This window comes from Papaver somniferum, chromosome 1 (genome assembly GCF_003573695.1).
Source record: "Papaver somniferum cultivar HN1 chromosome 1, ASM357369v1, whole genome shotgun sequence".
Lineage (NCBI taxonomy): Eukaryota > Viridiplantae > Streptophyta > Magnoliopsida > Ranunculales > Papaveraceae > Papaver > Papaver somniferum.
The window spans coordinates 233500045-233572133 of record NC_039358.1 but is presented as its reverse complement, the minus strand read 5'-3'; the positions used below and the strand labels follow the sequence as shown (position 1 = coordinate 233572133).

Below are 72089 nucleotides of genomic sequence, written 5' to 3'. Positions count from 1 at the left end.
TCTTACGTAAGTTAGACTGGCAATGAAATTTAAGAATGAATTCTATAACCACAAGCTTTTGACTTCTGCTTATGCCTTGCTTATGGTATCCACAGTGGCGGAATTAAAATTTGATAAGCAGGAGGGTCTTCAGAAAAAAAATACAATGTATAAAGACTAAACTTACCAGAGCTTCACAATAATTTTAACCGGGCTTGACTGGAAAGGGCTCAAAAAGAAAAAAAGGATTGTTTGGACCTTGCTTAAGCTACGGGAGTCCTGGTTAAATTGAGTAAAGGTGCATAATCTCAACAAAAATACATCCGTGAATGAAAATCACCACCCAATTCCTTTTTTGTTTCCTTCTTTCTGACATAGAGATGACAACTAGCTGTGGTCAAGGTGGTCAAGCTGCACTTCCTAATGGCTGTTATAAGTTACCTCAGAAGCCGGTAAATTACTTACTACGGTATTTCTCCAAGATCCATAGAGAAAAAAACCATGGTAAAAAGAACAAAGGTGCGACTTGGATTTTTTTGACGTGCATCAAAACTGACAAAAGTATCTTCTCCTTGTGAGTATAATTTTAGCATGTACCTGGTGTTGAGATTATTAGTCCCACATAGTTGAGTTATTTAAAATCCTGCGATTTATAATCTTTTAGCGCCTCTCCACTCATTGCCAATTGGTTTTGAGTTGGATGACCGTATTCTAACACCTAACAATGTTTCTTTATATTATAAGACCGGCAGATCTTCCAATGCTGATTGACTAGGGGGTCCGTTTGAGTTGCTAATTGCTGCTGAACTGGAATGTATCAGCAGCGCAGGGGTATAACCAAAATATAAATTCATTCTTAGAAAGATAGCTTTGAATACCAACTCATTACTCACTAATTCGTATAAAAATAAAAACAAATTAAACATTAAATTTCATCAAAAAAAAAAACCGGCTAGTCGATCCCAGCCTCCCTACGTGCTCCCCGCAAATTAATTTATACCAAAACAATTAATCATTCAAAGGCCCCAACATTTCGCCTACGACTAATAATCTCTAATCTTCTAGTAATCTCTTCATCTTCTTCAGGAGTCAGTTGGGCTTCTTCATCTGTTAAGTCGAACGCCTGACGTATATCCTCTATTGTCTTACCAGTCATCCATGTAGCCGATTTCTGCGTTATCAATTCTATCAATCCCTGTATGTTGAGAAATTCAGCAACCTGCATCATGTCTGAAAACATCTGGGCATTTGTTCCAAAATCGAAATTCACAAACTGTTCATCCCAAATATTTTTATCCGCATCACTAGTCCCAACCTCAGCGTGTTTGTTGCTGTATTCGATTACCTTTGCCAAGATATTGCCTGTGATGGTAGTCTCCTGGGTAAGGAGGGTCTGTTCGTCATAGCTCTCCAGAGTAATCATCTTCACTTCACTAATCGCAACCTCAGGGTGTTTGTTGTAGTATTCGATTACCTCCGCCAAGATATTGCCTGTCATGGTAATCTCCTCGATAAAGAAGATATGTTCGTCAGAGCTCTTCAGAGTAATCATCTTCGCTGGTGCAGCTTCCATAGTGATGGTCGCAAAACTAAAATCTGTTATGGAAGCTAAGAAAGTGTGTTTGTATATCTATCTCCCTGCAGTGCTGTGGAATGTGATTGCAAAAGAAGACCTTCCAAGGTGTATTTATACTAGTCTGGGATCTGGACTTCCATTGCTGGGAATTTCCTTTTTTTTGGCCGGTCTCGGATTTTAGTATGAGTTGAACTCGGTTCCAAGCAATGGGAATTTCCTTTTTCTGGTAAGAGAACCAAGTAATGGGAGTTTCCTTTTTTTTGGACGGACACGGATTTTAGAACCGTGCACCAAAAGCCGAAATAAAGACTACAGATAGGTGGGGACGTTACGGGATCAGGAAAGAGTTCTCCATTCTGTCATAGCCATAGCTACATCCCTAGTCGCTGCAGAATCCTGAAACCTAACATTGCCAACAGAGAATTTGAGATTTTGATACCTAGAGAATAGAATTTCTTATTGTCGCTTTTTCATAAAGTATTATCTATCGTTCTGTTTTTCAATGTGAACCGTTATATGGTTTGATGAGTACTGATTGTGTCAATATCGGATTTAACCCGTTTTTTCACGTTGATGTTTGCCACCCTCAGTACCAAGGATTTTTCCAAATCTAACACTGCTCGATAAGGATGAACATCTTTCAGAAAAAAAATGCGTGCAATGATCTCTACGTTGAACTTGGAAGTTTCTTAGAAAGGTACTCTCACGCAACAACCAAACTGTGTTTAATTTATGCATAATAATCATCTTATGTTTCTTAATTAGGTTAGTCACATACACATACCGCACTCTCCTTCTGAATGTTGTAAAAGAGTGCGTTCATCCCCGAGCCTTTCACCAAAAATCAACATTTGCGGATCCGAAGGAATTCCCTAGATCCGAAGGAAGTTTTTTAGTAGTAATTCAAAAGAAGCCGATCATCAGGAGATTGTTTGCATGGTCCTTACATTGGGAGGAACTGGTTCATGAAGAAAGATGGTCACTAGTATTTCTCTGGTCACGCGACCAGGATCTACTCCTTTTCCTAATCCAATGTTACCAAAAGCTTCAATAGTTACTGACCGAGAAGCCACACTCTGCGCGGGTGATCTTTTTTGGAGGATAACTTTGAGTAAGAATGATAAAATTGAGATGTTGCTCTCCTTCGACATCCACAATGAGAAGATGCGACACATTCAATTCCCAACTGAATTTAGTCTGACACCCCCGATGTTGAGGCTTAATGAGCACCGGGATTTGGTGGTTGATCATCATCTTCTGGAGTTTAAAGGATGTCCTTGTGTTGCACGTTCTGAAATGATAGTCTGTCATCGTTATAATAATCGGAGTCGTCGTGGTTCTTGTAGTTGTTCTGTTAAGGTTCATCTATATATATTGAAGGACAAGGGCAATCAAGTATGGAGTGAAGGGGAGATATTCGACATTCAAATTGAGGAGGTAGGCTTAAGACGGTTCTGTCGGTACTTAGACACAACTACTACTAAACGTCCTCCTTTTATACGGATGCTAAGTTTCTCTAATCAGCTGTTACTGTATTGGTTTGATGGGGAATGTGTCGTATCCTTGCTATTTTTTAAGTATAAGTCATACAAATTTTTACTCGTCCATTTAAACCATGTTTCAAAAATATTTGGACAAATGACTCATTCTCGGTTTTTTGAAGGGGGCATGAGTGACAAATAAATGTTGACATTGTCAATATATTAATGATTTTCAATTGCATTGGAACTGGCCCTGTTAATGTCATGAACCAGCAGGAAACTGTTTGAAAATTGTTGAACAATGGTACTAATAAGTTGCATTCATTCGTAAACAAAATCAAGTCATTTTCTGGAAATTGAAAATCATTGGACTGCATTACTCATGACGCAACACGGATGTTGCAGAGAGATAGAAGGCGTCGGAGAATTTGTTTCTGCTTTTGGGACTGCTGAATACTATATATTTCATGACCCAGTTTAGTTAAGGGGTTATCTAACTCCGGACGAACCCGAATCCAATCAGTTTCACCTCGTCTCCGGTACTTGTGTGATTATAAGCAGTGAATGACAGCGGCGGAGTCAGAAACCAGGCTAAGGGGAAGCAAAGTCTTGCTAAGGGTAGCTACGGACGCATGGCAAGGTCAACCCGTCTTGTTGATCTCATAACGAGTGGCAGGGTAATTTAATCTGGGCATCAAAATCCAACTTCTAAAGACTTGTCTTACAATATATAATCTTCTGTTTCCCAAACGAAGACAACTTCCATATAGTCTAGACTTCTACTTGGTTCTGGAATTCTTGTTATTCAAGTTTCCTTAATTAGTCTAGACTTCATACGGCCTATATATACTTGTGCACAAAGGTGTTAATTCTCACGTTCTAATTTTTCCTTGTCTCGCTTTTCTTTCTCTGTTCATAAGATTTTTTCTCAATTACTAGTTTTTTTTCTTTGCAAGCTTGAATTCATAGATATGTCGACTTCAAAGATGGTAACTTTGAAGAGTTCCGATGGAGAAACGTTTGATGTTGAACAATCTGTTGCTCTTCAATCTCAAACCATTAAGCATATGATTGAAGATGATTGTGCTGATAACGGAATACCTTTACCCAATGTCACAAGCAAAATTTTGGCTAAAGTTATTGAATACTGCAGGAAACATGATGGTGATGCTGATGAGAAAGGAAAAGATGAGGTTAAAAACTGGGATGCTGAGTTTGTTAAGGTCGATCAATCTACATTGTTCGATTTAATTTTGGCTGCGAATTATCTGAATATCAAAGAGTTGCTGGATTTGACGTGCCAGACAGTTGCTGATATGATCAAGGGCAAGACAGCGGAGGAGATCCGCAAGACATTTAACATCAAGAATGACTTCACCCCTGAAGAAGAGGAGGAGGTCAGAAGGGAGAACCAGTGGGCTTTTGAATGATTTCAAAGCTAAACAAACTAGATGATCATCTAGCTAAGGTCTTCTTTTCTTTTTATGTTGGTTCAAGTATAAGGTTTATGATAGTAGTATGTTTTTGAGTAGTCAAGACGATTGTAGTTTGGGTTAACTGATTGATAGTGATTATGATTTGGTTTCTTAATTATTCTGTGTTTTAAATTAAATTGCATGTGTTTTGTTCTTCTTTCTTTAAAGATTAGGTATTTTGGATTATCTTGAATTGGGATCAACATCAAATATACTTTCCCAGGTGATCAACCCTAACATGCAACCGACTAGTCCCTAGTAAAAGCTGATCCAGTTAATTAATTGGACGACTTGTCTTGGCTCTACGACGTAAAAAAGAACTGATTCGAGTCGACTGCCTTGATTACCACTAGGAAATCACCATAGTGCAGGGAGTTGGCCTATCAATGGGCTATTTGAGGCTATTGCCCGTCCCTTAGTTTGGCTAGAGATTTTTGAAACAAAAAGAAGCATGAAAAACTGGTAGTTTTGGGGTTGGGTTGAACTTGTAATACCACCACCTAACAAATTTGACCTTTTTCGTCAGTGGTAAATATGTTTTGTTATATCAGGCAGCTTCCAGTAAGCTAAAAAGATGACGTTTCAGATCGTATTTCTAAGACATCGGAGCACTATAGAGTTAATCGAGATTTGCATCAGAGGCCTCCACCATCAATGATAAGTACGTTTGGGTGTGCTACAAGAAGTTGAATATCAATGAGTAAAAACTGAACGAGAAACAACAATAAGAAGAGATTGAGTTTGACGAGTGGGTAGCATCTAGATTATAAAGGTACGACTAGGAGAGAGTTGACCTGCATCTAACTGCCAAAAGTATCCTTCTCCTCGTTGGTATAATTTCAGCATCTCCCTGGCAATGTCTCTTTGTATACACCAGCCAGGTCTTCCGATGCTGATTGACTAGGTGGTCGTTTGAGTTGCTGGTTATATTTTCTCTGTGTGCATTATGTTCATCATGAACTGGAATGTATCAGCGTGAACAATGTACCAGCGTGCTTAATGAACTAACTTGAATGCGTCTGTAATTTGTATTTTCACATACAGCCAGGGTTCCTAAGTTAGGCTTCTTAATAATCAAAGAGAACAGATAACCGAAGAGAGGAATTTAAACATAACCAAAATATAAATCCATTCTTAGAAACATAACATTATCAATACCTCCTACTTATTAGTCACAAAATCATAAAGAAATAAAAACAAATTAAACACTAGATATCATCAAAGAAACCGGCTAGTCGATAGCCGCTTCCTACCAAAACAATTAATCAATCAAAAGGCCCCAACAATTCGCCTACGACTAATAATCTCTAATCTTCTACTAATCTCTTCATCTTTTTCAGGGGTCAGTTGGAATTCTTCGTCTGTTAAGTTAAATGCCCGACGAATATCCTCTAGTGTGTTACCAGTCATCCAGTCAGCCATTTTCTGCTTTATCAAATCTATCAATCCCTGTATGTTGAGAAGTTCCGCAGCCTGCATCATGTCTGAAAAAATCTGGGTATTTGCTCCAAAGTCGAAATTCAGAAACCGTTCATCCCAAAAAAAATTTATCTTCATCACTAGTCGCAACCTCAGCGTGTTTGTTGCAATATTCCATTACCTTTGCCAAGATCTGTTCGCCAGAGCTCTTCAGAGTAATTATCTTCGCTAGTGCAGCTTCCATGGTGATGATCGCAATGCTAGAATCTGTTATTGAAGCTAAGAAAAAGAACGTGCGTTTGTGTATCTCCCTGCAGTGCAGTGTGGTGGAACGTGATTGCAAAAGAAGACCGAAGGTGTATTTATACTAGTCTGGGATCTGGACTTCCATTGCAGGGTTTTTCCTTTTTTTTTTTGGCCGGTCTCGGATTTTAGTATGAGTTGAACTCGGATCCAAGTAATGGAAATTGTTAACCAACAACAACAAGTGCTCCTATTCTTAAACTACAAGATTTCTATGTGGAATTGTCACACAATAGTGTCGACACTTTCTTTTCATTAGATATATATATGGATACAAATACAGAGAATATCTCAACTTATCACGAATATACAGGGAAGATTCAACTAAATACAACAAACTATGACTGCATGGGAAGCGGTCCTTCCTAGAGACTTGTTCTGGTGGTTACCGACGGCTTTCTCTGGCTGTTGTTGGGCCATTGCTGTGGTAGAGCATGTGGACACGTCCAATACCCCCTCTCAAGTTGGAGCTGGAGGAAGATGGTGCCGAACGCCCAACTTGCTGACAAGATGGCGAAAGTGATCCACACCAAGTGGTTTGGTGAAAAGGTCAGCCAATTGGGCTGCAGAGGGAATGTGAGTCGGTTTGATGAGACCGGAGATCACTTTTTCACGAACAAAATAACAATCGATTTCGATATGTTTAGTTCGTTCGTGAAATACCGGATTTTCAGAAATGTGAATAGCAGCCTGAGTGTCACAATAGACTGGAATTGGTTTTGGAATACGAACACGAAGATCAGTGAATAAATAGTGTAGCCATTGTAACTCAGAAGTTACCCTGGAGAGAGCTCGATATTCTGCCTCAGCAGCCTCAGCAGAAGAAAGAGAAATAGTGGGTTGTTTCTTGGATTTCCAAGAAATGGGACTAGCACCCAGCGTTGTGAAATATCCTGCCGTAGAACGACGAGTAATTGGGAAACCTGCCCGATCTGAATCAGTATAACCACCTAGGGAAAGAGAGCTGGTTGCAGAGAGAAAAATTCCATGGCTAACAGTACCTTTGAGATAACGAACCACACGATAAGCAGCATCTAAATGACCAGAACAAGGATGTTGCAGAAATTGACTTAAATAATTCACAGAATAAGTGATATCCGGGCGAGTCACCTGAAGATATAGTAAACGACCAATTAATCGTCGATAGACACTTGGATCAGGTATAGGATGTCCTGAATCCGGTAATAATTTAAGGTGTTGCTCCATAGGAGAAGCAGCAAGTTTAGCGCCCAAAAAACCTGCATCTTGGACAATGTCAAGAATATATTTACGTTGTCCAAGAAAAATACCTTTTGGAGAACGAGAAACTTCAATTCCCAGAAAATATTGCAAACGCCCAAGATTTTTGAGCGAGAATTTGGCTTCTAGTTTATGTTTGAGTTGGTGAATAGCCAAGTCATTATTACCTGTAATGATGATATCGTCGACATAAACCAAAACATAAATAGAGACTGCACCTTTATGAAAAAGAAAAAGAGAGTAATCAGCACGAGACTGTTGAAAACCTTCCTCAAGTAAGGTAGTAGAAAATTTAGCAAACCATTGACGAGATGCCTGCTTAAGACCATACAAAGATTTATTGAGTTTATAAACACGAGTATCTCCCTTTTTCTGAAAACCAGGAGGAAGTTTCATGTAGATTTCTTCATGGAGATCCCCTTGTAAAAACGCATTATTAACATCAAGTTGATAAAGAGGCCAATTAAAAATGGCAGCAATAGACAATAAAACACGAACAGTGACTAATTTAGCAACAGGAGCAAAAGGATCATGATAGTCAATACCTTCTTGTTGTGTGTATCCTTTGGCAACCAGCCGGGCTTTATGACGTTCAATGTCACCATTCGGTTTATATTTAAGCTTGAACACCCATTTACAGCCAATAGCAGATTTTCCAGGGGGAAGAGTAGTCATAGTAAAAGTATCATTATCTTGGAGAGCAGTATGTTCTTTAATTATGGCATCACGCCACGCTGGAGATTTAATGGCCTCCGTAAATGATCGTGGTTCATCATTAGCAATAACCGAAGAGAGAAAAACACGATGTTGCGGAGTGAATTTATCAAAAGAAATATAATTGGTAAGAGGATAGAGAGAGTTGGAAGAACCTTTGTTAACAGAGCAAATGTAATCTTTCAAGTGAGAAGGACGATGGTGTTCTCTGAGGGATCTGCGTAAAACATTCTCGGTGGAAGAAATGGGATTAGGAGAAACAACTGTGTCAGGTGGAACGTCCGGAGAACTGAACGTAGAATGAGAGTCATTCACAGGAGAAGAAGAATCATTCGAAGTGTGTGTGGACGAATTAGAATCATCTTCTTGCAAAAAAGGTGAAAGACTAGGAGAAGATGTATCTGTCACATGATGTGATGGAACAACAGGTATGAATTCCTCATAGAAAACAACATCAGAATCTATAGAAGGTGAAATTACATTGTCAGTAGTCAATTGAGAATCTTTGAAGGGAAACAAATGCTCATGAAAAACAACATCTCTGGACACAAAAGTTGTCTTTGTGAGAAGATCAAAATAATGTAACCTTTGTGATTATAGGGATATCCCAAAAAGACGCCAGGTTTAGCTCGTGAATCAAATTTAGAATTTATTTTTGTGTTTCGAGCATAACACAAACAACCAAAAACATGTAAATGACGGTAATTAGGAACAGTACCAAGAAGAACTTCATGTGGAGTTTTATGTTCCAAAACAGGAGTAGGCATTTTATTAATGACATAACATGCCGTGAGTAAACATTCTCCCCAGTAAGTGATAGGAAAATGTGATTGAAAACGAAGAGCACGAGCCACGCTAAGAAGATGACGATGTTTACGTTCAACAACACCATTTTGTTGAGGAGTGGAAACACAACTCCGTTGATGATGAATACCATGGTCATGAAACCATGTTTGCATTTCTCTGGATAAAAAATTCTGAGCCATTATCAGACTGCAATCTTTGCAAGGATGAAAGAAATGGAGCGGGAGTGCCAGTGGATATGTGATGAATTTTGTTAGAATATTGAGTGATAACAAAATTAATGAAGTATTTGAGAAATTTAAAAGTTTCACTTTTGGTGTGCATGAGATAAATCCATGTACAACGGGAAAAATCATCAACTATAGTGAGAAAATATTTAGCACCTGTGAGGGAAGGTGTCAAAAAAGGACCCCAAATATCACAATGAACAAGTTCAAAACAGCGTTTCGAAGACAATGAAACTTTATTAAAGGATAAACGGCTTTGTTTAGCCAATGGACATACATCACAGAAGTGAGTAGAACTAGATTTAATGTAATCAAAATTACGACAAAGAAATTTGAAACGTTCTAAGCTAGGATGGCCTAGCCTGCAATGCCAAACATCGTCAGATGCTTTATTACACAAAACTCGATTGAAGGACTGATGGGGATTGACTTGGAGATGATACAGGACGGAGATGAAATCAGCCTGACCAATCACTGTTCTCGTTACTCGGTCCTGAAAGAAGCAGACATTGTCGAAGAAATAAGCGACAGAATTAGTTTGGCGAGTCAACTAACTCACAGAAATAAGATTGAACTTGAAATTAGGAATATGATGCACATTCGACAGCGTAAGTGTGGGCGAGAAAAAAACTTCGCCAATATGCTTAACAACGGAGAATGATCCATCCGGTAATTGCATTTGAATCAATGACTTAACAGGCATATATGATTTAAAATAGTGCAATGAATTACAGATGTGGTGTGTGGCACCACTGTCTACAAACCAGGGATCAACTAGAGACGTGGATAAAGTGATACCTGCAAAGTTAGTACGAGTATCAATCTGTGCAGACTATGGTGCAGGAGTAATCAAGGCTAGAAGACGGGAATATTGGTCAGCAGACAGCGTTGGCAGAGCATGCTGAATGGCAGACGTATCAGCTGGTGCAACTGCAGTCGCTGCTGTGATGTGCATATTGCTGGTAGATTGAGGCAGAGAGTTACTGACGCTGGGAGGAAAACCATGGAGTCGATAGCACTTGTCTCTGACATGGCCAAGCTTGTTGCAATAGTCACAGAACGGACGCTGACGCTTTTTTTGGTTGGCTGAAGAACGAGAACTGGATGGAAAATTACGATTCGAATTGAGTGCAGCAGCATCAACTGTTGGAAGAGAAACAACAGTGATGTGTTGTTGTTCTTCCTCCTGCTGAACCAGATTGAAAATACGAAGTGTAGTAGGGAAAGGGTCCATGGTTAAGATCTGACTACGAAGGTTTGAAAACCTGTCATGCAAACCCTGTAGAAACTCCATGGCACGCTCCCTTTCAAGCCGTTCAATCATGTGCTTGCCAGCACCACAAATACAGGCCTCTGTAGAAGCTACCAGGGAATCATACTGATCCCAGAGTGTTTTGATCTTCGTATAATAGAGAGACACATGCATAGACTCCTGTCTGATAGAAGCAATAGAGGATTTTAAACGAAAAATAATTGGAGCATTGGAAACACAGAATCTCACCTGCAAATCCTTCCAGATAGCATGGGAATTGGGGGCATATAAACAGCTAGCCCTGATGTCTGGTTGGCACGAGTTGAGAAGCCAACTGCCTACAAGATCGTCACACCTTTTCCAGCATTGAAACTGCAACTCATCCTTTGGAGGAGGAAGAGATCCATCAACGAAACCGAGCTTGCCCTTAGCATTCAGAGATTTTGTGATTCCCCTAACCCAGGAACCATAATTATCCCCTTTCAAAAGAGGAGAAGATAACACTGTTGCAGGATTATCACTGGGATGAATTATGTAAGGGTCTAGGGTTCTAGGATTCCATGAAGAAGGGGTTTGGGTTTCATTGTTTTCTGTAGGATTGGAGTTGTGAACTGGTGAGATTGGAGACGATTGATCTGAGGCAGACATAGTGAAATAAGAAGGAAAAAAAAAATATGACAGAGATGAAGCGGAAGATTGGAGAGTAGGGTTCCTAAGATCTACAAGGATACCATCTTAAACTACAAGATTTCTATGTGGAATTGTCACACAATAGTGTCGACACTTTCTTTTCATTAGATATATATATGGATACAAATACAGAGAATATCTCAACTTATCACGAATATACAGGGAAGTTTCAACTAAATACAACAAACTATGACTGCATGGAAAGCGGTCCTTCCTGGAGACTTGTTCTGGTGGTTACTGACGGCTTGCTATGGCTGTTGTTGTGCCATTGCTGTGGTAGAGCATGTGTACACGTCCAATACCTATAGACTAGCTAAGTGAGTCAGTCAGGCAAAGACCATAACTGCACGACAGTACAGGTGTGTAACTCGTTCTTTTGATGAACTATTATCTTGTTTAAGTTTTGAATTTGTAACAAGTCTGTAACAAGAAGAGATATACTCTTCCATATATATGAATAACATTCGGCTACAGATCGTCTGTTAAGAAATTCATCTATTCCAACCAATCCCCTATAGCCGCGTGTCTCCTATTATAACTACCACATTTCATAAAAATAGACGTGATATACTTGACTAAATTAACGGATTTTCTAAGAGAAAAATTAGGAAATATTTGGTGTACCTTATCTCTCTTCTGTCCATTGAATACTCCTAACTTCCATGTCTAGCAACTTATATCGCCAGTCCTAGTCCAGTTCGTAATCTAAATTTTTGCAGAGCTTAAGACCGAGGAGTTCAACAGTGCCTGCGAGCATTGCTTGTAAATGGAGGAACAGTGGAATTTCGTAACAGACGATCCAAAGCCTTCTAAATGGAGATCAGGCTCATATATGAGTCTGAGTTAGTCTCGGATTCTAAAGTAGGAAACTACACGAAATCATTCCATTATCCGACACCAATCATCACCGACTAGATAGCTCGCAACGTTACAGCAGAGGATATCAAAAACTATGATGCAGACGGCGCGCTAGTGTTGGCAGTGGTCTGGATCTGGTGATATGCATGCAAGGGATTGCATTCTGGATTGTTCTTGAACGATTTGGTTTTAGCTTGGTTTCGGAAAATTTAGTCCTTTTCAGGTGCCGATCCCATGTCCCCTCCTTGCATGTGCCCTCGTATCCTACCAATTAGATTTAGACATGTGGCCTCTTTTTTTCTTCTTCCATAATTCATTTTTTTTTCATAATTCAGTTTTTTCCCACCATTACACCACCACCATTCCGCCACCACCACTAGTCGTCGCCGCCACAACCACTAGTCCACCGCCGCCACCACCATTAATCTGCCGCTGTCACCGCCGCCACCACTGTTTCAGATATTTTTGTATCTACAACAGTAGTTGATCCAAAAAAAATAGAATTAATAGTAAAAGTTGATCCAATTTAGGGATCAACAACAATAGTTGATCCAAAAAAAAAAAAGATTAACAGTAGAAGTTTATCCATTTTAGCTAGGGGATTAACAACAGTCGTTGATCCCCTAAATTTGATCAACAATGAAAGTTGATCCATGTAAATGGAGTGAACTTGGCGTGAGTCGAACACGCATCATCTGACGTGGAGTCAGTCATGCTTCCATTGCACCACAAGTTTAACATTTGAAGAAAATTACAGGATTTAAGCTACAAACATGATTTAAACTACAAGCATAATTATACTAATCCCAGAAAATGTTGTCAACAATAGGATTTGATCGACAATAATAGTTGATCCCATAAAAAAGATCAACAACAGGAGTTGATACTCGTGAAACTGAACATAACGAATACGTAACAACAGCCACCAACTGCAACATCGAAAAAGTAAAAAAAATGATTGTATATTGACATATATACTAAGGCAACAACAGACACCAACGTATTTTTTCCTCAAAGTAATGGAAAACCCCAAATTTGAATCTTAAAAAAAAAATCGAAATACATACCTCCTCTTGATATTTGGTTTTACTCCATTTTTTCACTCTTTAGTTTGTTCCACAGTCTTTGGTTTCTCGACTAATTTTTTTTTCTTTTTGATAAAAGAAAATATATCAAACCACTAAGCAAACCTTACATCATTCAGATTACAAACATTTTTAAGATAATTAACCTTACTACCTATGTTCCAACATTTAGAGTCTACATAATCAATACCAAACTTGTTTATACATTTTGCTAACCTATCCGCAATGAAATTACACTCCCTCCTGATGTAGTAATAAGAAAAAGAAGCAAAAGAATTGGTAATGATTAAAGCTCTAAGAAGAAAAGCTTTACATTTCCAATTAACAACAAAATTCTTCCTCTTCACTCCATTTATCACATTGAGAAGATGGTATTGTCTATTCCATTTTGTTTTGCCCATCTTGCAGCTTCTCTCACGCTCTTGCTTCTGCTTCTCCTGGACTAAGACATCTCCCCGATCCCCCTGCAAAGTTATGAACATCACCATTGTAATCGGTTTGAACCATGGCAAAAGCATAATTCTTAGTTTTCTTATCAAAGGAGGCATCAAACCAGATATAATTGGAATCAATAGAACACTGGGAATTATGAAATTTACAACCAGGGTGGTTACACTCACAAACAGTTCTAGGTTTACTGTTATTAGGTCTCTGCTCTCCATGTCTAGGGATATCATTCAAATAAAAATTAATGTCTTTCCTCATATTGTTTATCAGCTCAATATGATTAGGTTTAATTCTATCAAAACTAACTCTACATCTATATTTCCAAATCAGCCAAAGGATATAAGTATAAAAGTTTTTATTATCTTTATCCTTTAACCACATGATACACCAATTTTTGAGGCCCATGTTCTTTCCTTTATAAAAAACTTGATCACATAACATACCTCTCCAAACTGCTTCCGAAAAGGTACATTCAATGAATAGACGGTCAGTAGTTTCACTAACAGTTTTATCACACAAAACACAATGAGTATCGATAGTAATTTGTCTCCCTAACCTATCCTTAATAGGCAAATACTCACTAAGAGATTTCCATAAAAACATTTGGACCCTAGGGATAACATTTAGTTTCCAGATATCTATCCAATCTATCTTAACCTCTAGATGATTCTTATTGCACAGATAGTTGTAAGCATACTTAACTGTGACTTCTTCATCTTGTGTTCCTAACCATTTGACTGTGTCCAAATCATCTATGCTACCTGGTTCAATCAATTTTATTTCCTTAACTGTTTCTTCATCAACAGATTACTTAACAAGTTATTCTTCCATTTTCCTTGAGGACAGATCAAGTGAGACACCTTTTCATACAAGATATTAATATTACTATTTTTTTGATTAGCTATTTTCCCATTTGGAAGCCATTTATCAACCCAAATATTAATTTGTTTTCCATTTCCTATATCCCAGGTATGATTACTCTTTATGATTTCTAGACCTTTGCATATACTGGTCCAGACCCAAGACTTAACTGTTTTTTTCCTATATCTTAAAGGTTCAGTTTTATTGAAATATTTATATTTAAGAATCCTACACCACAGTTTATCAGGGTTTTTAATGAGTCTCCAAGCTAGTCTGGTTAGGAGAGCTTGATTGAACTTATGAGGATTCCTAATACCTAACCCTCCACTAGTTTTACTAGTACACATTGAGTCTCAATCTTTAATATAAACTCCTTTATTATTCCTAGTTTTTTTCCACCAAAAACCTCTTTGGAGAGCATCAATTCTATCTAAAATTTTCTTAGGAAGAGAGAAAAACATCATCTGGTATAAGGGCATAACACTAGTTACAAATTTTATAAGAACTGTCCTTCCTGATTGAGTGAGGAATTTAGCCTTCCAACCTTGAAGTCTGTTGTAAACCTTATCTAACATATGATGGTAGTTAAATGACTTAGCTTTATTGAAAAATAAGGGAGTACCTAGGTAGGTGTCATTTTTTGTAATTCTATTCACTTTAAGAATCCTAAACAAAAGATTAAAATGCTTGTTCTGTACAGTTTTGCTAAAGTAAATTCCTGATTCTTGGTAATTTTTTAGCTGACCTGATGAGTCACTAAAAATTTTCAACATATCTAACAGATTATGACCCTGAGTAGTATTAGCAGAAGAGAAAATGAATGAGTCATCCGAAAAAAATAAATGAGAAATAGATGGGCTATTATTTGTAACCTTGATTCCATTAATTTTACCTATATTCTCAGCATGCAATAATAATTTGGAAAGAGCTTCCATACATATTATCAAAATGGCAGGGGACAAAGGGTCACCCTGTCTAATTCCCCTAGAAGGAGAGAAGGACTTACCTGGGGTACATTGACTAACGCAGAATATGTAACAATAGAGATGCAAGCATAAATTAAATCACAAAATTCAGTTGAGAATCCTAGTAAAGTCAAGATATTGATAATGAAATTTCATTCTAATCTATCAAAGGCTTTTGATAGGTCTAACTTAATGGCCATATAGCCGCTTTTTCGTTTACTAGTTTTCATGGTATGCAGAATTTCATGAGCCACTATTATGTTATCAGTAATCTTCCTTTTAGGTATAAAATCTGATTGATTATGTGAGATTATACTGTCCAACAATGGTTTAATCCTTCTAGCTAAAATTTTGGCCACTATTTTATATAAAGCGTTGTTAAGACTGATAGGTCTGAATTCATTTGGAGTTTTTGTCAAATTATTCTTAGGTATCAGAGAGATGAAAGTATGGTTAATATGTTTTTTGAAATCTTTTTCTATAAACACCTGTTGAACCCAGTCTATAATTTCATGTTTTAAGTCATTCCAGTGATGTTGATAGAAACTAGGGGGAATCCATCAGGCCATAGAGCTCCCCAAGCATTCATACTAAAAAGAGCTTCCCTAATTTCCTCTTCATCCGGGATTTTACACAGAATAATATTTTCAGTTGTGTTAATCTTAGGCTTAATTATTTTACTGAATATGGGGTCTATTTGTTTATCATTTGTCTTGTACGTAGAGATTCTTAAAATGTTTGGTTGTTAGCTCATTTAGGGTTTTCTGGCCTTCTATCCATAACCCACTGTCATCTATTAGTCCAAAAATACTATTTATCCTTTTCCTTTCAGAAACATATTGATGAAAGAATTTGGTATTATGGTCATGTTCTTTTATCCATTTTTCTTTTACATGCTGACTCCAATACATCTTTTCAATGGTATACCAAGAATTCAGTTCATTATGAAGAGATTCTAGCCTATTCTTAGTGTCATAATTATATGGTTTCTTGTTTCCATGCTACTTAGCACATTAGTAATGTTCCTAAAAATGTTTCCAAATTCTTTCTTATTCCATATTCTAAAGTCACTTTCTAAGTTTTTAGGAATTTCATTGATATTTGACTTTCTTTCTTTACTAATTTCTAAGGAATTCTCCACTAAACTGTTATACGTTTTATGCTCTTGCCAGCACCTCATATATTTGTATGGTCTATTATTTTTCTCTAATTTAGGAAAAATCTCAAGCATGATTGGAGAATGATCAGATAAAACTCTCGTAAGATGTTTAGTACAGGACTGAGGAAAAAATTCAAGCCATGTATGATTAACGAAAGTCCTATCAATTCTTTCTTGAATATTCTCATTTCCAATTCTCTTATATGTCCAAGTAAAAGGTAATCCCGTAAACTTCAAATCTACTAATCCTAATTTTTGAATACAGCTATACACATAAGCCATACTACTTGTATTAGTGTTATTACCTCCTTCTTTCTCATATTTATGCAGGATGAAATTCATATCACCTATCAAAGCCCAAGGACTATTGAGATCACTAAAACTATATATGAAATCCCATTGTTTAGTTCTGATTTTTCTATCTAGTGGTCATATATAAAAGTGGTGTTAACACTAATATTATCCTTAATGACATGAAAGTTAAAAACATTTTCCATAAAAGAGATGAGTTTAGCCGAAACTCCCTGATTCCAAGCTACTGCAAAACCCCCAGATCTACCTATTGATGGAATGATAAACCAATCTTTCATCTTCATTTTACTAAAGACTTTCTCTACGACATTCATTTGGACTTTTGTTTCAGATAGAAAAGTCAAATCTGGTTTATAAGTTCTGCTCATATGGTTCAAATGGTCTTGTTTTAAGCTTGCTCTAATACCCTGAAGATTCCAGGATAAAACCTTAAAGTCATACCCATATTGTTTATCTTCCATGACCATATAACAAAAAACATTCTTTTATAATAAGAAAAAAAACCATTTGAAGTGCATTCCAAAAACATACAAATAATAAAAGCATGCTCACACAAAAAGTAATTCCAAATTTTGAATCCTAAATTCAGCATGCAACAACTACTTTTATTGAATCTAAACATTAAATAGAGTAGTAACAATTTATAGAAAAAGTAAGAAGGCCTAACATATTTATTCAATCAGTTTTTAGAAATAATTTCAGAGAACAAATTGTGATTTAGGAGTACCTCATCAACCAAATTTTTAATTTTAGTCATCCATCGTGGATGATCTAAAAAAATCACGGTGCCCCAAAAAAGAATCATCATTTGGGGCATACATGAAAATTTTGGGGCATATTGAATATGGTCCGCGAGTTATAACCCCAAAGGAGTCACTATCCATCCACAAAAAACCCGCCAAATCAAAAGTAACACAAAAACCCCAAAAAACAAAATTTTGATGAAACCAAATTGATGAAACCTCGTAGAATTTGACGAAACCAATTTTTGGTTTCATCATAAAATTTGATGAAACCAATTTTGAAATTTGGGGTTTTTGTATCAAGTTTTTAAAATTTTGGGGTTTTTGTATAATTTAGTTTAAGATGGAGTTTTAATGAATCCCAACATTTGAGTGGGTTTTTGTACCACAAGTTTGGTCACCTTGGGTTTTTATGACTAGTTTTGTATTGAATAAGACAAAAACAAGGTTGGAAATAGTGTTTTTAGGGTGTCCCTTATCTAACCATTTTTCACACTGGCAAAAATGCCCTTATTATTTATATTGTTTTAACAATTTTTAAATTAAAATAGAAAAATATTTTCTTTAAAAAAATTAAAAATTTTCAAAAAAAAAATTTATAAAAAAAAATTAAAAATTATAAAAAAAATAAATTAAAAAAATTAATATTAAAAAATAATTAATTAACCAAAGGTATTTAAGTAACTTAACCACTCATTAGACACCCCTTATCACCCCACACTAGTTAGGGTCATCCATATGTATGCCCCCAAATGAGGGTTCCCAAAAAAGCATGTTATGGTCTCCAAAAATCGTTCTCATGCTTTTAGAGAAGAAAACAGCTAATCGGCTTATAGCCCAAACTTGCAGCGAGCCCAACAGAATACTGACTTGTACTCAAGGCACATAAACTACGCTTCCTCTCCTCTCGGCTATGTCTATAATACCTTGTTTTTAAGGGAGATTCGATTGGAAAGAGGCGATCAAGAGAATTTTGATGCTTAAACAAAAACAGGTATTTTTTAATGCAGTCAGATTTTCATTTACAGAGTGGCCACCTACCCACCGGCAAACCACAGCTGACTTATCAACTCATCAGGGTCAAGATACCCAAAACCCTCACCATCCAAACTATCCAAATATTAAAGCATACCAAAACTTACTAACTCAAACAAAATTAGCTCTTACTTAATGAAACAAACAGTAAGTAGAAATTTCTCAATGAAACAACAAAACAATAGATACAATCAAAATTAACCAGCCACTAATGCCTCTAAGACTCCTCCATGCTGCAATCTTTTTGTTTTTTGCTAAAACATTCAATCCCCATTGATTTTATCCCCTACCATTTTCTTCTATCCAGTCTGTCACTTTCTGTCTTGTCAAGTCCATCAATCCCTTTATGTTAAGAAAATACGCAGCCATGCTCATGTCAAATAATAATTGGGTATTTGTACGAACATCGAACTTCCTAAACTGCGCATCCCAAGTCTTTTTATCTTCATCACCAGTCTCAGCCTCAGCGTGTTTGTTGAGGTAGTGCAATCACCTTTGCCAAAGTATTGCCTCTGATATACTTAGTCAAATAAATAATAGTACTCTCATCAATTTCTTTGTCAGTTATCATGTGCTCAAGGGTTTTAGACATAATGCTCTCCTCAATAACGAAGCTTTGTTCATCAGAACTATTCAAAGTAATCATCTTGGCTGGTGCGGTAGACATAGTGATGATGATAGAATACTAGAATTTGTTAAAATCTAATGAAGCTATATGAAAGTGTATTTCTCTCTGTATTGTGTGGATGAATGGAAAAGATGCAAGGTGTATTTTTATACTAGTATGGATTTCTATATAGCTGGAACTTCTTTTCTGTGGGACTTAAATCTATATAGAAATCAGGCACATATATGAGTTGGACTCTGATGTTTCCTTTTCTTTTGTAGCACTGCACAGATGTTGAAACTAGCATAGAGACACATCCAAAGGTCATAACAGTGCCTGTAAAGTTGACAAAGAATATCGACTAAGAAAATAAGTTGATTTATTTATTTATGGGATGCAAAAAGTCCAATTTCATTTATCCTGAAGCATGACTATCTCGATTTCTATTTTTTCAATTTTAACTTATCCACACACCTGCACCATCGCTGGTTGAAAACGACTGATGCTTTGACCGTCGGAAAAAGAAAAAAGAACAAATGGTCAGTAGGCTACCCAAAATTCTCTGCTTACCGTTCATAATGACATCATTTATTTGGCCACTGACTGATGATCAGAGAACTGCTCAAATTTTTCTTATGAGTTTCCATCGGAGAAGTTGATCAATTGGGGGGAGGTGAAATTTGCTTCTGATGTTGCTGCAGGTTGTTTCTTTGTGAGCATCAGATTCATAATCAGGAACTAGTTATTAGTTAACAATCAATCCTATCTAGCAAGATGTTAAGAAGTTTGTCTTTCCGGCCAACCAGGGTACATAAATTTTGCCTATTGAGGCTTCTTATCATTCTTTACCAGATGATTGGGAAGAAGGAACTGAAAATATATAATAAACAATATGAAGAATTTAAACATAACTAGAAAATAAATTCATTCTTAGAAACATCCCAACAATACCTGCTAACTAGTCACTTATTCATAAAGAAATTGTTGGAAGTTAAACCAAGATATGGTGTTTTTGGTTGGGTGGATCAACATCATATGTATCTTATGGAGATGCGCAAGGACGCTGCTGGTGTTTGATGATAACAAATAAGCAAGGAGTTTATAGTGATTTGTTGGACATACTACCGGTCAGGGACGCCGCATAGCTGGGTGAGTTGGGGCAATGACATTGGTCGGGCCAAGATGAGGTTCTAGACGCGTAGAGCTCATGTCAAATTACAATGGTCCAAGGCATGATCTTAGCAATCCAGTTTAGAATTGATCTCAGCCGTTCTTTATCCATTATAGACACCACCTCTCCTTAGAACATTGATGAGTGCAGGGGATATATGTATCTTATGGAGATGCGCAAGGACAACATGCCTCACTATGACATTTGGGAGAAATTTTTTGATGGGGGCGTTTTTTGAATGGGGCATGGGGGACAAATGATACGTTGACACATGTCTCACATATTAATGAATTATGTTTCCAAAAATATTAAAGAAGTGTATTTTGGAGAGAAAATTTATTTTCTTAATTGATGTTGGTATTTTTGGAAACAGGATTCATTAATATGGGAGACATGTGTCAACGTATCATTTGTCCCCCATGCCCCCTTCAAAAAACGCCCCCATCAAAAAATTTCTCGACATTTGGGAGATGCGAATGGACTACAGGGGATGGAATTACAAGTATTACGTTGATCTTACTCCATTAGCAGCTGTATACCCGGGAAAATTACTAGGACGCGGAGCTCTTTTATACCTGTATCGGTTTTAGTTGTATGTGCTGCTTGTTGAGGAAAGCGAAGATTCATCGAGGTTGATATTATGCATAGACAAGGACAAGGTTATATCCTTTAACCTTAAAAATAAGAGTTTCAAGAAAATGTGTGATGTCAATTCGAGAGTCTTGGTAGAGGAATTTCAATATATAGAAACACCTGTTCATGTTTGATGTTAATAGTAGAAAGAAATTGTTGGAAGTTAAATCAAGATTTGGTGATTTGGTTCGTGGATCAACATATGATGTTGATTCAGTCCGAATGGATAAACAATTACAGTTGATCCAGTCAAGTTGGATCAACAGGAATAGTTGACACACTGTGCGATATTTGGAAGTTCGAGTTAACTAGAAGACCAAGTTGTGTCGGTTCCTTGTTTTAGAATTTTACTATATTTAGAGTTTCTTTGTGTTTCTAGAAGTGTGTTTTAATTAGAGTTTGTTTTTATTAGGAAACTACTTTGAGTGATTCTCAAGTTTGTGAGACTATAAGTAGGCTAGTAATCGATGAGAAAATGTACACCAAACTGATCATCAATGTAATCGTTTATTTGCTTTCGCGTGTGCTCTCCTCTCTCTTGCTTGATCCTACATATGGTATCAGAGCATGGTGAGAGGAAGGGAGACGAGAAGGAAAAAGAGTTAGAAGTTGTCCAAAGAATTTCCATTTTTTTTTGCTGCATTGGTGTTTTTTAGGGTTTCAAAAGTAAAAAAAAAAAAAGATAATTAGTCTTGAAGCTGCGTTTCTTGATATGCTGTGGTGAACACGAGTTAGACATAGTTAAAAGAAGAAGCAAAAATTGTTGAAGGGTTGCAAGTGTTGATGTGTTGGCTGAGTCTTCACCAAGGTTTGAGAGTTTAGAAAGAAAAAGACAAGTCCGCTTTTGTGAGCAAGCACGAGAAAGAAAGCTATGTCGCTGCTGTGATTGGAGTTTTTTCATCTCAAGTTTTTCGGACATGAAGATGAATTGCTGTTGCTACAAGGTGAGGACGCTGGAGATATGGGTATACCGGAAGCATGTTATTTCGTTGCTGCTAGGAAATTGTTTGGAGACAGAATATGGAGCTTGTGAAGGTTGTTGTTGACATTGTCATCAATATCAGGGAAGAAGTTCGGCAGTCAGAGAAAATATAAAGTTTGAAAAAGAGGTTATTGTTGCTCCGTTAGAAAGATGAAGATTGAAGAATGCAGCAGGTTGGCGTTTCTCAAAAACTTTGAAAAGACGAAGAAGAACTGATATTGCCCTAGTTATTGTTCGAAAGTTTTAATGGAGTTTACATCTGTTTTGTGAGGAAAGTGCTGAGCTGATGCCATGATTTCTGCTGAGTGCTCTGGTTTAAATCAATGGCTTGAGTTAAGTGTTTTGTTGCTAGAAAGGTTACTGACGGTGTTGCAGTCAACAAGGAGAGGAATTTCAGATTGAGATGACGAGTTTTGAGGTGATTACTACTGTTGATTTCAATTGGGGAAATCAAAGATGGTTTGCTGCTGAGAAGGTAAGATGAATACACACATGTTTAGGTGTTGTTCTCGGAAGCCTGAGACAAAATTTGGAAACCAACAGGGACTGTGAATAAGGATGGTTGTTGTCACAATTTATGGCAGTGACGATGAAGGTTGGTGATGATAACTATGGTTGATCACGATGGTTCGAAGATTCTAAGGAATTGATTTTATTAATCTCTCACACACATTACAGGTTGTTCTGCATTAAGTATTTATATAAGTTACAAGGAATGAAAGACCTAACAGATAGAACGAGTTTACAGGGCTTGTTACAATAACCAAAGATGCATAGGACTCGGATTTACAACAGGTTCAATAACCATATTCCTGAAGACTTGGACTATACAGGGACTGACGGTGCAGACTATATACACAGCTTTGGTGCAGATAATATCCACATCTTTGGTGCAGACTATATACACATCTAATACCCCCTTCAAGTTGGAGGCTGAGGACCATCTGCACGAAGACCCAAATTGCTAGAAAGGCGAAGAAAACGATCCACTCCCAGCGGCTTTGTGAAAAGATCGGCTAATTGTAATGCTGACGGTAGATAAGTAGGTTTGATTAGACTAGAAAAGAGTTTGTCACGTACGAAGTAGCAATCTATTTCAATATGTTTAGTTCGTTCGTGAAAAAAAGGATTAGCAGAAATATGAATGGCAGCTTGATTATCGCAATAAATGGGAATAGGTTTTGGAATAGTGATACGAAGATCAGTGAAAAGATAATGCAACCATTGCAGTTCAGAAGTAAGTCGTGCAAGAGCACGATATTCTGCTTCAGCAGAAGAAAGAGATATTGTTGGTTGCTTCTTGGACTTCCAAGAAATAGGGCTGTCCCCTAACATCGTAAAATAGCTTGTCGTTGATCGACGAGTTGTAGGGTAGCCTGCCCAATCAGAATCGGTGTAACCCGAGAGAGACAAAGAGCTTGAGGCAGATAAAAAAATACCATGACTAACGGTACCTTTAAGATAACGAACAATACGATGTGCAGCAGCCAAATGACCAGAGCATGGTTGTTGCATGAATTGACTTAAATAATTAACATAAAATATGATATTAAGACGTGTTACCTGAAGATACAAAAGACGACCTATGAGACGTCGATAAATACTGGGATCAGATAGAGGATCACTAGAGGATGGCAGTAGTTTAAGATGTTTCTCCATTGGAGAAGGAGAAGGCTTAGCTCCCAAAAGACCACAGTCAGTCACAATGTCAAGAATATATTTGCGTTGACAAAGTAAAATACCTTTGGGAGAACGTGATACCTCAAGGCCCAAGAAATATTGCAAGCGACCAAGGTTTTTGAGAGAAAACTGAGATTCAAGTTTGTGCTTGAGGTCCTGAATAGCAGGATCATTATTACCAGTGATAACAATGTCATCGACATAAACCAAAACATAAATGGAGATTGCACCAGAATGGAAAGTAAAAATAGAGTAATCAGCATGAGATTGGTTGAAACCTGCATCAAGAAGAGCGGAGGAAATTTAGAAAACCATTGACGAGAAGCTTGTTTAAGGCCATATAAAGATTTATTGAGCTTGTAAACACGAGTATCCCCTTGATTGTGAAAACCTGGAGGGATCTTCATATAAATATCTTCTTCGAGATCACCCTGTAAAAAAGCATTGTTAACGTCAAGTTGATGGAGTGACCAATTATGAATGGCATCAATTGATAAAAGAACACGAAAAGTAACCAGCTTGGCTACTGGAGCAAAAGTGTCATGAAAATCGATACCTTATTGTTGCGTATAACCCTTAACAACGAGAAGGGCCTTACGACGTTCAATCGTACCATCTGGTCGATATTTGGTTTTAAAAACCCATTTGCATCCAATGACAGTTTTGCCAGGAGGAAGAGCAGTAATAGTGAAAGTGTCATTGTCCTCCATATCCATATGTTCCTTAAATATGGCGGTGCGCCAATCTGGAATTTTAATGGCTTCGGAAAAGGTTCGTGGTTCATCATTAGTGAGAATAGATAAAATGAAAGCCCGATGTTGTGGAGTGAATTGAGTAAACGAAATACAACTTGTAAGAGGATATGGAGTAGTTGACTTACATTGCTTCACAGAGCAGATATAATCTTTGAGATGTGAAGGACGACGAGATTCACGTGTAGAACGACGTAAAATAGTGTCAGGCTCAACAACAGTAGGTGAAGAAACTGTAGTTGGATCTATTGCAGTTTCCATGCGTGGCAGAGAGGGTGTCTGAGAATGAGTATTGGGTGAGGAGACAGCAGTGGACTGCAGCGGAGAATCAGTAGAGGGATGAGACGATTGCAATTCCAAAGAATAAGTTGAATTGTCATAAACAAAATCATCCTGAAGAACATGTTGAAAAATGTCATCAGTAGGAATCGGTGCATCCTTAAAAGGGAAAATATGCTCATGCAAAATAACATCACGAGACACAAAGGTGGATTCTGCGGACAGATCAAGAATGATATAACCTTTATGGTTATATGGATAACCAAGGAATACTCCTGGCATAGCACGCGAATCAAATTTATGTGTTATCTTAGTATTGCGAGCATATCATAGGCAACCAAAAATACGTAAATGACGATAGTTAGGTTTCGTACCCAATAAGACCTCATGAGGAGAACGTTTAGATAGTATTGGAGTTGGCATTTTATTGATGAGATATGTTGCTGTTAGAATGCATTCACCCCAGTAAGTAAAGGGCAAATTGGCCTGAAAACGAAGAGCCCGAGCAACAGTCAATAGATGACGAGGTTTCCTTTCATCCACCCCATTTTGTTGGGGAGTATAAGTACAACTACGCTGATGGTGAATACCATTTGCATGTATCCATGCCTGAAATTCACGTGATAAAAATTCAGTACCATTGTCTGATTGAATACGTTGTAAGTCTGGTAAGATAGGTAGGGAAGAACCTGTAGAAATGGTATGAAGCTGGGTAGAATACTGAGTCATAACATGACAAGCAAAAAATTTGAGAAATTTGCATGTTTCACTCTTAGTATGCATGAGATACACCCAAGTACATCTGGAGAAATCATCTACAATGGTGAGAAAATATTTAGCACCAGTCATAGAAGGAGTAGAAAAGGGTCCCCATATATCACAATGAAGTAGTTCAAAACAACGATGAGAAGAAATACGATTTTTATTAAAAGGCAGACGAGTTTGTTTAGCCCTAGGGCATACATCACAGAAGCTAGAAAAATTGGACTTAATATAGTCATATGAATTACAAAGAAAACGAAAACGAGCTAAACTAGGGTGTCCAAGCCGGCAATGCCATGTATCGAAGGACGTCTTATGATTGAAAAAAACTCTAGAGGCTGGTGAGTGTGATGCAGAAGCCCGTAATTGATAAAGAGCAGAGGCAAGGTCACCCTGACCAATCACTTTGGTCGTGAGCCGGTCCTGAAAGGTAAAAGAGTTATGTGTAAGAATAACCACACAATCCTGGGAGCGAGTTAACTGTCTCACAGACAACATATTAAATTTGAAATTTGGAATATAATGAACATTATGCAATGTTAAAGTTGGTGAGAAGACAACTTCACTAATGTGCTTGACAGTAGATAGAGTACCATCAGGGAGTTGCATTTGAATTAAAGATGTGACAGGCGAGTAAGAAGTGAAGTAAGACAAGGAATTGCAAATGTGATGTGTGCCACCACTATCAAAAAACCAGGGTTCGAGAGAAGAAGTGTGAAATAACTTACCAACGAAGTTCACCCTAGATTCCATTTGAGTGTCCTCAGACGGAGGAGTGATGAGAGCCAACAGTCGAGAATACTGATCAGCTGAGAAGGTGGGAGCAGCAGGGTAATGGGTAAGCTGGGATTCCAAATGGGCAGTAGTGGTATTGGCAGCAACTGGCTGGGACAGAGAAGAGTTAGGGAAACCGCGTAAACGATAGCATTTATCTCGAACATGGCCATGACGATTACAATAATCACAGTGAGGTCGAGGCATTTTGTTATGGATGGTAGCAGGACGAGAACCAGATGAGGATGCAGCGTAAAGGTTGGTGTTCAAATCAGCAGACTCGATGTTGGGAAGAGGGCTGGAAGTGATGTGTTGTTGTTCCTCTTCTTGCTGCACCATGTTGAAGATGCGCAGAGCAGTTGGAAAAGGGTCCATCAACAGGATCTGACTTCTGAGATTAGAGAAACGGTCATGCAAGCCCTGAAGAAACTTCATGGCTCTGTCACGTTCTAGGCGTTCAAGCAGGTGTTTCCCAGCACCACAAATACACACCTCAGTAACAGCAACAAGGGAGTCATATTGATCCCACAGTGTTTTGATCTTTGTGTAGTACAAGGAAACAAACATCGACTCTTGCCGTATAGCAGCTATGGAAGATTTCAATCCAAATAAAATAGGTATGTTAGAGATACAAAACCTCACTTGCAGATCCTTCCATATTGCATGAGAAGAAGGAGCATATAGGCAGCTTGCCAGGATATCAGGTTGGCATGAGTTGAGAAGCCAACTGCCCACCAGATCGTCGCATCTCTTCCAGCACTGATAGGCAAGAGCATCAGTGGGAGGAGGAAGAGTACCATCTACGAATCCAAGTTTCCCTTTTGCGTTGAGGGCCTTGGTGATTCCACGGACCCAGGATCCATAATTGTCACCCTGTAACAATGGAGAAAACAAAACAGTGGCAGGGTTATCACTGGGATGGATAACATATGGATCTGAAATTCTGGAGTTTTCTGAGGCTGGAATGATTGGAGTTTCAGACGAAGTTTGATGTTGAGGACTGTCTGGTGGTGTTTGAGGAGTAGATTCAACCATGATGAAAGGATACAGAGAAAGATGTAGCGGAAGATGAGATAGGTCCTAGGATGGATCAAGATGATACCATCAAAGATTCTAAGGAATTGATTTTATTAATCTCTCACACACATTACAGGTTGTTCTGCATTAAGTATTTATACAAGTTACAAGGAATGAAAGACCTAACAGATAGAACGAGTTTACAGGGCTTGTTACAATAACCAAAGATGCATAGGACTCGGATTTATAACAGGTTCAATAACCATATTCCTGAAGACTTGGACTATACATGGACTGACGGTGCAGACTATATACACAGCTTTGGTGCAGATAATATCCACATCTTTGGTGCAGACTATATACACATCTGATAATGGTGATTACAGAGAAGAGAAATTGTTGTTGGAAGTTAATGGAGTTGGTTTTGTTGTTGATGGTGGTAATGGAGTTAGCCGCGGAAAAAGGAAGTTCTGAGAGTTGGAAGTAACGCTGGGCTGTGAACAAAGTTAGAGACCGAAAAAAAAAGAGCAGAGCTTGATCGGGTTTGTTCGCTTTAAAAAAAAAAAGGAAAATGTTATTCATGGTAATTGTTACAAAAGGTTGTTACAGTTAAGTGTTACAGCAAAATGATTGTTACAAAATTGTAGCAGAAGAGTGACAGAAGAATGTCACAGTTACCGACAGTTGGAGTAAGATAAGATGACAACAAAGACATGTGATAATTTCTGGCAGAGACGTTGCAGAAAACAGTTTTTCGTGTATATTGATGATTGTTGAGGTAGTCCAAGCAAGGGTTGCTGTGGCAGAACATTGGTTGATTTTTGGAAGGTGAGAAAGCTTTGGGTGAGTGGTTGATTAGAAGGGTTAAGTCATGGATTTGAAATAAATGCAAGAGAAGATCAAAGTTGGTATTGCAGTCAAGAAGGACTGGTATAGTTTGATGAAGTTGATCGAATTCAAAGACTTAGAATGACAAGGATTATTGGATGGTGATGTTTGAGCTTAAGGGAGGATGGCGTGTTAGAGTGTAAGCTCAAACATGTTGGAAACCGTGAAGAAAGGTTGAAGAGTTTGTGGCAGAAACTTGGAATACCTGACAAAGTGTGGCAGACTTTGTGTTAGTTATTACTTGTGGTAGAAGCGTAACAAGAGAAAGATTGTGAGAGAATTTTGTGAAAGAAGTGTGAAAGTCTCGACTCTAACAAGTGTGACTGTATCAAAGAAGTAAAGAAGACAAGAAAAGAAGAAATACAACAGTAAGGTTGTGAAGTAAGAGAAGTAATCACCAGGGGGTGATGTGTGAGAAGACAACAAAAGGAGGTTAAGCCTATGAGTTGTGGAAGAGACTTCACAAGGTTGTGAGCGTGAGACAAGATTGTAGGCGAGTAAAGTCTACAAGTTGAGTGAAGCAATCCCAGTGGGGATTTGTCTAGAGAAGTGAAGAAACTCCAGGGTGGAATTTGAAGTGTTGAGTGGAAATCATGCGAGTGAAGTGGGTAAACAAGTGTTGAGTTTGAGCTACAATGCTCGGTGAAGAAAATTTAAGGTGAGCTATAATGCTCGGTGATGAGTTATTCGTTTTGTGTTTGGTTAGCAAGTTGAATAGAGCACAAAGAGGTGTTTCTAGCTTGTTAAAAATGGTGTTCCGATGCGATGAAGAAGAAAGTGAAAGAAACTTGTGCTGGTTGCGATGGTATGAAGATTGTTGTTAAGCAAAATTAGAAGATTGCTTCATTTTTAGTTGGTTTGTTGTTTGTGCTTCGTTTTTTAGTTAGTTTGTTGTTTGTGCTTTGTTTTTTATTTGAGTTTGAGTTTGATTGACGGAATTCCGGTGTGATCATGAAGTTGGGATGAGATATTATCGAGTATCAAGGAGTAAGGATTTGTTGGTGGTTTCTTTGAAGAATAATGAGAAAAGACAATAACGTGTTAACGTTTATGTATGGAAGAAGAGGAATGGAGAATGATAAAAGACAAGAACGTGTTAATGTTTATCTATGGAAGAAGATGAGGAGTAGAAGAGGGTTACGGAATTCTCGTTGAATGATATCTTGGTTTAAGGGAGGATGTTGGAAGTTAAACCAAGATATGGTCATATGTTGATCCAGTCCGAATGGATCAACTGCTGCAGTTGACACAGTCAAGTTGGATCAACAGGAACAGTTGACACACTATGCGATATTTGGAAGTTCGAGTTAACTAGAAGAGAAAGTTGTGTCGGTTCCTTGATTTAGAGTTTACTATATTTAGAGTTTCTTTATGTTTCTAGAAGTGTGCTTTAATTAGAGTTTGTCTTTATTAGGAAACTACTTTGAGTGATTCTCAAGTTTGTGAGACTATAAGTAGGCTAGTAATCCATGAGAAAATGTACACCAAACTGATCATCAATGTAATCGTTTATTTGCTTTCGCGTGTGCTCTCCTCTCTCTTGCTTGATCCTACAGAAATAAACAACGAACACTGAATATAATCAAAAAGAAGTTAACCAGCTATGACCGGCTGCTCGACTCCTACATCAAGCTGCTGCAAAATATCTTTTTGCCAACACAAATCATTCATTAGCCCAATTATTTTCCCTGCGAACTTCTTCTTCTTCTTCAGGGGTGAAGTTGTCTTTAATGTTGAATGCCCGGCGTATCTCATTTGGTGTTTTACCTTTTACCATCTCCGCCACTATATTCGTTGTCAAGTCCAGCAAGCCTTTGATGTTAAGAAAATTCGCAGCCAGGATCATGTCGAATAATATTTGTGTACTACCGAAATTCACAAACTGTACATCCCAAATCTTTTTATCTTCATCACTAGTCTCAACTTCAGCGTGTTTGTTGCAGTATTCGATCACCTTTACCAAGATACTGCCCGTGATGGTGGTCAAAGGGATAACAATATTTTCATTATCGTTATCAGCTATCATGAGCTCAAGGGTTTTAGATTGCAAAGCAACGGTCTCCCCAATAACAAAGATCTGTTCATCAGAACTCCTCAGAGTAATCGTCTTTGCTGGTGTAGATGACATGGTGTGATGTTCGCAATACTAGAATTTGTCACTATTGAATATTAGAAAGTGTGTTTGTATCTCTGCGGTGGTGAGGAATTTTATTGCAAAAGAAAATCTAAGGTGTTCTAGTATAGAAATAGATTTCTATTGATGAATTTTCTTTGTTTATTTTTCCAATCTCTCTTTTAAGTTTAAGTCTAAGGCTCCTTCTCGTGGGTGTGGCAAACATGAATGTTTGTCATTTAAGCACCCATTATGGAGGTGGCAAACAGGCAAATCGGTCTGTCTAAGTTGCAAATTTTCCACTTAGTCAGGCCAAGTCGGATAGTTACCGAACGGTCGAGTCTCGACCGTCCGGTGGAGTTTAGATCTCCGGATTTTATCTCCACCTCTAGCGGTCTACACTAGATCGCCAGGTAGTTTTTTTACTTTTTATTTTACTTTTTTTTCTCCTACTTTTTAGTTATTATAACCGATTTTATTATAAAAGGATCCCACAAAATATTATATAATCCCTAAAACTTAATAATAACCCCACCAAACCCAAATAAACAGATTTTTTATTGATAAGGGTCCCACGAAATATAATAAAATATACTATTTTATTAGTATTTGCCAGTTTTATCATAATGAGAAATTATGTGGCATGCCAAAACAACTTTTATACCCTTCCCATAGGAACCGGCCTAAAAGTCCGGCTGAATTTTCCATTCTCTTGCAAGTCTAATGGACCCCATAACGGTAGAAAAAAAAAAGGAATAGTATTTGGACACCGTGGTTCTAGACTAACTTCCAAAAAATCACTCCAAGGTCTAAACCCAGAAAAGGCAGGGAGAAATTATGTATTCAGTTTCGGTGGATTTAATAGTGCGGCAAGAGACAAAGTGTAGACCAACATGGATACACTACGGCAACTATGTTGCGTACCCCATCAATTATCATCAGCTGGAGTTACCTGATAGGCGTGGTAGAGAGAGGGGATATAGTATGACAACAAGGTCAAGTCCATCCCCAGTAATACGTTTCTAAAAGTTTTAGGTCGACATCAGTGGACTAATTGCTTTTCGTCATTAGCACGACTATTAGCGCGCCATTACACCTAACTTTTAAAGTCTAAAGACTCTAAACCACCAATAGATGGCTGGACAATTTCCTAACCCCATTTTAATATTTTGTTAAAACCAAGTTGATATATAAAGAGTATCCACTAAAACAAGTTTAGTCTTACTTGTTTGTCAATGACGAAAAACAAGAAATGGTCCATGCTACCCAAACTTTCTATTCATACCGTTCATAATGAAATAATTTATTCGGTCACTGACGGATGATCGGAACTGTTCAAATTATTCTTAAGAGTTTTTGCTATGAGAGAAGTTGACCAACTGTGGGAAGGTGAAGGTTGCTTCTGATGAATGTTGCTGGTTGTTAAATTTTCTAGGCATTAAATCAAGTTCATCATGAACTAGGTATTGGTGTTTGAAATGAACTAGTTGACAATCTGCTAGGGAAGTTTGTTTCTAACAATTTGCATCTTCTCATTCAACCAGCAGGGTACATAAGTTTTGCCTGTTGAGGCTTCTTGCCATTATTCTTTACCATATGATTGTGAATAAGGAACAGAAGCCAAATATATAACCAAACAGAAGAATTTGATTCATCATTAACGTAAATACAAACCCATTCTTTGAATACCCACTTAATCTCTAATTCATAAAGAGATAAACACATAAACACAAAATATAATCAAAGGAAATTAACCAGAAATGATCACCTCTAGCTTATTCCGCGCTGCTGCTGCAAAATATTTTTTTTGCTAAAAGAAATCATTCAAAAGCTCATTGATTTTCCCTGAGAACCTCTTCTTCTTCTTCTGGTCTGAAGTTTGGGACGTTGAATGTCCGACGTATCTCCTCTGGTGTTTTCCCATATATTACCTCCGCCACTTTCTCTGATCCCAAGTCCAACAAGCCCTGTATGTTAAGAAAATTTGCAGCCAGGATCATGTCAAATACTAATTGGGGATTTGTAAGAACATCGAAATTCACAAACTGGGCATCCCAAATCTTTTTCTCTTCATCGCTAGTTTCAGCCTCAGCGTGTTTGTTGCAGTAGTCGATTACCTTTGCCAAGATACTCCCAGTGATGGTTGTCAAAGGGATAACAATATTTTCGTTGTCCTTATCAACAATCATCTGCTCAAGAGTTTTAGATTGCAACGCAACGGTTTCCTCAATAACAAAGATCTGATCGTCAGAACTCTTCAAATATATCACCTTCGCTGATGCCTTCGACATGGTGAATTTCAATACTCAAATTTGTTAATAATATTGAAAGAAGCTAAGAAACTGTCTGAGGTTATATTATTCTAAAGACCATCGATCTAGCATATATGCATTTTATACGTATTTCTTGATCACTAGAATTTCATTTTCTTTTGTTGGTTGACTTGAATTATATATGCAAAGGCACATAACATAAGAATAGTAAACCCCAGGCCGCCAGGTAGGTCTGGCAACGGATAGATATCCGGCGGATATTGGAAGTTCCGATAAGGTTAAGTTTAAGGATTATCGGATATCCAATAACATCCGGCGGATATCAAAAAATCCAATTCGATAAGGTTAAGGTTAAGGTTAAGGTTAAGCTATAGGATATCGGATTTTTATCCGTTAAAATCCGATAACTAGGAAAAAACTAAAAGCTTGAAAAAAACAGATTTTTTGTCTTTTTAAGTTCAAAATGTTCAGTGAGAAGTATAAACCCACACAAGAACAATATTTAGAATTAAAGAGTCTACTCCCAGTGTAGTCAATGCAAAAGAAAGTACATAACAGACTACAACAAAGCCAAGAAAGAAAAAAACAATGTCTAACAGCCACGGAGGCTAACAATGTCAACACGCTAGTGAGTAGTGTAAGTTAGTGTGATCTTGCTTGGCTGCCTAGCATGTTGTATCATTGCATCAACTTCACTTCAGTCCATGATTTCCATTTCTGCATTCACACATATTCGTCAACACACCACTACTTTAAAATAAACTATATGATAAGCTACACAAATAGGAAAGGATGATATATAATCCACTATATGGTAACAAACTCATACTAAACAATAAATAGAACAATGATTCTTATTACATGCCGAAGGTTATTCTAGTATAAAATAAAAGGCTTCTAAGATAATTTGTGATTTACATATAACCAACAGTAGATGGCAGCATCAGGATCGCTACAAAGAAAACACTTAAACTGTCACTCTTTCGAATTTGCAATAGCTAATCTCAATGACAAGGCCTTCTAAATTTGCACTTACCAATATTCACTAGTACAAATCTTCACATTGGCCACACTTAATCACCGTGTCCATAGGCTTTTGGTCATGGATTTTTTTCACTCCAAAAATGTGGCATCAGGTGCCGAGACAAAAAGGTATCCCTATGGCTTCATAAACTTTGAGTGGCTATAAAATATGATTAACCATGGCCATAACTCTAAAACCGTGTCTATATGGTACTCAATATTTTTTTGGTAGTTAAGCATTTTCACTATCACCGTGGCCATAGGATCCTTATAGACACACAATTTAATTATATGTGGCTAAAGTTTACCTTAAAGTCACGTAAATTTTATTATAGTCGTGGCCTTTGTCATCAATTGGACACGCAAAATTCATTTTATCATGGCCAATTCATGAGTTGCGGTCACACTAATTTTTCTCAACCATGGCCATCTCTATCATTTGGACACACGGAAAATAATTTAACATGGCTAATACATGATTTGTAGTCACGTTTAATCTATGGTACCATGGCCATCCATATTTTTGGACACATGATAAACATTTTACATGGCCAATTAATAAGTTATGGCTACTAAAAATTTGTAGCACCGTGGCTAAATTTTTTCGAAAGACACATCAAGTGTGTTGAATGTAGCTATTGTTCACCTTTTGGACACATCAAGTGTTTTCAATGTAGCTATTGTTCACCTTTTGGACACATCAAGTTTTTTGAATGTAGCTATTGTTCAACTTTTAGACACATCAAGTGTTTTCAATGTAGCTATTGTTCACCTTTTGGACACATCAAGTTTTTTGAATGTAGCTATTGTTCACCTTTTGGACACATCAAGTGTTTTGAATGTAGATATTGTTCACCTTTTGGACACATTAAGTGTTTTCAATGTAGCTATTCAAAAATCACCTAAATAACCATCCATAAAAAATTAATGAAGACTACAATTAGAATTGTACCAAAATAATTTCATTTCACAATATAATAAATATCTCAATATGATAATTGTGCAGTAACCTTGAGAAAACAAACTTTCAAAGAGAGACTTAAAAGTTTAAACATCCAAATCCTATAGTCCACGACTATTTCTATTAATAATTAGGCTGCAGTCTTGAGTCTCTTGCTGGATCTCCGAGACCTTAGTTCCCCGCTCTTCATATATGAAGGTTTCTTCTTCTTTGTCTTCTTAGTGTTTGGGTCAGAATCATATTCATCGTTTGGGTCAGAATCATGTTCACCGGGGTCTGAAAGTGGATGGCCCTGCAGCAAGCCAGTGGATGTATAATTAAGGGAAAAAACCATGTTAACAGTTATATGGTCAGGATGCAGAAGGTAATAAACATGTATAATAAAGCAACTTACACTAGAGCAAGAGATCACAAACTCTTTAGGCCAAGCTACTATAGATTTTTCAGCATCCTCTACTGTTTTGAGATGAGTAGATGGGACTGGCAAATAATGATTCTTTAATATCGACTTTTCAACCATCACTCTGACACAATCATCCCGGAGTGGATCTCCATGAACCTTCTGACCTGCACTGATGGAAGAACCGAACCCCATGCAATGATATTTCTCAGTGAAGCATGAGCCAGTTTGCATTTACAAATCTGCAAAACATAAATGTTATATTGACATCAACAAATTCAAATCTCAAAATTCTTAAATGCCTGTGAAAAGGACATACCGTTGAAAGTTCAGTTTTGTCTTTCGATTGAGAATTGTCTGGTGAACTAAGGGGTAGATGCTCAGATGCAGGAGACTTTTGTTTGTATTTTCCAGACTACAAAAATATACGCTATATTAACATCAACAAAAAATGGAACTCTCAAAGCACTATATATTTTAAATACCTGCAAAAGAAACATACCATTTGGAGTTCAGAACTATCTTTCGATCCCGTAGACTGAGATACATGTTCAGATTCAGGGTCATTTCTATTTGTATTATATTCATTCCTTTCAGTCGGAGAAATGCTTGTAACAGGGGATTCAAGCATAAGAGACTTCTCTCTAATAGGAGATTTCTATATAGTGCAGTTGACATATTAGATACTGCAGAATTATTAGGAAATACATACTTAATCAAAATTACTTGGATGATGTTAAACATACCCGTGCCTTTTTGCTTTTGATTTTATTTTTCAATATACCTTGAGATTTTAGCTGAGACATTAAGCTGCTCATCATTTCTTCTTGTGCCTTCATTGCTGCCTTCATTTCCTTCATTTATGCATCCTTCCTATCTCTCTCCATTTGGTTCGCGCGTCTTTCATCTTCCAGTTGTTTCTTCAGTTCAATGTGCTCCTTGGATGCTCCTTTCCGTGGCAAATGCCAGTACGTTGTTGGAGTCACTCCCTTGCCTATACATCTTACACGCCCAGCATGTTCTTCCCCAAACACAAGGGTGATAGAATCATTGCCTGGTTGTTTTCTCAAAGTTCCATCTTCCAGCTGCTTATCAAAATCCTCCTGCACAAAAAAAGAATTAAGGGATTAGAAGTGATAATCAATTAAAGCAAAATTATTTTCACATTTACTCAAGCACAAAACAAATAGCTAGATAGTTTCAGTCGTCTTACAAGCTGAGCTGCTTTTTCCCTAACATCATCGTCATCGTATTCTCCATTTTTGTTTTGATGTGCCTTCCTCCATAGTAAAGACCGTGAAGGATTTTCATCTTCAAGGATCTCTTTCTCATTAATATAGTAATTATAAAATACACAAGAAGAAAAATTAGATAGATAATACTATAATTTAAACTGGAAATAATAATAATTTTTTATAACAAACTGGACTTACTAATTTTTCCAACAGCCCTGCATACCCTGCTCTTCCCGTCCTGTGGTTATATTTGTGGTTCTTACGTGCCTTAGCTCTCCTAATGGACAACTCCTGAGCATACACATTTAAAGAATTTCATTCATAAAAAAGTTAGACTAATTAATGAAATTAATATCAATATTTCCAAACTAAAACGTGAAATATACAACCTTGCATTTATCAGACAACCTCCACCTTACGAACTTGTCCCATTGTTCTTGGTTCACAATGACACGATATTGTTTAGGAACAGTATTTAGTTTAGCATGTTTACCCAAATTGGGCACTATGAACTTTACATACAACTTTCTTCTGAAGTTGCGCAAATGTTCCCCAAAATATTTCATAATTTGTCTTCTCATAGTCTCCTCAATTTCATAAAACCGCTGCCAAAATATGGAGATGTTAACGGCAGGTAACAAATTCGAACGTTCACGGAAAGTATTAGCAAAGGATTTAACGAGACACAAATCTTCAAACGGTTCCCATTCCATTTTCTAGGCTAAGTGTGTGATATGGGAGTGGCCGAAAGAGGTTGTCCTTTTATAGATAAGGACTCAACGGCTATTTTTTTCAAATTCAAATCAAACAATCGGATTTTAGGTATGTCCATATAAACCGATTGTGTCCTTAAAAAATCATATAAATTATGCCTCTCAACAATCGGGCTTTTGTAATTCACATGTAAACCGATTGTCAAAGTTACAGATCTTTTCTTCATAAAAATCGGATTACATATTCATACATGTAAACCGATTCTAAAAGTTCCAGAACTTTTCTTCTTAGCAATCAGATTACATATTGGTAGATGAAAACCGATTCTAAAACTGAACCTTTGGGAAACTGTCAGAATCGGTTTACATATAATTATCTGTAATCCCATTCTGACAGAAAGAATGTCGGAATCCTCCATTTTTTTCCACACACACTAGTTCATTCATAAACTGGAAACCAGATTAAGTCATTAATAAACTAGGAGTATCACCAATCATAATTCGACAATAAGTTTAAGACAAGACATAATTTTTGACTCCATAATTATCTATAGTTAAAGACACAAACATGGATGTAACCATTCATTCATGAACATCCCCTGTAACACCCCGAGTTCCGGACCAGAGTCAAACCCGTATGGAGATCCGAACTCGAAGCGTTACGGGTCAGAAGGAGGCTTATGCATACATATTTTTTTGCTAATTTAGTTTTTGCACAAAACATATTTTAAACTTTATATAACATAAAATGAAGCATATAAATCCACTAATTATCTTTAACAACATTTTCAACCAAACATATTATTTCAACTACATTTCAAGCAATATAATAAAACAATTCAATCACTAAGCTACTCATTCCTAGATTTCGTTGTGCCACTCTGATGAATCTGCAAGGATGTCAATTGGGGTGAGATGACATCTCAATAGACTGCACCCCCATTCTCTAAAGATGCGGAAACAAAATCATTTTATCAAGGAACAACATACAATAAGAAATACAATGCAACTTCAACGAATATATTCAACCAACAACATTACCTCACAAATATTATTTTCACCAAATCATCCAATTTATTTGTTCAATAATGAGTTCACAATACCAATATTATTTCCAACAAATCATCTATTTAGGGTTCAACACATCAATTAACATCATCAATAATGTTTCCAACAACCCATCCTTTTAAGTTTCATATATGAGTTACATATCAATATTTTTACCAACAAACCATGAGTTTAAAATACCAAAATAATTGTCAACAAGTCATTCATCAATGATTCAACTCATCCATTCACATATTAATATCGTCACAGAGAAACCATGAGTTCACGGTACGAAAACCTTGGTTCGTACACCTACCTATCGTTTATCGGCACGGACAACCTCCATCGATGGTCAGGAACAAAAGTTCCTATGAGGTTCACACCCATTTTCTCTCTGGGATCATTACCCGTTCCATCGAAAACCTTGGTTCGTACACCACCTATCGTTTACCGCCACGGACAGCCGCCATCGATGGTCGGGAAACACAAGTTCCCATGGGGATCATTACCCGCCGTTAGCATGGAATCATATTCCATCTAACGGAAAAACATTAACTCATTTAATTTTTAAAATCATTTTACAAATAATACAAGCAACCATGGAATAAGAACATAATGTTCTTTCAAGCATTTCTACAAAAAAGATAACTGCATCCATTTTGCATCATACATATTTGGGTGGTTTTTTTAATCTGATCTTCCTGAAACTTTCATAGAACATACACATCTCCATAAAAAACCACATATCCAACTTTCACAGAAAACCAACGGTTCAAACAAAAGTTATCGAATTTACAAGGACATCTTAAAAATTGAGAAAATTACATGTCATTACGAATTAATTCATGATAAATTCATAGAAATATCAAATTGACTCAATCCAAAGCATACTTATAGATAAATCACAAATCTACAACTTTTTTTAAGGACTCAAATTGTTTTAACATCATTAAGACTTCCTAAGAATATCAAAAACACAGAAAATCGGAACTATCCAGAATTTCAGAAACTATCATCCAAATTCAAACACAAATTCAATGGTGAATTTGTGGTGTATTGTTTTCAAAATTTAACTACAGTTACCTAATTATATTATCTAAAAATTGCAAAATCATGATCATCATTCAGATGCATCAAATTAAATAGATAAATTTCAGAACCCTAATGATATAAGAATACATAAAATTGAAATCGAAATATAACAAAGAAACACAAAGAGAAAATGGATTAAACATTCCACCTCTCAATTGCTACAAAATCCTCCTGATTTGTTCCCTAGAAATCTCTAGCTCCATCTCTTTCTTCTCCTCCTTAGTTTCTAACTTGTAAAATTCATTCCCTAAGCTTTTAGTTATAAAACCTTAATAATACTAATATTCATAATGAAAGCTAATATTTATATTTCTTTATTTCTTTTAATTGTCTTTTCATTTTTTATTCATTTTATTTTACTTATTAAAATAAATTAGATGACTTTATTTCCACCCTAACTTGTAGCTTTTCTAGTCCAAACACCCCAACTAGACTAAGGCAAAAGAAACAACCTAAGTAACAAAGTAAAGCGGTTATAACCCGACCCAAAACGGTAAATAAAAATATTGAGTATTACATTTTACCACCCTAAAAAGAAATTTCCTCCCGAAATTTAGAATGTACTTATAATCTCCAAACTGCGCAAAATATAACTAATATAATAAACAATGATACAATTCAGTCTAGCACACAACTAGCACTTCACATGAATTCAACAAAAGTCAAAAATAACTAATAAGATGAAACACACAACATAACAATCAAATTAAACAAGCATGCTTAGTATCACATCAACACATCAGATAATTTATTTTACGGTCTCATTCAAGATCTAAAGCCTAGAGCTCTGATACCAACGGTTCAAACAAAAGTTATCGAATTTACAAGGACATCCAAAAAATTGGGCAGATTACATGTCATTACCAATTAATTCATGATAAATTCATAGAAATATCAAATTGACTCAATCCTAAGCATACTGATAGATAAATCACAAATCTACAACTTTTGTTAAGGACTCAAATTGTTTTAACATCATTAAGACTTCCTAAGAATATCATAAACACAGAAAATCGGAACTTTCCAGAATTTCAGAAACTATCATCCAAATTCAAATACACATTCAATGGTGAATTTGCGGTGTATTGTTCTCAAAATTTAACTACAATTACCTAATTATGTTATATAAAAATTGCAAAATCATGATCATCATTCAGATGCACCAAATTAAAGAGATAAATTTCAGAACCCTAATGATATAAGAATACAATAAATTGAAATCGAAATATAACAAAGAAACACAAAGAGAAAAGAGATTAAACATTCTTCCTCTCAATTGTTACAAAATCCTCTTGATTTCTTATCTAAAAATCTCTAGCTCCATCTCTTTCTTCTCCTCCTTAGTTTCTACCTTGTAAAATTCTTTCCCTAAGCTTTTAGTTATAAAACTTTAATAATACTAATATTCATAATGAAAATTAATATATATATATTTCTTTATTTCTTTTAATTGTCTTTTCATTTTCTATTCATTTTATTTTACTTATTAAACTAAATTATGTGATTTTATTTCCACCCTAACTTGTAGCTTTTCTAGTCCAAACACCCCAACTAGACTAAGGCAAAAGAAACAACCTAAGTAACAAACTAAGGCGGTTATAACCCGACCCAAAACGGTAAATAAAAATATCGGGTATTACATCCCCACCACGACCACGTCCACCGCCACGACCACGTCCACCGCGTCCTCGTTTACTAGGTTAGGCTTTGCTCGAGGCACCTTCAGACATATTTTTGGTAGGGGCTCTCTTTCTCTTCTTCTTTGGCTCATCCTACTCCTCCTCATCATCATCATTATCCTCTTCATGCTCCCCAAACTTTGCACCAGCTTCTACACCTTCGAGACCGTTCAATTCATCAATTATCTTTTCATTGGCTTTCACATTTTTCCCTTCCCTGATTTCTAGCTTTGCCTGGGTTATCAAGTGTCCGACTCGTCTTCTCTGTTTCAATTTCAAATAAAAAACATTCAATATATAATGCTAAAACCATTAAAAAATCGTAATTGAGTAACAATACACACCAAGTAATCGAGAGTCGTATATATGTCGTCTATCTTGGGCCTCTCATCTACTCGTATCACTCGAGTATGTGAAACTTTGAGGTACCACGGTATGTAACCCAGAATTATCTCTCCATCTGCTCGAGATGGACCATCCAAAGGATATCTGTGAAACGCTCTGTCGTCCCAATCATTACATGACGGAAAAGACTTCTGAACAATGACAATATCATTATCATATGATTTGGTTTTTGTCTCATTGATATTGAACATCTTGTGCACCTTGAGATTTTTTGTACGTAACTGCATTGTCTTGCAACTCTCGTCGGGTTGTACATTACATATCCTCTTGGGTGAAACAAAGGCCCGCAATATTCACTTTGCTCTCTGCATCCAACCTTCTTTCCTTTTACTTTAGCCAAATCCTTCTTGTAAGGATCAAATATAACATCCTTCGTCGTCAAGTTGTCTAACTGGCGTCTCAAATTCAGAAAATCCATTTTTTGTTTCTTCGGCTTATGTAGTTGTACTTGTCTCCATAATGGTCTCTGTCCCATTCCTTGTTCTCAAAAGACCTTTTAGCAAATATTGGGAAGTGCAAATATATTCACGCCTGCAGAAAAGCCATATTCCCTCCGAGTTGGTTCCTGGATGCCCTAGATGCCTTTCTCAACTCCTTCAACGAGTGTACAAGTATGGAAGTACCCAAGAGTATTCGTGCATATTGCCAAATAGTTGCAACAACTGGATAAAGTTGGCGCTCACACGGGCACCGGAAACGTCGGGGAAGATAACAGCTCCCAGGACATAGAGGACATACGCATTGTCCGTGGCGATGATACGTTGCGGCATCACCTCTTTTCCCTCGGCACGAAGCTTATTTGTTCCCATGAAGTTGTCCCGCAGCTTCGAGAGATGGAATATCCTCTGCTTTGACTTGTCTACTAGCATCTCCTTCTTGGTCTTCTCCTCATCCATTGGAACACTTCCTTGTTCCACGCATAAATCTTGTCCCAGGAAATCTCTTGCACGTACACTTTGTGCTTCACGGCTTTACCTTCTATGCTTAGCCCGGTAATGAACTTCGCATCATTTGGAGTTATCGTCATTTCTCCAAACGGAAGATGTAAAGTATCCGTTTCCCCGTAGTATCTCTCAGCAAAGGCGGAACAAAGAGGTCTGTCGTAAACAAGGTGGTCCAAATTGTCGACCGCAGGTACCAACCCCGTAGAATTGACTAGAACGACTACTTCCGGAACTTCTCCTTCGCTGGATTCTGGTGCTATAAGTGGCCATTGCCTCATCATACTCACTGACGTTCCTGGATTCATAAGACGAACGTCATTCTAGTGATCCTATAAAACAAAACAACCACGATGGACAATCAAAACACTACACGGATAATAATGTTTACATCACATAACATAAGGTTTAGGTACTTACTATGGTATTGTAAACGACAGAGGCCTAACTGCCTTTGTAACCCCATAATACCTTTCCTCCATCACCGGGTATCCCTAAAGGTGGATCATCAGGGCCGCGAGCAAACATCTTCAGCGGGTCGGGCATGTGGTCACCTTTCTTCTTCTTTGGTCCTTCTTTCTTCTTACTTTTTTCTTGAGCGTCTCCTCCTTGGTCTTGTTGTTGAAATTCTTGTTCTTGCACTTGTTCTTGAACGACTTCTCTTATCTCTTCATAAACTTCCTTCTCACTTTCTTTTTCATCACTTTCATCCTCACCTTCTTCTTCATCACTTTCACTCTCATCACTTTCTTCTTCACCACCTTTCTCATCACTTTCTTGTTCAACAACTTTCTTGCCATGACTTGATTCTTCTACATTCATCTCCTCCTCACCACCTTCTTTTTCAGTAGGTGTATCAGAATCAGATTCTTCATGTGTTGGTTGCTCCGCTGGAGGTGGTGGGTCATTAATGCTGATCCCTTTGGCTTTACTCCCTGTGGCCCTTTGGTGGGAAGCATTCAAATATTGACCGCCTTTTCGATGATGTTCCAAAGGCTTAGGAGTAGCAAGTTCATGTTTCTTCTTATATTTCTTTTCGGCTTCCTTTTGTTGGTTGTCCTTGTTTGGCCTGTAGAATACAGAGTTAAGCGACAAACAACAATGGAATCGAATGCATTTTTTCTAAGTCAAGGTACACAATCGTTTTACACGATACATATATAAAGTCCGATTCCTAACATAATAAATCAAACAATCGGATTTTGTTAAGTGCTAATGTAAACCGATTCTAGAAATCGGTTTACTCGATATACATATAAAGTCCGATTCTAAACTACACAATCGGTTTTTGTGAAGACATATGTAATCCGATTCCAACAAAATAAAGATCCAGGAATATTGGCTATACCAATCGGGCTATTTATACATTAACGTTCACTGATTACTTTTCACATGCAGAACAATCGGTTTATAAGTTTCAGAACATAATCCGTTTCTAACAAGCATCGGGTTACTTCGTCATTAACGTAACCTGATTCTGTGAACACTAAAATTTTTTGATTTCAAAATTCTCGATTTCTAACCTAATACATGTTACTAAAACCTAGTTTAGAGGATTGGGTTGATAGAAAAGTACCTGATTCGACCCATTTCTTCCTCTTGTGCGATACGAGAGGCTTCTTATTGTTCTTGCACTATCTTCGTTCTGTTTCGAATCGCTTTAACAAGTCCAGGATTGTCCGCACTAGAATGATTGTTGTTAGTAGCATACTTAGTTCTTGGTTTCGACATTTTATAGAAGAAAGAAACGGTTAATCGTTTTTCAATCGTCGATCATCGACGATTTTTTATTTCAAAAAAATAAAAAAAGAGGGAGTATAGGAGATGAAGAATAGGTTTTTAGGTTAGAAATGAAAACTGATTTTTGTTAGTTAAGTTTATTAAGGATTGATGGGGGTAATTTAGTAATAATAATATTTTTTGAGGGTAATTTTGGTAGTTTACATAAATATTAGACACCCCTTATCATTGTGTATTAGTTGGATGAAGTAATCTATAGACCCCAATTAAGTGGCATAGACCCTAATTTAGCCGGACATCATAAGGATGGATAGCAAAAACGAGTATCGTTTGGAGAAGACACATAGTGGCCGTACTGGAGTTATTGCTGGACTTTATTTTATTTTTTTCCATTCTCCTTGGTTCATCTCCGTTTGCTATAACTGTACTATGTATATTTACCGCCAAAGTCAGCAAACTCTTTTGGAATCCAGGGTAACTTTTCTGGAGACCTTTCTTCACGATCAACTAGCGGTTCTCCAAAATCTTTTAACGAAACACGGCTGCTATTCATATGAGGAGTTGCTCGATCATACCCGCTTGCACCTTCAGTACGCCATAGTCTTTTAGGAATTGAAGCTTCAATGTCATAACAAGAGATAACGCCATCTTGCGATATCAGAATTTTATTCCCTGTTAGGGATAATACTTGATACCTTGAGCCTGAATCCAATTTTCGGCTGAAAACCTTGATCCAAGTAAAAGGATCACTATAAGCCCGCGATTTCAAACGGGTACTACTTCCGCAGTTGTTGATATTTTTCTTCTTGAATACCCATACATGATCCATTTCTTTGTCGGGCAGACACAAACATAGATTCCCTTCAAGCGTAACATTGATATAGGATTCGGAAGGAAGATGACGAAGTGGCGGTGATGGTAGAGATTGAAATGTTTCATCTGCTAAATCAAAGGCAACAATTTCACAGCTGGACTTATTATTTAACCAATGCAGAGCACCATTAGCAAAAAACCCCGATTCCTCCAGTCGTTGTCAACACCAAGAGTGTAAACTTGGAACCTATTTTTAGCGCAAGGAATCCCATTCTCCATGTAACAATTCCTAACAACCTTGTACGCATTGGTGGATCGACAATAACCAAATCCAGCGCTGTTAAAACGCGTACCCGCCCGGCGAAAAACAATACGTTCATCAGTGATGGGATTGAAAAGGTAGATGACATTACCGAATTGGGACTCGGGAACTGTGTAACATACCAGACCATTGCAGGAACCAACCATGCTTAAGGCTCAGGCATTAGAACCACATATAGTGCCTATCTTGGTTTGATTTTGTGGTTGTTCCATACAAAATTTACCATCTCAGAAAATTCTTCTACATAATGCAATTCGACATAATTGGAATTTTCAGGTCTCTTTGTGAAAAGCATACCTGTCTTGGGTAATCGATTTACCATATCTGAACTCAACTTATCCATCTATGATGCTTGATAAGTTGAATATTTTTCTTGATAATCTCTTCTGATTGATCTTGCGAGAAAATCTCCTAAGTAATTCCTAAGACAACTCTGGCTGTTTGTTTATCAGATCCGTCGGTATACTACTCTTCTAGGTTGCATAGTCTATATATACGGAACACAACCAAGTATGAAGTATTAGTCTCTAATTAGGAAACTAAACTCTTTCCTAAACTCTATACTACCTGGATTAGGAAGCCGACCACAATATGGAAACGGTCTTAGAATAGGGAACCCACTGATTTCCTAAGACAATATTCGTTTTCCGGGAAACCATTATATGTATATATAAACACTTTAAAATGTGCCTGTTTGATGTATTTATATCACATACAGACTGCTGGAGAAAATGAACTTTATTGTTTTGGTTTTATAGTCTTGCTGGGAATTGAACTTAGGACCTTTGGGTCTCTAAGAGAACTTACTCATTTTCTTATGAGCGAATGAAGTAGAACCTTTAGTCTCACATTGGGTATAACTAAAGAGGAGTTCCACTATATAGCTATTTCTTTATGGATAGTTAGTAAAACAATGTAGGTGGAACATGTGGGGCGGAATATATATTTTTGCTTTCACTTAGTCCTAGGGCTCGGGCTCGGGCTCGTGTCTACACCTTGGACATGGATCAACCAAGACTTATCACTTTGACAAAATGATTTTAAATTATTTCCTTAAATATTTTACAATCAAAATAAATTTTTTCTTAAATGTGGGGGGCGTGTGACCAGGGTGAATTTATTTTCTTAACAAAAATATTTCTTAACGGCTTTATGTGCATGAATGACGACATTTTTCTTACCGTTTTTTACTGTTTTTATGACCGAATTATGTCGACATCATGGCAGCATTATTTCGCACATTAATGTGCATTAATTTCACCCTCTCTGTTTGCCTATAAAAATAACTCGAGTTCTCTTTTCAATTTCTGTCCAGAAGAGCTAATATCCTCTTCTTTTCGTCTTTCTCCCTCTGTGTGGTTTTTATTCTTTGTGCTATTGCTGTTGATTTCGTATGAGTGGGAAAGTATTGTACTGCTAACAATATTTGCAACGGGAAGTTTTATCCTGGATATAACTTGACCACAGGGTATAGGCATCACTCATTCTTGAGGCGTACCGGTTAACTATCGTGTTAAGGACAGTGTGTTGAACACGTGACTCTGTCCTCTGTTTGGTGTCGATTGAGAATTTGTTTAAGCTTTCCAGAAATTTATTTCTAACATTTCTTTGAGTATTTTATGATTACTGTTGCAACAATTTCATATCACTATTTTAAAAAACATACAAAAAGGGTACTCTATTGAGCATTTGTTTAAGCTTTCCAGAAATTTATTTTTAACATTTTTTTTTGAGTATTTTATTGTTACAGTTGCAACAATCTTAATACGATAGTCTTTTCTATATGTAACAAAGGGTAAGAACGATGTTGATGGGTCTGCAAAATTTTCTGGGGAGCTTATCCGGTTTGTCAACCCGATCACTTCCATTATAAAGGAGATAAGTATTATAAAGGAGATAAGTATCAAAACTCATATCTTTATTTCCGATTCAGGATTGTGGTTTGTGAGATGTGGTGTCTGGAAAAATGTCGCGCATGTGGATGATCACAAACTTTCCAAAGCTGACAAAGGTGAGAACTTCAAACGCAATTCTAAGCGTAGTCCTCATAAGAAAGGTATATTTCATAAATCTGAATCTAGCATTATGTTAATTAAGGATGAGTGTTATGTTTGTAAAATTCCTGGTCGTGCGGCAGTAAATTTTAGACAACGTAAAATCCTTAATAAGTAGAAAGTTAATGCTAATTTAGTTGAAAAAACTAGAACAATTTCGGTGGATGGCATGATGTCGGAATTTATTTTAATAACCAATGTGAAAGACTGGTGGGTGGACTCTAGCATGTTTGTTTACAGAGACCTATTCACATCTTATCTGAGGATAAGGGATGTCGAGAAACTCTTTATGAGTAATCGTTTGCGACAGAGGTTGCTTGAAAGGAAAAGGTCGAGCAGAAGCTCATATCTGTAATACTCTCACATTGAATGAATTTTTCATATTCCGAGCATCTGCAAGAAAGAATCTTGTACCTTGTTTTGCTGAAGATGGTTAAAAGACTTAGGGTCTACATAAGCTTAAAAAAAATATGATGAAGTGAATATAGTTGATTCTTGTGCTTTATTTTGTGTGTCTTTGAATGTTCGCATGGTAGACTTGGACATGTAAATTATAAGTCAATGCATAAACTAGCCATTGTAGGCTGCATACCCAAATTTAGTTTGGAAAAGGAACACGATAGTGAAATATGCGTAGAATCAAAGTATGCTAGAAAACCTTTTAGAAAAAATGTTCATAGAAATTCTAAACCCTTAAAATTAATACACTCAGACCTAGTTGACTTGAAATCGGTTCAAACTAGAGGTGGTAAGAAATGGTTTGTTACTTTATAGACGAATGTACGAGGTATTGTCATATATATTTGCTTAGAGGTAAGGATGATGCCTTAGAAGCCTTTAAGATGTATAAACTAGAAGTTGAAAACCAATTGAATACTACCATTAAAACCATTAGGTCTGACCGTGGTGGTGAGTACAAAATTCCTGTAGGAGATTTCTGTGTAGAACATGCCATAATACACGAGATTACCCCTCCTTATTCACCTCAATCCTATGGTGTAGCTTAACGTAAGAACCGTACCCTTAAGGAGATGATGAATGCCATGTTAATCAGTTCATGGATTACCTTCGAATTTGTGGGGGGAAGTTGTCCTCTCAGCCTGCTATATCCTGAATAGAGTACCCTTTAAAGGATCAGATAATACTCCATATGAATTATGGAAAGGTAGACAGCCGTCTTTTGCATACTTCAAAGTGTGGGGGTGTTTGGCTAAGGTTCAGATCCCTAAACCTAAAACAACCAAGATAGGACCCAAAACTGTTGATTGTGTCTTCATAGGGTATCCTGAGCATACTCCTGTATATAAATTTTTGGTTGTGAGTTCTGAAATTTCTGAAATTGGTGTGAATACTATTATGGAGTCTAAGAATGCTGTGTTTTTTGAAAAAAAAAATTCCTTTGAAAAATGACTCTCGTAAGAGAGGTGTTGATCCCCTAGATGTCCCTTCAACTAGTCAGACTTTACCTTTAGTGGAAGATGAAGTAGGAACTGAGCCTAGGAGAAGTAGAAGGGCTAGAACCAAAACCTCCTTTGGACCTGACTTCATAATATGCCTAGCTTAGTCTGATCTCCAGACTTGTAAATAATTCATAACTTTTACTGAGACCTCATTCTGGTAAGAAGCTTCATTTAGTGAAATGGACTAAGTCCGTGTGAACCATACTTGGGAGCATGTTAGTTTACCTCAAGGGAGTAAGACCATAAGATGTAAATGAATCTTTAAGAGGAAACATAAGGTATATGGAAGTGTGAAAAAATATAAGTCTAGGTTGGTAGCTAAAGACTATAAACTAAAAGAAGGTGTATATTTCCTTGATTGTTATTCACCTGTGACGAGAATTACTTTTGTTGAGATGCTAATCGTTATTGCTGCCATAAAAAACTTTGAGATACATCAGTTAGATGTTAAGACGGCATTTTATAAAACCGTTAATTAGATAAAGAAATTTACGTAGACCAACCTGAGGACTTTGTAGTGAAAGGTTGTGAAGACAAAATTTGTAAGTTGAACAAATTTTTATATGGTTTTTTCAAATAAGCACGTAAATAGTGATATGAAAATTTTTATCATATGATAATGAGTAGTGGATTTAAGTTAATGAATGTAACAAGTATATTTACAAGTAACTTGTTAAGGATGCCTGTATGATTATTTGCTTGTATGTTTATGATATGCTTTTACTTGATAAAACATAGATTGATTAATTCCACTGAAAACATGCGCTGAATGAGAACGTTGACTTGAAAGACTTAGGACCTGATGATGTGATCTTAGGGATGAGTAATAGAAGATAATCTAATATTTATAGTCTTAGTCGTTCTCATTATATTGAATTCGTGCTTGTACTCCGTACGAGTCTTCTTGTAGACTCAAGATAAATAAGGGTAAGGAGTATCTTAACTTGAATACTCAAGAGTTATACGATGTCTGATGAATTTAATGAACTGTAACAGTCTAGACATTTCCTATATTGTTAGTAAGTTAAGTAGATATAACTTGTAGTCCAGAGAAAGAGCATTGGGATGCACTTAGTAGAGTAATATGGTACCTAAAATACTCTATTACATTTTGTTTGGCTTATGAAAGGTATCTTGTTGTCCTTGAGGGTTTTTGTGATGCAAACTGGATAGTTGACTCAGAGGAGTCTAAGTCTACGAGTGGATATATTTTCACTCTAGTTTGAGGGTTTGTTTTTGGAAGATTTCCAAACAGACATACTTTGCTCAATGCACTATGGAATTTGAGAGTATTTCTACAGATAAAGAACGAGAGGGGGTCGAGTACCTAACATGCTTTTTAGAAGACATTCCTCTCTGGCATAGGCCTGTGCCAGCTATATTTATACTTTGTGTTAACCAAGCTGTAATAGCTAAAGCTAAGAATAAATAATCTCAATTGGCGTTATTTCCATTGATTGGATTATGTTCAAGGAGAATATCGCAGAACCTTTGATGAAAGGTTTGTCCAAAGAGATAGTTAATAATGCATCAAAGAGGATGGGGCTTAAGCTCATTAAATAAACTTGCCATGAAGGATACTCAACCTTGCTGACTGGAGATCCCAAGATCAAGGTTTTGAATGAGAAACTAATTTGTGGGGGGTTAAGGTAAACACTATCAGAGAATTTCATTCTCCGCCCCTTCCCTATGGTGTAGACGTGATAGTGTGACTGCATGTGAGGATGACTTTCTATTAAGTCTTAATGAGTTCCATAGTTTCAATTTAAGATTGAAGTGGGGTGTAGCAGTAAACACTCTTGATGGAACTCGCCTATCTAAATGTGGAAGTGGGTCGCTTCCTATGAGAATTGAGCTGATTCTCTAGAGCATTCTGAGAAACGGGATTTGTCCAGGGCCAAAAAGGACACAACGGCACGAACTTGACAGCACCTAGAGAGATATCACACGCGGTTATTATCGCGGACTACACCAAACGATGGCAGTTCAAGACATCGTGTTCATTGTCCATCAAGTAGTTCCGACAATTTCTCACTAAGCAAAGGTTCAAGACCTCATGGACACCTCTTGCCTAAGTGGTATTTCTCGCTTTTCGTTTTCTGATCTTTATCGGTATTTCATTCATGTGGGGGATTGTTGGAGAAAATGAATTTTATTGTTTTGGTTTTATAGTCTTGGTGGGAATTGAACTTAGGACCTTTAGGTCTCTAAGAGAACTTACTCATTTTCTTATGAGTGAATGAAATAGAACCTTTAGTCCCATATTGGGTATAACTAAAGAGGAGTTCCACTATATAGCTATTTCTTTATGGATAGTTAGTAAAACAATGTAGGTGGAACAGGTGGGCGAAATATTTTTGCTTTCACTTAGTCCTAGGGCTCGGGCTCGTGCTCGTGCCTACACCGTGGACATGGATCAACCAAGACTTATCACTTTGACAAAATGATTTTAAATTATTTCCTTATATATTTTACTATCAAAATAAATTTTGTCTTAAATGTGGGGGGCGTGTGACCAGGGTGAATTTATTTTTTTAACAAAAATATTTCTTAACGGCTTTATGTGCATGAATGACGACATTTTTCTTACCGTTTTTGACTGTTTTTATGACCGAATTATGTCAACATCATGGCAGCATTATTTCGCACATTAATTTACATTAATTTCACCCTCTCTGTTTCGACTTCTCTTTTCAATTTGTGTCCAGAAGAGCTATTATCCTCTTCTTTTCGTCTTTCTCCCTCAGTGTGGTTCTTATTCTTTGTGCCACTGCTGTTGAGTTTGTATGAGTGGGAAAGTTTTGTAGTGCTAACAATATTTGCAACGGGCAGTTTTATCCTGGATATAACTTGACCACAGGGTATAGGCATCACTCATTCTTGAGGCGTACCGGTCAACTATCGTGTTAAGGACAGCGTGTTGAACATGTGACTCTGTCCTCTGTTTGGTGTCGATTGAGAATTTGTTTAAGCTTTCCAGAAATTTATTTCTAATATTTTTTCTTTGAGTATTTTATTATTACAGTTGCAACAATTTCATATCACTATTTTAAAAAACATATAAAAAGGGTATTCTATTGAGCATTTGTTTAAGCTTTCCAGAAATTTATTTCTAACATTTTTTTCCTTTGAGTATATTATTGTTACAGTTGAAACACAGACTACAGTGGTGAAATTTGATATAATTGGGTAAATGAATAAAAATTGACAAAAAAGAGAAGACTGTGTACGTAGCATAGTCTTCAAGAGCCCCTCCAGGCAGTCATGCTAAAGATGTGAACTAGTGCCTAGTACACAGACACTTGGGAACTGCAACAGATCAAGGAGGAGTTTAGCAATTAGAGGTATAACTTGGGGGTTGCGAATAAGAGGAGTCTGATGAAGCAATTAGAGCTAAACGAAGCCAATTGAAAAACATTGGTCATACATTCGACGAATCAGGTGCTACTTCATTATATTATTGAAATAATCCCGAACACAAGAATTGAGCGCTTCAACAACAATGTCTTTCATGGTGCCTGAGAACTTTAAGAGGTCGAAACAAAATGATAGAATTCCAGATATGTCTGCAGAGATTCAGTTGGCCAGTGTCCTCTTTTCAGAAACTGAGCTTGCAAATGTCGGAACCATTGCTAGCTTGAGCATGACCATCAAATGAATTTGAATATTGCACTACAAATTAATCACAGGAAAAAAACCAAGTAAAAGATGCAAACATATAAAAAAGTGTATACGAGTTAAGATCTAGTGAAATCGAACAGATGCAAGAGGCACCAGAAGCCAAAGTGAAGAGACTACAGCTGGGCATGTTATGGACTGATGATATGTGCTACTTAGAGCTTCAGCTGAAAGAATAATGGTCATGGCAAAAAAAAAAATCAAATTGTACAAGATTAACCTTAACAACCTTCTCTAATTGCCAACTGAAACAGATTTCCATCCTGTCATAGGGAAAACGACATCCCTAACTACTGCAGAAGCCTGGAACCTTACACTACCAAAGAATATTTTGAATAAGAATTCCAAATCCAAAGAACAGAATTCCATACTATGCTGTTTTCCAGAAAGTCTTATCTATAGCACTACTATCATAACAGTAAAAACCAGAAATAAGCAGAAAAAATACTAATATAAAGTTGAAAGAAATAAAGATCCATCTGAGCTCACTTGATAGAGATTTAGATTTTCGTTGTTACCCTCAAGAACAAAATAGCTTTAGATTTTTATGTTCATCTGTTGTAAGAGTGTATATTAACAACGAAATAACAGAATCACTAGGTGCAAATGTTCTTTCACGCATCTTACGAAGAAATTTTAATGCTTTTTCAATCTCCTTCCCTTCAAGAAAACCCTTAATGATGATATCATAAGTTCTAGCATCTGGTAAACAAAGATTCTCTTCCATTTCAACGATTAATTTGTTAGCCTCCATTAACATCTTGCTACGAAAGAGGCCAACCAACATTACGCAATATGTTACCAGATCAGGAATCAATCCTTTACTTGGAATCTCATTAAACAGTTTTCTTGCATCTGTCAACCTGTCAGACTGACACAAACCTTTGATAAGGATGCAGTACATGTAATTATCAGCTGAGATACCAATACCCTCCAAGGATTCAAACAATTCTATTGCCTCCACAATCTTCCCATTCTTGCAGAGACCATCCAAAATTGTACTGTATGTAACTTCATCTGGACATTGACCAAAAGATTGCATCTCATTAAGAAACTTCTGAGCAGTCTTCATTCTTCCATCCTGGTATAGTCCCTTTAACAGTATATTGTAGGTAACTGTTGTGGGTTGTAAGCCATTTTGTTTCATTTCCTTGAATAGCTGCATAGCTTCATCCAACTTATGATTCTTGCAATACCCATCAATTAACACAGAGTAGTTGAACGCATTTGGTTCAAGACCCCTATCCACCATCGAATCAAACAGTTTCACAGCATCTTGCAGCCGACCGGCCAAACACAGACCGTCGATCATTGAATTATAAGTAATCTGATTGGGTTTCATATTAGTTCAAATAACCCCCAAGCATCTTCCATCATCCCATCTTTACAATGTGAATCTATTAAGACATTAAAAGTTACTGTATTGGGTGAAATCCCTCGATCCATCATTTCATCAAAATATCTTCTTGCTTCTTCCTGTTGACCATGTAGGCAATGACCGTGAATCAAAGAATTATAAGTCGTTACATCTGCAGAGATTCCTCTACTAACCATCTTGTCAAAGAGTCTCTTTGCCTCATCCAATCGTCCTGGATTGCAAAGTCCGTTGATCAAAGAATTGTAAACAACCACATTGGGTATAACATTCAAATCACTAAGCATTTCGGAGAAGAGAACCAGAGCTTCATCTACTAAACCTCCTTTGCAAAGTGCATCTATAATGGCAGAATATGATACAACATTGGGTACGCAGTTCCATTTCCCCATCTTGTTTTTTAGCTGAAGAGCAAGACCCACTTGACCAGTTGTAGAAAGCCCATGCATAAGAGTATTACATGTAAAAGCATTAGGTTGAATACCCGTCTTTGTCATTTCGTCGAACACTTTGAATGCAAAAACAATGTTTTGTTGAAGACACAAACCCTTGATAAGTGTAGTGAAAGTGATAACATTAGGCTGATAGTGAAAATCAATGTTTTCTCTTTAACATTTCTCCAAGCCAACAAAACCCATGATCAACTTTTCTTAATTGACAACAGCAATTAATCAAAATATTGAATGTATAAATATTGGGTTGTACCCCAACCAAACTCATTTTCTTATACAACCTCAAGACATCCGAATAACATCTAATCTTCGTCAGTGAACTCAATACATGGCAGAATGTAACATTAGATGGTAATGGTCTTTCCGAAATCAACATGTCAAAGCATCTCAACCCATTATCAAGATTGTTAATTCTTCCAGAGTTGCACTCATCCCTCACAAAACGTTCAAGTTGTGTTATTCTATCACCATTATAACCACCAGAAGCATAATAATATCTCAAAATTTTATGATAATAGTAATAATTACCTCCCCCTGCTCTTGTTTCCAGGAGCAGAAATCTCCGACCAAAATTCATTTCCAGTTTTGGGAATTAGGAATCACTCTGTCACCAAATATCAGAGAGAAGAATTGGGACCAGAATTTGAGATTATGAACTTATTAGTTACGTTTTTTATTTTATTAGGCAGACACTGTAATTTTATAAGGGGTATCCAGGCAACATTACTAATGGGGTGTACTGGGGAAGGGTCCAATTTTCGTATAAGACCAGCTAGTTCAAAAGTATGGTAGTACCATATAGTGGGTGAGGTTTCTGTACCAAAATTGAAGACTCATATAATAATTCTGGGCACTGGTAGTTAGAAGTTTGCACTGGTAGATGAAATTAGAGGTGTATCCTATAGTGGTTGTTAACATTGAAGAGTTGATTCCAGACAAAGAAAACGCAAGATTTGATGCAGAAATTTGGGGTTCGTTTAACAATGCAGCCCGGAAGGCTTATGAATCGGAGATGTCTTAATCAGTCGCCCAGTTTGCGCAATATAAGTCTTTCACGCGCATACTGTAAGTTTCTTTGGATTTGTGTGGTTGTGTTTGCTTTTGCTTGGGTTTAGAGTCTTAAAATTGAATGCTAATACATATGTAAATTGAACTCTTGGATGTTCTTGTACAGTAGTTCAAGAACATTTTATAGTCGTCTTAAGGTTGAAGCTGAATTGATAACTGGGAATGTTAGGGACTCATGGTGTATCACTTACACCTTCGGCTGAAAATCTTAGAACTGCTTATGGTGGCAACAGAAATTATCAAAAATGTAGAAGAAAAAACCTGTATTGATAGCTTCTCAATACTTGCCATCTGAAAGAAATTTCCATTCTGTCATAGAAACAATGACATCCTTAAATAAGCTCAGTATCCTCTGAGACTAGATGAATTTGATTCCAAACTTGGCGATACTAATTAAAACTCTGAAGAGTTATTCAGAAGAGTGCTTCGTATATAATTCATAGCAGCAAAGCAATGTCAATTGGACACTTACTAATTCATTGCTCTTATATTTGGCAAATCTGGTCTACTTCATCAATCAAGCACTTAAACAACAATTTCTTTTAGAGTGGGAATCAACGCGATATGGAAGGATAGAAATTCAAGAGCTGTCTGTGGAGAAGTTAAGCTTCAAGCTGCACTGATGATGAAATCATAGATGCATCTGACTGGTATTCAATCTTTTGGGCAACTTAGATTCGAATGCCGAAACATTGCTTGAGCATTGCCATCTAAAGAATTTGAACATCTCATAAGAAACCGCAGGGAAAAACCTAAACATAAGATGTGGATTTATTATAAAGTGTATATATCCTAATTTCTAAGTGATATTGAGCAGATTATATTTATACAGTTCACCAGAAGCCCTACTGAAACCTGAAAAACTTAGAACACCGCTGATGGTGGCCATAGAAATATCAAAAGTGTATAAGAAAAACCCTGTATTCGTAGCTTCTCAAGTTGCTATCTGAAAGAAATTTCCATTCTGTCAGAGCGACAATGACATCCTTAATCTACAAAGCCTGGAACCTAGCATTCAAAACCGAAAGAACAGAATTCCATATTATGCTACCTTTTTATGAAGTTTCATATGCAGTGCATTATGACAAGAAGAAAAAACAGAAAAATCGGGGAAGAATTAGAAAAGACGAGACATATAAAGAACCATAATTAAATTTATCAAGCCGTGCAAACAGATTTTATAACCAAGGGAGTGCTAAGAGACAAGTAAGGAAACATACCAGTCAAAATCTGTTCGCACTTGATAGAGATACAGATTTTTGCTGTTACACTTAACAACTATAAGGTCTCACAAAAATAGCACTAGAGTTTTTTCAGTTCATCTGTTGAGAGAGTGTATATTAACAAAGAAATAACAGAATCAGTAGGTACAAATTTTCTTTCACGCATCTTATAAAGAAATTGCAGTGCCTTATCAGTTACCTTTCCTGCAAGAAAACTCTTGATGATACTATCATATGTTCTAGAATTTGGTAAACATCCTTTTTCTTCCATTTCGATTATTAATTTATCAGCCTGCCAGAACATCCTGTAATGAAAGAGCCCAACAATCATTGTGTTATATGCTACTGTATCAGGAACTAATCCTTTTTTAAGAATCTCACCAAACAGTTTCTTTGCATCTTCCAACTTGCCAGCTCGAAAGAAACCATGAATAAGAATACTGTACATTTCAACGTTGGGTAAGATACCGTTACGCTCCATGGATTCAAAAAATTCCATTGCCTCCACAATTTTTCCATTCTTGCAGAGACCATCCAAAACTGTACCATATGTAATTTCATTTGGACATTGACCAAAAGATTGCATCTCATTAAGAAATCTCTGAGCAGTCTTCATTCTTCCATGCTGGTATAGTCCCTTTAATAGTATACTGTAGGTAACTGTTGTCGGTTTTAATCCATTTTGTTTCATTTTCTTGAATAGCTGCATATCTTCATCCAACTTACGATTCTTGCAATACCCATCGACTAATACATTGCAATTGATAACATCCGGCTGAATGCCCCTATCTAGCATCAAGTCAAACAGTTTAATCGCTTCTTGCAGCCGACCTGCCAAACACAGACCGTCGATCATTGAATTATAAGTAATCTAATTGGGTTTCATGCTTATCTGGACCATTAGTTTAAATAACCTCCAAGCATCTTCCATCATCCCATGTTTGCAATGTGAATCTATTAATATACTAAAGGTTATTGTATTAGGTAAAATCCCTCGATCCATCATTTCATCAAAATATCTTCTTGCTTCTTTCAATTGACCATGTAGGCAATGACCATGAATCATACAAGTATACGTCCTTACAGTCCCATACATTCCTCTACTAACCTTCTCGTCAAAGAATCTCTTTGCCTCATCCAACCGTCCTAGATTGCAAAGTCCGTTGATCAAAGAAGTGTAAACAACTACATTGGGTATAACATTCAAATCTCTAAGCATTTGGGAGAAGAGAACCAGAGCTTCATCAACTAGACCTTCTCTGCAAAGTGTATCTATGATGACAGAATATGAAACATCATCAGGTCTGCAGTTCCATTTCCCCATCTTCTTTTTAATCTGAAGAGCACGACCCACTTGACCAGTTGCACAAAGCCCATGTATAAGAGTATTACATGTGGAGACATTAGGTTGAATACCTATTTGAGTCATTTTAGCAAACACCTGAAATGCCGAATCAATCTTTTCTTGAAGACACAGACCCCAAACGAGTGTAGTGAAAGTGATAACATTAGGCTGATGACCTCTCTTAATAATCTCTCCAAGCAAACAAAACCCATGATTAATTTTTCCCAATTTACAATAGCAATTAATCAAAATGCTGAATCTATACAAATCAGGTTGCACACCCAACCAAATTCATCATCTTGTACAACAAAATGACATCTGAATAACATTTGATTTTGGATAATGAACCCAAAAGATGACAGAATGTATCATTAGATGGTAATGGTCTTTCTGAAATCAATTGGTCAAAGTATCTCAACCCATCATCAAGATTCTTAATCTTTCCAGATTTACACTCATCCCTCACAAAACTCTCAAGTTTTGTTATTCTATTATAACCACCACCAGAAGCATAATGATAATATCTCACAATTTTATGATAATTGAGTAGAAATGAATGATAATGATAACAATTACCTCCTCCGGCTGCTCTTGTATCCAGCAGCTGCAGTAATCTCCGGCCCAAATTCATTTCTTAAGATCTGTGAGAGAAGCTAGGTAGGTTGGGAACTTTTGAGTATTATTGGGTGACCACTTTCAGAAAGCAAATTTACTTTACTTTACTCTTTGTTCTGTAGGTGGGAACCCATATGGTTGGTGGTAAATTTTATTGGGTGTGCCTTCATAATCATGAGTGATGTTGTAGAGTCAGCCGTTGATTTACCATGAAATCATTGGTTGGAGGACTACTTGAACTCCACCAACTCCATAATCCATGCTTTAATCTCTTTGATTCAGGAATTCTGTAATAATCCTGTTTATAACTGGATTTTGTCTTAGGAAGTTTCATCCTAACCATACTGTCTAAGAGCATTTCCTATGGCAATGGCCAAACAAAAAAATTTGTTCAGCCAGGTCGATGGCCAAACTCGGTTTTCCACTATGGAAAAGCAATGGACGCTGGGACAATAGACACGCGTCCGAGATGAAATCGCTGGCGCTCGAAGGCTAGTCGTTGGCATCAGCAAGCAAAACTCTGGCGACAGGACAGCTGACGCGGCGTCACTCAGGATGTCGCCAGAGTTTTTGTTGCTGACGCCAACTGCTAGTTTTTAAATTTTCGAATTTTGCTTTTTCCCTCTGTAAATTACCATCATCTTCGAACAATTCACTCACACCAAAATTCACCTTAATTTTCTCTTCTAAAAAATGGCTGAAAAGGCGATCACACTTTTTTGCGATGCAAAACTTGAAGCTGTTGTTTCTAAGATATGTGGGAGTTTTAAAAAGATTGAAAATTGTAAAAGGGAAGTGCAAGTTTTAGAAGTTGCTCCAAGAAAATGTTCCGCTAAAAGGCAAAGAAGAGATCCGGTTTTGAAAGTTAACAACAAAAAATTCAAAAACAAAGGTGAAACTGTCAAAGAGCGCGTCGAACGGAAAATACGTCAAATGAAGATAAACAGGAGGCCAAAACTTGTACTTGATTTTTATTGAAGTTGTTTAGTATGTCTAAGTTTACATCTTGTAAAAAGAATTGGCAGTAATATCCATGAATGAAAATGTTTATATTCTAAAATAGATTTCCACTTCAGATTAAAAGCGAAATTTATTACAATTTATTAAACTTGCAAATAACATTAAACCACAACAAAAACATCAAACTACATCAAACCTCCTGGGTTTCCCGTCAACGAGACGAACATTGAAAACACGTTCTCCCAAAAAGAATTGTCATGAGAAATAAGAATACCAGTGATTACCCTATGAAAGAAATATGCTTTGCATAGAGTTATATCCTCTTCTTCGGTAAACTTGGGACCAGGATTTCTAAGAGACATTTCTGCAAAGGAGGAGAAGAGATATAAGAAGAAGAAGAAGAAGAAGAAGAAGAAGAAGAAGTGATTTTGGAGATACAATGAATCACATTTATAGGACGAGAAAGAAAAATTTGTCGTTGAGCACCCTAAGAATGTTGAAACAAGCATGGAAGTCGAAAGGACGACCGCGGTGAGATGCTGGCCACATCGCTAGAGTTCTGGGCAACACTTCATGTTCGGATTCACCGTTGAGCTTATTTCGGTGATTCTCCATTAGTTGGGCGACGAACTCCAATACATTCTTACTAATTACACTAAAATGATGCTGCAATCCATGAGAATCACGCCCATAGATGTTCCCAGTTTCAGCGGTGAACATTCTGTAACATTTCTCCTAGAAAGTCAACGTCGAATCGGCTACATTACCCATGACAGCATCTTGTGTGTGAAAAAAAGGCTCTACAAATAGCTAAATCCTCTTGTTGAGTGAATCTAACAGCACGAACTCTTGGAGGCATTTTTGTAGATGATTTGAGAGAGAAGAATGTGTAGAATGTGTGAATTTAGAGTTGAAATGAGGAGTATTTATAGAAGTAAAAAAATATAGCCGTTGGATTACCAAATTATTCAACCGTTGGGATGGAACCGTTGGCGTCATTGACGTGGACGCTGCAGGCATGCCTGAAAGCGCCGGCGTCATCACTCAAATCGCGCGTTTTCAATGAAAACTCTGGCGTCAGGGGGATGTCGCTAGAGTTGTTGGTGATGACTCGCGTCCTTGCACCAGACGCGCGTCCGTTAGTGTGTCTCAATGTTCAAATGAACAAATCTGTTCATTTGAACATCCATTTTTTTGATTTGTTCATCCCATAATGGAATCAAAATGAACAAGCTAGTGATTTCGGATCTTATTTTTTTATTAAAAAAAAAAAGTCTTTATGTGTGTGCAACCTAATGAAGAAATATGTATAAGAGAAAAAGAAAGTTTATCTATCCGGTCGCGCTAGGCGTCTTGCTATTTGCTCGCCACTTACCCGCATGCTGAGGTGGTTGGGTGACCTGGTATAATGAGTTGGTTTTCTTTCTTCCACGTATTAGTCTGAAGAGAGAGGAAATTAAAAGATAACTATTCTTCTCACTTGCCTGCCAAAGTAGATCTTTCCTCTTTCTACAATATATATAATTGTCCTCTGTTTCTCATCTTCATCACCATCTCAACCCTAGTTAGCAATTCGGGATTCGGCAAACGTACGGAACGGAAAACGTACGAGTATTATACGGTTTTGTAAAATTCAGATTCGGTCCAAAATTCGGTCAACGGGACGTGATTCGTCATTAATTCGGAACGGCATACGTACGTGTATAATTCGATTTATAAATGTGAGTTCGGCTCTGAAAATTCGGTATCTATATATAACAAATAATTTGTATTTATAAGGTCATAGACCAATTTTTATGCATATGTGTGAGTTATTTAAGGAAAAATAAACTCAATATGATGATATTAATAATATATACAACATTAGTTATCCAAAAAGGACGTCGTATGGTGGTTTAGATGCTTGGTTAGTGAGTTTGAGATCTCTCTCACCTTCACCTTCAAATCTCTTCAGTCGTTTTTGTTTCATAAAAATTACAACACGTCTAATATTCGGTCGTGTATGTTCGGGAGGCAGTAAAGCCCAAAAGTGGAGTCTTTGAAAAGTAAAAGCTAAAGAATTTATGGCGAATTAAGCGGACGTATCATTCGGGATACGTAAAATTCGTGAACGATTCGCGAATAATCCGGGAATGCCACATAATACGCGACTTGGGTTCGGAGTTGCAAACGTACGCGAATAAGACGGTAAAATTCGTGATACGGAAAAATTCGCGAATGATTCGCGAATCATTCGCGAACTTACTAACTAGGATCTCAACTAGTATCCGTGATTTTTAAACAGTATTGGTGATTGATGTTCTGGTGTATTTGATTTTCGGAAAAAAAAAATTAAAAAAAAAAAAAAAAATCGTTTACTTCCCTTAACTTTTTCCTCTTCTACCACTCCTTTTCTTTTGTTTCATATCTTAATCCCAAATATGTTGATTCTCAAACCATATTTGTGATTAACATTTGGATGTGTTTTATTTTGGAAGCTGTTTAGAAAGTCTGTTAATTGAATATTTGGAATCAGCCATTTGATTATGAAAAGACTGTGTACTGCAGCAGCCATTTGATTGTAAGAACAAAAATTAACTGGTTTGATTCAGAGACTTAAAAGAGAATTTTGTTGATATGAAATTTGGGATTTGAAAATTGGGGTTTTTCTGGGTGAATCTTAATGTCAGCGGTGTTCACTGATTATGCCAAAATACTATCACTAAAAATGTCGGCATTGATGGATGATTTCTCCGTGTAGATGTTATTTTTCTATATGGGTAGTTGGAATTTTTACAAGTACTTTGTTTTGGGATTGTGTATCTAGGTTTGCTTGGGTTTTTTTTTGATTTTTGATCACAAATTAATCAATCACTAAATTGGTCAATTTGATATTTAATTTCTGTGCAGTCATATGCTGAATTATCATCATCTCTAGTGGTGATGCGTGGAATAGAGAAGTGGGAGATGAAATAAGGGGAGTTTTCTGGGTTGAGTTGAGAAGTTTAATAAAGTTGCAGAAATCTGAATCTTTCGTCATGTTTCTCTCTCCTTGGCACGTCATCATACTGCTACGTGTAAAGTATAGAAATAAAAGTGGAGCCAAGCAGGTTAACACATTAGAAGGCGTGGATTGAGTCCTTATCTATAACCCCAACTAATTCGATACCTACTGCATGGGCATACTTAACGACAACCATGTAAGGTGTCCTAAAAAATCCCCAAGAACACGTGTCACGAGACAATTTTCCTATAAACATTTTCAATGCAAGCGGTCAGGTAAATCTTTACCTATTTGGTGGGGTCATTAGTGGTGGAAGCATGCCTGGCTTAAGCATATAGTTTAAGTTTGCTATTCTTTTGGTGTCCATTTGACTCATATTAATTTTTATTTGTCCATTTTAACCATGTTTTAAAAATATTTGAACAAATGACCTATTTTTTGATTAAAAAATTGGGAAGTTAGGGTTGGGTTGAACTAGGTAAGCCATGCCCTAGTTCCGTCCTTGTGGGTCATTCGTAAATGACAAAAATAAATAAATATAAGACTATCTCTAATTTTCAAGATCTTATCTAACACTTTTTTGTTCGAATTTAGAGATAAAAAAATAACATGACATAAGATCCATGGACATGACGAAAGTTTAATCTAGACTTTCTACATCTCATGTCTCTTTTTTTATGACTTTCTACATTGGAGATAAAATTTTGGTGCAAAAAGTCTTAAATCCTAAGTGTATGCTATTTAGAACCTTTGCCCCTTGCGTTGAAAATTCTCCAAATAAAAGTGGGCAACTGCCGCGTGTAGCCCGTTTTCCCATAATATGGCCCTTTCAAAATTGCAAAGAGTCTTTTTTAAAACGAAATTAAAGCGGTTAACAACAACTACCCAACAACATTGCATGTGGGACTACAAAGCGAGGTATGGCCTCGTGCCTAGCTTTTTTAGTTAAGTTAATGGACACCAACTTCTAGTGTTGTATAATCTTCCTTTGATTATGTCAGGAAATTTTTTTTCATCTCATATACGAAAACTTCATGTTTCGTAAAGTGTTATCCGATTAATTCGAGACATATACTCATTATGAAATATGTCTTTCGGCATTAAAAAATGTAAGTAGACATACATATATGTCATCAACCATGGATTACTTTAGGAACAAAAACAAAAATAAAAATAAAAGGTAAAGATGATATGTCACCAAAAACATTGAAAATATGTAAACAAATCTCCAATAATTTCGTGATCTCAAGGGCCAACAAGAGGATCGAAGTTACGGACACTTCCTTTTACCAAAAGAAAATTAAACTAAGATCGATATAGTCACTACAAGGACTAATGATATTGGCTAACAAGATGGGTGCGCACTGATAGGCACATTTTTGTGTCTTATATAATTTCAATTGTATATATTATTAGTGCTCGATTTTATATTTATTATGGCTTTTTATGTCCCTGTAGGTATTTTTGGAGAAATAAGCTTTTGCGGCGAAATTGGCTAAAAAAGTGGTTTTTGCGCTCGTGGGAGAAAATTACTATACAGACTCTCACTTTGGATAAGGGGTAACCTGATTACTAAGGGGTAACCTATTTCCAGGCAGCTGCTAAAGGGAGAACAGCACAGGATAGGGGGACACCCACCTTCTTCACGATTTGAATCAAAAAGATTTGGCGGGAAAAGATACCTCACGTCTGCAGATTTTGGACGTGAAGCTTTGGGAAGTTTTAAAGAGATTCAACACCGGAAATTGATTGGGCTGGACTTGATATGACTTAACAAGTTCATTAGAAGCAATTGGACCGATCAACTTGGGATAGAATAGTCGGGAATTGAAATCAAAGTCAAATAAGGAAACACGGCTTCATGGGTTCAAAATCTGTTATTCAAGGAGATTAAAGGCAAGTAAACTCTTTCCAAAGATACATATATATCTAAGGAAGAGTTTGAGATAAGTGGGAAAGCTCAGAAACGCGTAAAACAAATTTGGGAAGCGATTATTGCCGTGACTTCCAAGAAAGGGAAAATGGAATTTTGATGCGATTTGGGAAAGATTCAATGACCCTTTTGTGTATAAATAGGATGCTTAGGTCCCCTATAAGAAGAACGGAGAGTTTGGGGTCGAGAGAAGAGCTCAGGAGGCGAGAATTAGAGCTGCACATGAGCCGGTACAGTCCGGTTTTCTGTTGGAAACGGTACCTGTACACGGAGTTGACCGGTTCTTCAATTTGAGGACCTGTACCTGTACCTGGACTTGTACCTGTCCCGGTAAGACCGGTCCGGTTCCACTCCGGTACCGGTTTTTTACCTGAATTTTAACACACACAGTAAAGTAACAACCTAAGACTAAGAGTCTAAGACTAAGTTCAACATTACAAAGTTCAAAATAACAAAGGTTTAAAACATCACAGAATAATAAGTGTATCACACTTTAAGTTCAACATTAAAATTTTAAAACATAGTACTAAAAACAACATTTCCATAAGTCTGCGACAAGAAATGAAAAGAAATCCTTGCAAAGGATGGGGGACTTCTCGAACAATTGGCACTGGCTGCACTGAGTCACTGACACGGAGTTTACATCAAGCTTCTTTTAGCAGAGAATCCCATATGGCTGCAACATGGAACAAAAAAGTAAAACAAGAAAGTAAGCAAGCAATACAAGAAAACTTGAAAAGTAAGTTCTATTAAATAGAAGAAAACCTAATATATTACCTGCCTCATCTTCAACAGCATCATCAGGTATATAGTCACATAGAAGATCAAGAGCAATGGGCTTTTAAAGAAAGCTTTGTGTACAGAGCAATGCTTCGACTGTCCTTGTAGACATAGAAGCTCTCCATGGAGTCAGCACGCGCTTCCCGGTGCTAAAAGCTGATTCAGAGGCCACTGAAGACACATGCATGGCTAATATATCTCTTTCCATGTATGAAAGTATCTTATACATGCTTGCATTAGCCTGGCACCAAGCCAATATGTCAAAATGGTCAGGTTGACCTATTTCACGCATTCCACCTTCAATCACATCTGTCAAATACCTGTCGAGCTCAGTTGTTCTTGCCTCTTCAACACAACTTGGGGTGTCCCAATGTTGTTTCCTCCTTGATTGATTTCTAGAAAACAGACCAACAGATTGCACACTAACTGGATAAGCAACAGTATCACTACTTGACCCCTCCTCATGAACTGAATACAAGGACTTATAATCTTCAAAGAGTTCCTCAAATTCTAATTTCACCTTTCTCATAACTCTTTGAACCTCCCATGTATTATTCTCATACAAACAATTAAGAGTAAATTCCAAACCCTTTTGTTTCTCTCTTGGATCTAACAGATGAGCAATAAACATTACAGAATTCATTGATTCATACACACCCCAATACTTATGGTACTTAGCACACATTAGACGAGACATACGAGCAATAAAAGGATCTGATGCTACATTGTTTCTAAATTCTACTAATTGTTCATTGATGAGTAACAATTGCCATAAGAACATATGAGTAGTGACTTGTATAGATGCAGAAAAGTTGACAGTAGCATCGAAGAATACCTTTAGACACTTCACAAGAGAGAAACATTGGTGTAGGAACAGCAACAATGCTATTGCTGGAATCATCTGGTGCTTTGCGCTTCCCCATTTAGCACCTCAAAGGCCTGCAAGAGAAGTAAAGAACATTATATGCAGTAAGTAAACAGAACTAACAAAATTAACCACATACAACTACATCAAAACATCATATCTGACTTTCAATGAAAACAATTAAAAACGACAACACACAATTGCATACTAAATACACAATTGCATAATTTCAATGAAAACAATTAAACAGAACTAACAAAATTAATCCATGAACTTTTTTACATGGATTCACCAATAACAAATACAACTACACGAAAAATCACCCACCAATAACATTTCACTAGCTTCAAATCTTGTAACTACCAGGACACTCAATTAAACTAGGCAGAAACAGAGACACTGAACACAATTAGCTTAAGTAATTTTAAGTTTTTAACTATACAATAACTCAACTCAACATCACAGATTTTGGGAATGGAATTGATAAAAACAAAAACTAACATATATCCATGTCTAGTTGTCTACTGCTTATCAAATCTCAACATGGGTATACACGGAATCACATAAATCAGTCAACACAAAATAAAAACCCTAATTCAATCTCAAATCAAACCCTAATTCAATTTCAAATCAAACCCTATTTCAATCTTAGATTCTTAATAGTAACAAAACAATTGTTACTCCTAGTTTAAATCGATTTCAAATCCAGTATTACACGATTCAAAGTTTCAAACCCTAGTTTATTCCATAATCGATTTCAAATCCCATGAGAGTTACAAGTAACTTACAAATCTAAGAAGAAGAAGAAGAGCAAGTATCCAAGTTTATACCTTAACGAATCGATGAAGGTGGTGACTGGTCACTGGTGAATCATGAATGGTTGTGAAGAACGAGTGAACGACTGCTGCTCTTCAGGGAAGAAAAAAAAAAGAAAACTGAAATGAAAGTCGATAGAATTAGAGATAACTTATACCTATGACGGACGGTCAGGATGTAAGATCCCCAAAAAAATCTACGACTACAATTAACCGGGACATATGGGCCGGGACAGGTCGGGACTCACCCCAGAACCAGTACCAGTACCGGCCTACTCCGGTTCTCAGTTTTAAGAACCGGTACCTGTCCCATCTACTCCGGTTCCGGTTCGGTACGAGTCCGGTTTTTCCGGTTCCGGGTCGGTACAGGTAAAATGGACCGGGTCTTGTGCAGCCCTAGCGAGAATCAGAGATTACAGGAGGCCCGTCTCTGCTGCTGCTGCTGCTACACGAAGAACAGACTTCCACAGACAGTCGTTCTTCAACTGAGACAAGCACAGACGCCTGTCAGTCTTAAAACAACAGCAACAGACGCACTTATTTTCTATCGTTCTTATCTGGACGCCTTCTATGGGTCGCAGAATCACTGATTTTATTATTTTCACTCTTTTAATCAACTTTTTGAGCAACAAACATGTATTTTGAGCAAGTGATTAACATGAGGAGCTAAACCCCACAGGAAGCCCTATTTCACGCATGTGGTAATTCTAATAATTCTTTTATGACTATTTGCATTGATTTTTAATCGACTTATGATTTTTATTGAATGAGTATGATTTCGTTTGATGGTGTATGCTTGGTCTATGTATTTTTGATACATCATGCTTTTGATTTACAATCATTACTTTTCAAAAATCTATTTTTGGCAAAGAACAAGAGTCCATATTTATATTATTTGATCTATAATTGATTGGAATTATTATTTGATTCGCATGAATGGAATTTGGTGGAATCCTGAGTCTCAGTCTCACTCGATATTGTGACAAACCTTTTGTATATATATTTTCTATTTTTATTTTATGTTTATAACCCAATCTTATCAAGTCTGAGTTGAACGAACTTTACTACCACTTAAAAACTACATCATTTTTGGCGCCGCCGATGCGGATTTGTATTAGGTTTTAGGTTTTAGATTTATTTTATTTCTTTTAGAATTTTTGTTCTCTTTTACGCCTTTGGTATTTTTTGATTCTTTTCAGATTTCGAGCGAAGCTACAAGGAAAGAAAAAGTGCTGTAAAAGGAAAGCATCGCCAAAGAAGGAAAGAAAAGAGGAATCCGAAAGGAGTGAAGAAGAATATTTTGTATATAGTTATTTTGTTTTATATTTAGAAACTGTAAATAGGGTATTATTTTTGTAATTTTTCTTTTCCTTTTTGGGACATTTTTATTTTTGGACTTTTTGGACATTCTTGGACATTATTTTTAAACCCTAAGGAAGGGTCAAAATTAAATATCAATTGTTTGCAGGGAAGAACGACAATTACGATACTGTCTCGGCCCCTCGGGTTCGTACACTGACATCGGAGTCGGTGGCCTGAGTCGACTTCAACGGTTCATCGCCCGTCTGGTACGGGAGATTCCTTTTACTCGTGATAGCTCTATTTGGTTTTGATGACCCACAGAAATTTCGGCTATTACTTTATGATTCTATGAGGTGACTAATTCTTTCTTAGTCTGGCCGAAGACTTTAAACTTAGCACTTCTTGGGAGGTAACCCAACATTCATGCAACACGGTAATATCTTTCCTTATCTCTTTTGCTTCAAATGGTAACAGTTTCTCCTTGTTCATGCTTTTAATTTCATCTTTAGAACATTGAGGACAATGTTAGATTTAAGTTTGGGGGTATGGGAGAAACTTTTTAGTTGCAGTATGAATAAATAAACTCCAGAACCTAGAAATTTATGCCTATTGAGGATTGCACTAACTAATCTAAGTGGATGGAAGCATTTTGATTGTAGGAGTTGAGGAACCAATCTGATTAGATGGAAAGATCTAAAGAGTCTATTCATAAAAGCACAAAGCTCAGGTGTTAGAAATAACATGATAGTTTCACCATATCTCGTTGAGTCCTTTTCACTTCTATTTTTATTTTTTATTTTTTTTAAACTATGTTTCTATAAGTGATTAGGTGGGGCTCACGATTCAAGTTGTTACCAATGCTAGGGTGAATTAGAGTGATTGAGATACAAAAAAAAAAAAAAAAAGATTATAATGAAAAAACAAAGAAAAAAAAAAAATTGAGACCAGACCATTTGAAAGAGCAGAAATCAATAACCAATATTGGCTAAAAGTTCTTAGGATTCCAAATTTTATATCTCGTTAGGGAGAATTGATGGGGGAAAACCAACAAAATTATCCTTTGTACAATTAACAAAATTGTGTCGACATTAAAAAAAAATATTGTCGTTTTCAATATTGCTTAGTCAACTTACGGATGGTTTCTTAGAAAAAAGAAAAATAGAAATCATTGATCACATGATCTTCGTATAATGGACGTAGGTTTTTCAACCATGCATGTGAATAATTACTGTGAAGGTAATCAAATTGCGACAATACCAATTTTTTTATGATGCTTACAGTTTTCATTATGGGAATAGAAACTGTAAACCATATTTCGATGGATTTTGTTTTTTATTCTTCTCTAGAGAAAAGATTAGAGAAGAACAGAAAATCAACTTAAATGGTATAGTTAGAACGCGTAATTGGGGATATGAAAACTAATTGGGGGATATGAATTACTTCCCCCAACCAATAGTGTCTGCTAAGTACCCTTCCCTCAAAATGAAAAACAAAAAACAAAATCATATCCCCCATTTCCATCTTCACTTCTCATTAGTCTCTTTTAGGGTTAAAGCTTTGAAACCCAAATGTTTCCCATTCCCTTTCAAATTCTATATTTTCCCCACTCCCTTTCAAATTCTCTTCTCCTTCTCTGTCGGCTCCTCACTTTGAAAACGATTTATTTTTCACATTCGGAAGTAATGAAGACCACGCCGAAAATGATGAAGGTCATATCGGAAGTGATGAAGACCACGCCGGAAGCGATGAATACCATGCCGGAAGTGATGAAGACCATGTCGGAAATATATTTTTTACATCGCCGGAAGTGATGAAGACCATGCCGGAATTGATGAATTCAATGCCGGAACTAAATGCCGGCATGCTCGAGAACATCCTACCAATGTCGGTAGTCAAGTGAAAACAAAAATCAATTTTCTGGATACTTTTCATCATGTGCCGGCATAGAAATTTAAGCAACATACTATGCCGGCATAGGTACCGACATGCTCGAGAATTAACTGACTGTGCCGGCAGTGGACGGATTAAAACCAAAAAAATATGTTTTCAAGATCAAAACCATAAAAGTTTGTTTTTCTGGTTGCGCCCCCCCGGACCTCCCGGATAGTGGCAAACATTTATGAAAATTTCCACAAATGCCGGCATGGTTTTTACAGTTGAATACAATGCCGGCACCGAGCTATTTCAGCTGCAACAATGGTGGATTCAAAGAACAAAAAATTCAACCTCTTAGCAACAATTCTCTCTTCACAATCATCCTCCACATTCACCAAAAAAAAGTTCCCTCTCAATTTTTTTTCCACCTTTCTACTCTCATCTCACTCACCCAAATACAAATACAAATACACACTAATCATTTAACAAATACTTAAGATTTTTATTAATTATTATTAACCACTAAACCTGATTAGTGAGGGGTAGATTAGGATTTTAAAAACTACTTAGATAAGGGGTGACCCTGATTTAATATTTGTCCTTTTCCTCTATCCCCCAATTAGTTTCCATATCCCCAATTGCGTATTCTAAAATGTATTGCCCGCAGCTCATAAATAAATCCATGGATTAACCAATGGATTTTAGTTGAGCAAAAGAAATCTTCGAGAATAACCAAAATCGTATTTTAGTCGGGGTTCCGAAAATATATAAAATCCATCCCCAAAAAAATACATCATGATATCCATAGAAAGAGAATGGCATAGTAAACAAAATAGTTATGAACAATTTAATAATACTATAGGTGAAAAAAAAATAAAAAAAATAAAGACTTACATGATCCATATTCCATAGTGTTTTGTTGTAAGTCGTAACAAACCGATGAAGACTTGTAGTGCCCATGCACAGAATATGTTTCAAAGCGTAAAGCCTTGCATCACCGCTTCATAGTCGGTAAGCCACACTTTCGTTTCGATACGGTAGTCCGTCCAAAGATTATACATGCAAAAGAGACAAAACAACAAAATCAATGTTGAAATAAATTGATGTATGTAAAGCCCTTGAATCAATATCACCCCTTAATTGGGAGCCCCAAAAAATAATAGGTCCTCCCACTTCAGGGCAAAAAAAGTCACCCAAACTTAAATTTGGTGATCCCTTATCCAAATTTTATTTTGATGACTAAACTACCCATAAATGATTAGTCCTAATAATTAGATAAGTTAAATTAATTAGTTGGTTAGGTTAAAATCAAATTTAAGAATTAATTTTTTTTTTTTTGGGGGGAAGTTGTGTTTTTTGTGTGTTGTGAAGAAGAAGAGGAGTTTTTTGGGGAAAACTTAAGGTTTTTATAAATGAGTGATTCAAGTGGAGGAAATGATGTTGGTGAAGGTTCAAATAACAAACATGATTGTGTTGATGGTATGATTATCTTATATTCCCATTTGGATTGGATGTATGATGAAGACATGTTAGTAGAGGATCAACCATGAATAATAGTGCAAATGTCACACTGCTCAAAATGAAGGAACCAACCCTCAAAATGAGGAACCCGAAGCTCAAAACAATCAGGTAAACCTTTTATACCCTTCGATTTGTCTGTTTGCTGCTCCAAATGGTCGAATCATCCCCACTATGGAACAACTCAGTGTAAGAGTCGTTATTGTCGGGGTTGTACACCCAAAAGACTCTATGAAGTCGTTATTTTGTTAAAACCACCAACGACGACGCAAATCTTCAACTTTTCCAAGTTATGAAAAATCATCAGGGTGGTGTGATAAACATTGACGACTCCAGCTAGCAGCTAGGTTACTTAGAGTCGTTAGTTTGTTTTGTATATACCCAAACGACTCTAAAACCAAAAACTCTCCGTACTCTCAAGGTCATCATTTGTGTATTCATACTCAATGACGACCCTAACCAACCATTTTAAATATACCTTAGAGTCGTCATATATGTAGTCATACTCAATGACGACCTTATCACAGTTTTTCTTTTTTATAATTTTTGATTTCATTGAATCGTAAAAGGTATACATCTTGCATAGCGTTGCATTGAAGGAAATGAAAAACAATATATAATAACGGTGCATTTAAACACTTAACCAAAAAGGTTGTAATTAAAGGTAGTGCCTTCCAATATACGGTAGAAATCTTCGATCTCAAACTTTTTCCCACGGATAGTCTCATATCGAGCATACGCCATACGCAACTGAAAACGCAAAACATAAATAAGTTAGTATCGTTCAAAACTTTGGATTGCGTAGATATGTATGTGTTGGAATACTTACTCTTCTAACACCCAACATATTGGGTTCGGCTTC

The 72089-nt window shown here is 36.8% G+C and overlaps 8 protein-coding genes across 8 annotated transcripts; 1 reads left to right on the top strand and 7 right to left on the bottom strand.

Moving 5' to 3' along the window:
* Nucleotides 1-991: 991 nt before the first annotated feature.
* On the bottom strand, nt 992-1552 carry LOC113272578 (SKP1-like protein 1A). Its single transcript, XM_026522393.1, has one exon. The coding sequence runs from the start codon at nt 1550-1552 to the stop codon at nt 992-994; it is 561 nt and encodes a 186-aa protein (XP_026378178.1).
* A 2455-nt stretch (nt 1553-4007) lies between these two features.
* LOC113338625 (SKP1-like protein 1B) lies at nt 4008-4466 on the top strand. The gene has a single exon (XM_026584007.1). The coding sequence runs from the start codon at nt 4008-4010 to the stop codon at nt 4464-4466; it is 459 nt and encodes a 152-aa protein (XP_026439792.1).
* Nucleotides 4467-5780: 1314 nt separating this feature from the next.
* Nucleotides 5781-6653, bottom strand: LOC113272569 (SKP1-like protein 1B). The gene is made up of 3 exons (XM_026522386.1): nt 6623-6653; nt 6112-6197; nt 5781-6005 (listed from the first exon to the last, which is right to left on the bottom strand). Exons 1-3 carry the CDS (start codon nt 6651-6653, stop codon nt 5781-5783), a joined length of 342 nt encoding a protein of 113 aa, XP_026378171.1.
* A 23061-nt stretch (nt 6654-29714) lies between these two features.
* Nucleotides 29715-30371, bottom strand: LOC113338618 (SKP1-like protein 1B). The gene has a single exon (XM_026584000.1). The coding sequence runs from the start codon at nt 30295-30297 to the stop codon at nt 29833-29835; it is 465 nt and encodes a 154-aa protein (XP_026439785.1). The 5' UTR covers nt 30298-30371; the 3' UTR covers nt 29715-29832.
* Nucleotides 30372-31909: 1538 nt separating this feature from the next.
* On the bottom strand, nt 31910-32678 carry LOC113338609 (SKP1-like protein 1A). The gene is made up of 2 exons (XM_026583990.1): nt 32400-32678; nt 31910-32249 (listed from the first exon to the last, which is right to left on the bottom strand). The coding sequence occupies exons 1-2, from the start codon at nt 32571-32573 to the stop codon at nt 32115-32117; spliced, it is 309 nt and encodes a 102-aa protein (XP_026439775.1). The 5' UTR covers nt 32574-32678; the 3' UTR covers nt 31910-32114.
* Nucleotides 32679-52375: 19697 nt separating this feature from the next.
* Nucleotides 52376-57117, bottom strand: LOC113272556 (pentatricopeptide repeat-containing protein At5g16640, mitochondrial-like). Its single transcript, XM_026522377.1, has 5 exons — nt 56317-57117; nt 56187-56208; nt 55205-55322; nt 53538-54001; nt 52376-53445 (listed from the first exon to the last, which is right to left on the bottom strand). Exons 1-5 carry the CDS (start codon nt 57090-57092, stop codon nt 52639-52641), a joined length of 2187 nt encoding a protein of 728 aa, XP_026378162.1. The 5' UTR covers nt 57093-57117; the 3' UTR covers nt 52376-52638.
* LOC113319269 (pentatricopeptide repeat-containing protein At1g12775, mitochondrial-like) lies at nt 53432-54567 on the bottom strand. Its single transcript, XM_026567542.1, has one exon. The coding sequence runs from the start codon at nt 53988-53990 to the stop codon at nt 53457-53459; it is 534 nt and encodes a 177-aa protein (XP_026423327.1). The 5' UTR covers nt 53991-54567; the 3' UTR covers nt 53432-53456.
* LOC113272549 (pentatricopeptide repeat-containing protein At5g46100-like) lies at nt 57108-57665 on the bottom strand. The gene has a single exon (XM_026522372.1). It carries the CDS (start codon nt 57663-57665, stop codon nt 57108-57110), a length of 558 nt encoding a protein of 185 aa, XP_026378157.1.
* Nucleotides 57666-72089: the final 14424 nt, after the last annotated feature.

What these genes read in the sequence shown, in the direction of transcription:
- LOC113272578 (XM_026522393.1), bottom strand. Translation starts at nt 1,552, where the DNA reads ATGGAAGCTGCACCAGCGAAGATGATTACTCTGAAGAGCTCTGACGAA.
- LOC113338625 (XM_026584007.1), top strand. Translation starts at nt 4,008, where the DNA reads ATGTCGACTTCAAAGATGGTAACTTTGAAGAGTTCCGATGGAGAAACG.
- LOC113272569 (XM_026522386.1), bottom strand. Translation starts at nt 6,653, where the DNA reads ATGGCCCAACAACAGCCAGAGAAAGCCGTCG. An exon ending in ACAGCCAGAGAAAGCCGTCG is followed by an intron (nt 6,198 to 6,622) that starts GTAACCACCAGA and finishes CTTCAATAACAG; the next exon opens with ATTCTAGCATTGCGATCATC. An exon ending in GCGAACAGATCTTGGCAAAG is followed by an intron (nt 6,006 to 6,111) that starts GTAATGGAATAT and finishes GCAAATACCCAG; the next exon opens with ATTTTTTCAGACATGATGCA.
- LOC113338618 (XM_026584000.1), bottom strand. Translation starts at nt 30,297, where the DNA reads ATGTCATCTACACCAGCAAAGACGATTACTCTGAGGAGTTCTGATGAA.
- LOC113338609 (XM_026583990.1), bottom strand. Translation starts at nt 32,573, where the DNA reads ATGTCGAAGGCATCAGCGAAGGTGATATATTTGAAGAGTTCTGACGAT. An exon ending in CTGGGAGTATCTTGGCAAAG is followed by an intron (nt 32,250 to 32,399) that starts GTAATCGACTAC and finishes CTTAACATACAG; the next exon opens with GGCTTGTTGGACTTGGGATC.
- LOC113319269 (XM_026567542.1), bottom strand. Translation starts at nt 53,990, where the DNA reads ATGACAAAGACGGGTATTCAACCTAATGCTTTTACATGTAATACTCTT.
- LOC113272556 (XM_026522377.1), bottom strand. Translation starts at nt 57,092, where the DNA reads ATGATCGACGGTCTGTGTTTGGCAGGTCGGCTGCAAGAAGCGATTAAA. An exon ending in TAAGATTTTCAGCCGAAGGT is followed by an intron (nt 54,002 to 55,204) that starts GTAAGTGATACA and finishes TTGCATTCAAAG; the next exon opens with TGTTCGACGAAATGACAAAG. An exon ending in GAGGGATTTCACCCAATACA is followed by an intron (nt 53,446 to 53,537) that starts GTAACTTTTAAT and finishes AAACCCAATCAG; the next exon opens with ATTACTTATAATTCAATGAT.
- LOC113272549 (XM_026522372.1), bottom strand. Translation starts at nt 57,665, where the DNA reads ATGACTCAAATAGGTATTCAACCTAATGTCTCCACATGTAATACTCTT.